General features: G+C 48.5%; 3 protein-coding genes across 4 annotated transcripts in view; all 3 read left to right on the forward strand.

Moving 5' to 3' along the window:
• Positions 1-2,161, forward strand: part of LOC117065396 (junction-mediating and -regulatory protein-like) — a 7,502-nt gene extending 5,341 nt beyond the window's left edge. Inside the window, exon 3 of the mRNA XM_033180179.1 lies at positions 1,331-2,161. Within this exon, the coding sequence (XP_033036070.1) occupies positions 1,331-1,495 (165 nt within the window). The 3' untranslated portion in view covers positions 1,496-2,161. The remainder of the gene's footprint in view (positions 1-1,330) is intronic.
• Positions 2,162-14,093: 11,932 nt separating this feature from the next.
• On the forward strand, positions 14,094-42,740 carry LOC117066079 (titin-like). Its single transcript, XM_033181555.1, has 23 exons — positions 14,094-14,278; positions 17,848-17,940; positions 20,329-20,399; positions 20,866-20,890; positions 23,034-23,101; positions 23,564-23,588; positions 26,523-26,650; positions 27,110-27,143; positions 29,465-29,532; positions 29,986-30,010; positions 31,830-31,927; positions 32,704-32,728; positions 33,636-33,733; positions 34,510-34,534; positions 35,439-35,536; positions 36,311-36,335; positions 37,238-37,335; positions 38,112-38,136; positions 39,042-39,139; positions 39,915-39,939; positions 40,847-40,944; positions 41,720-41,744; positions 42,646-42,740. Exons 1-23 carry the CDS (start codon positions 14,248-14,250, stop codon positions 42,738-42,740), a joined length of 1,401 nt encoding a protein of 466 aa, XP_033037446.1. The 5' UTR covers positions 14,094-14,247.
• Positions 42,741-43,375: 635 nt separating this feature from the next.
• LOC117065397 lies at positions 43,376-51,612 on the forward strand. Of its 2 annotated transcripts, XM_033180180.1 has the most exons (10): positions 43,376-43,542; positions 44,441-44,538; positions 45,313-45,337; positions 46,245-46,342; positions 47,119-47,143; positions 47,557-47,568; positions 49,056-49,123; positions 49,787-49,854; positions 49,939-50,023; positions 51,413-51,612. In XM_033180180.1, exons 1-10 carry the CDS (start codon positions 43,512-43,514, stop codon positions 51,527-51,529), a joined length of 627 nt encoding a protein of 208 aa, XP_033036071.1. In that variant the 5' UTR covers positions 43,376-43,511; the 3' UTR covers positions 51,530-51,612. The 2 variants fall into 2 exon arrangements, with proteins under 2 accessions (XP_033036071.1, XP_033036072.1); XM_033180181.1 differs by lacking the exon at positions 47,557-47,568.
• Positions 51,613-70,085: the final 18,473 nt, after the last annotated feature.

Below are 70,085 nucleotides of genomic sequence, written 5' to 3' on the forward strand. Positions count from 1 at the left end.
GATGCTATCTAATGCGCCCTTTGTTTGCTGGATAGATTCTCGCTAGGCAACAGAGTGAACCAGACTGAGTAAAGAACGTGATGTAAAAAATGACATTTTGCTTTAAAATACAGTTTACTGACTTCAAAGGTTATTTTTTGACTTTCTCGGATTCAAAGAGTGATCATTTTAGGCTGAGCATGGTGGCTCACGCCTGTAATCCCAGCACTTTGGGAGGGCAAGGTAGGCGAATCACTTGAGGTCAGGAGTTCAAGAACAACCTGGCCAACATGGTGAAACCCCATTTCTACTAAAAATACAAAAATTAGCCAGGCATGGGAGCCTGAAGTGGGAGAATCTCTTGAACCTGGGAGGCGGAGGTTGCAGTAAGCCAGAGATTATGCCACCGCACTCCAGCCTGGGCAACAGAGTGAGACTCCATCTCAAAAAAAAAAAAAGACAGATCATTTTAGTATTGCTTTGGAATGTTGGAGACTAACCCTTTTATCTGGAAAACTTCTCCAAATCGTTTACTTAGGAAAGGACACAGGGTAATGAAGATTTAGCTTGGTGCTGGTAAAAAGTTGCCAGAATATAGTGCATTATTTTATAAAGTAGTGCATATCTCATAGTTATTGTAAAAATCTTGTTTTATATTGTGATTGGAAAATATATGCTTTTTAAAAATAGTTTCCAAATAATTTTGATAATTTTGACTTTCTAGTCTTCCAAGTCTCTTACAGCTCTTATGTCTGTGACCAAAAGATTCAGATCCCATACTGTTTAAGCCAGTCTGGACAAAAAATTCATGGTCTTTAAATTGTCAGAGAGAGCTTAACAATACATATTTTATATAAGTAAATACTTTGCTATTCTTTTTTGCCCAGACATGTTTAAAGAGTATAATGAAGCCAGGTGCCATGACTCATACCTGTAATCCCAGTAATTCAGGAGGCTGAGGCAAGGGGATTACTTGAGGCTCGGAGTTCAAGACCAGTCTGGGCAACATAGTGAGACCCCGTCTCTCAGAAAAAGTATAATGAGACATGGAATCTTCTAAAAGAGACCTTTTGGGACAACCCCCTTCAGTCCACGTTGCCCCACCTCTCCTTCTTCAAAAAAGAGAAACCAGGTGGTCTATAGAAGGTAACAGTTTAATAGAGGAGTCTTTTTGTAAGATCCTGATTACTTGGCTTTTACAGCTTCAGTAGTCCAGCTAAGAAACAAGAGGTGGTCAGTGTGATACTTTGTTCTGTAGGTGGTATATATTAAGATCAAAACTTAACCTTGGTGTGGTGTTCAGAGTCTTTCAAGTTTCACTTGTATTAAAACATATTTTATGTATTTACAGGAAATATGTATTGCAAAACACAATGAAAAAATCCAACAGCGCACTCGGATTGAAGATGAATATAGAACCCATCACACAGTACAGCTAGTAAGTTTGGACTCGAAAATTTTGAACAAAACTTTATTTTTTACATGTTTTAGAGTGGGTAAAATCTGTAAAGAATGATAAAAAGCTTATAACTGGACGTTAACATTAGTTCAGTTTATATAATGATACGTTTTTAGGCAAAACTGATTGGAGAGTACAGAGTTCCTGTACCCTCAACCCTCACACGTAGCCTCCCCTACTGTAGCATCTCATATACTCCTGTCCCCACATTTGATAGCCTTTCTACTGTCGACATCCCCCAGAGTGGCATATTTGTTAAAATCAGTGAAACATTGGACATCACCATTCCCCAAAGTCTGTTGCTTACATTAGGGTTCTTTCTTGGTGTTCTGTGTTCTGTTGGTTTTGACAGTGTATAGTGACATGGATCTGCTATTATAGTATCGTATGGAATAATTTCACTGCTCAAAAAATCCCTTTGTTCCACTACTCATCCCTCTCTCCCCAAGCCCCTGGCAAACACTGATCTTTTTATAGTCTTCATATTTTGCCTTTACCAATGTATAGTTGGAATGATACAGCATGTAACCTATTCAGTTGGCCTCTTTAACGTAGTAATGTGCATTTAAGGTTGCTCCATGTCATGGCTTGATAGCTCATTTTAGCACCAAATAATGTTCCACTGTGTGGATGTCCCACATTTTGTTTATCCATGAGCCTATTGAAGGACATCTTGGTTGCTTCTAAGCTTTGGCAGCAATTAATAAAGCTGCTATAAACATCCATGGAGGACTTTTTGTGCACGTAAATTTCAGCCAATTTGGGTAAATAACAAGGAGCATGAATGCTGGAGAGTATGGTAAGAGTGTATTTAGTTTTGTGAGAAACTGCAAAACTGTCTTTCATAGTGGCTGTTCCATTTTGAACTCCCACCAGCAATGAATGAGAGTTCAGGTTTTTCCACATCCTCTCTAGCATTTTACTGTTGTCACATTTTTGAATTGTAGCCATTCTGACAGGTGTATAGTGGTATATTTTGGTGTGTGTGGGTGTGTGTATGTTTAAGAGATGGAGTCTTGATAGGTTGCCCAGGTTAGCCTCAAACTCCTGGGCTCAAGCAGTTCTGCTTTTAACCTCCTGGGACTACTGGCATGGACTGCTGTGCCTGGCTTTTACTGTTGTTTTAATTTGCAAATCTCTAATGCAGATATATAGACATATAGATACATATACAGAGAGAGAAAGAGTGCATCTGTTCAGATGCTTACTTGCCCCTGTATATATCTCTAGTGAGGTGTCTGTTCAGATCTTTTGCTCTTTTTTTTTTGGAGTCTCATTCTGTTGCCGAGGCTGGAGTGCAGTGGCACGATCTCAGCTTACTGCAACTTCCATCTCCCGTGTTCAAGCAATTCTCCTGTCTCAGCCTCCTGTGTAGCTAGGACTACAGATGTGCATCACCACGCCCAGCTAATTTTTGTTTTTAGTAGAGACAGGGTTTCACCATGTTGGCCAGGCTGGTCTTGAACTCCTGACCTCAAGTGATCTGCCCTCCTTGGCCTCCAGAAGTGCTGGGATTACAGGCATGAGCCACCATGCCCAGCCTTTTTGCTCATTTTTTAAATTGGATTTTTATTTTCTTATTGTTGAATTTTAGGAGTTCTTCATTGTTTTGACTTACACTCCTTTATCAGATGTGTCCCTTTGTTTTGCAAATATTTTCTTATGATCTGTGGCTTGTTTTCTCATTCTTTTGACAGTGTCTGTTGCAGAACAGAAGTGTTTTACTTTTAACAAAATCCAGTTTACCAGCACTTTCTATCGTGGTTCATACCTTCAGTGTTGCATCTAAAAAGTTATTGCCAGTCCCCAAATCAGCTAGATTTGCTCCTGTGTTATCTTCTAGAAGTTTTATAGTTTTGTGTTTTATATTTAAGTCTGTGATCCATTTTGAGGTAATTTTTGTGAAGGGTATAAGGTTTGTGTCTAGATTTTTTTTTGGCATGTGGACTTCCTGTTGTTCCAGCACCATCTGTTTAAAAGACTATCCTTTCTCCATTGAATTGTCTTTGTTCCTTTATCAAAGATCAAATGATTCTGTCTCTTCAGTCTATTTTGGGGTGTCCTATTTTGTTTCGTTCATCTAGATCTTTTGCCTCTCCATATGAGCTTTAGGATCAGCTTGTCAGTAGCCACAAAAAAATAGCTGGGATTTTGATTGTGACAGTGTTGAATTATAAGTCAAGTAGGGATGACCTAAATGTTTTTCGTTTTTTTCATTTTAAAATACTTTTCCTCTGGGTTTTTTTGCTTTTTAATTATTATTTTTATTTTAACCTCTACCTCCTTCTCCTATACCTAACATCTTAGTATTGAATATTCCTATCCACGAACAAACAATATGTTTCATCTATTTAATTCTTTGATTCTTTCATCAGAGTTTTATAATTTTCCTCATAAAGATCTCGTACACCTTTTGTAAGATTTATACCTAAGATACCTAAGTCTTTCTTCCTCTTCTTTGGAGGGGGAGGTGGTAATATAAATAGTATTATGTTTTTAATTGAAAACTCCAATTGTTCATTGCTGGTGTGTTACAGAACAATTGACTTTTGTTAATCAAGCTTTTTCTTATAATCCAGATTTGTCAGTTTTCTTTCAGATTTTCTACATCTGTCCGCAAAGACAGTTTTATTTCTTCCTTCCCAATCTGTATAGCTTTTATTTCTCTTTCTTATTGCATTAGCTAGTACTTCAGTATAATGTTGAAAAGGAGTGGTAAGGGAGACATCTTTGTCTTGTTCCTGATCTTAGCAAGAAAGCTGTAGTTTCTCACCAGTAAGTATGATGTTACTTGTAGGTTTGGGATGGATGCTCTTTATCAAGCAGAGGAAGTTCTCCCTCTATTCCTAGTTGCTGAGAATATTAGTTCACTGTATATAAAATTACATTAGAAACCTTCTTCTACTCCCATATTGCCGTGCCTCATCCCACACAATATATTATCCTGACAGTCATCTTTTCAGATGTGTCTTAAATATTTAACACCAGTGATTTGTACTTAAACATCGGAAATGCCAACATGACCATATCGCTATATTTGGATATTTTTAAAATTTTCTTTCTTTAGCATCATACTAAAGGCCAAAAGGCTTAAATTTGTCTCCATTACCCCTTAAGGCACATTCTTAGCTAATGCTGCCCCTTACTCTTCATTTTAGCCACATAAAATTAGCCAACTACCCATAAACTGTAAGATTACCTTTCTCCTAGAATCTAGAAATAGCAAATAATTAATGTACTTTTATTTTTCATTACTATTCTGTGGGTCAGAAACTGCTTTGTAAGATTAGTCAGGGGACCAGCATGACACTGAGGTAAGTTGCTCCCTGCTGTAACCATTTGTACTTGCATTATCAGTTTAGTTATGAAGGTTCCACACTTCCAATATGTTTCTTTTTATAAAACATAAGATTTTGGTGGAGGGGAATAACTAATTAACTTTTTAGAATGAATGAGTATCAGATCTTTTTCCAAATCTATTATTTTGGGGCAACAGGAATAAAAATAGTAAATCGATTATTTTCTTTTCCTTTTTTTTTTTTTTTAATTTTTATTTATTTTATTTTTTTGAGATGGAGTCTCACTGCCCAGGCTGAAGTGCAGTGGCTCCATCTCTGCTCACTGCAACCTCTGCTCGCGGGTTCGAGCCATTCTCCTGCCTCACCTCAGCCTCCCGTGTAGCTCGGATTACAGGCACGTGCCACCACACCTGGCTAATTTTTGTATTTTTAGTAGATGGGGTTTCACCATATTAGCCAGACTGGTCTCAAACTCCTGCCCTTGAGTTATCTGCCCGCCTTGCCCTCACAAAGTGCTGGGATTACAGGTGTGAGCCACCATGCCTGGCCAAGAAATTGATTCTTAGGGAATCCCAAAGATAAATGTCATCTGCCTTAGAATTTTGCCTAATACCTTGGTTGGAATATATAATTGTCAGAGAATGAATCCATTAAATATTACTAGTCATCTAGTAATATTTAAGATGGGCCTTGAGGTGGACACAGAGCGGAGCCAGGCATCCAGTCTGTGCAGCAGCCAAGATGTGGCCAGAGTGGTTCCTGAGAGGTGGCGGGGGCGGGGCGGGGGATGATATTCACGCCCACCCCCTTCCCTGTTCATTCTCCTGGGGGACTGTCACAGGAGCTTGTTTATTACCCAAAGTCCCCCTCAGCCCCTCTCTACCTACAGTGTCCCCTCCCTGGGCATAGGCCTGAGTGTGAAGCCTGGGTAGCTGCTAGTAACAGAAACGGGGCTTGTATGCACCCAAGGGAGCTCCCTGTGGCCAAGTCCAGCTCTGTAAGGACTGGCGGGGGTGGGTGGCAGTCAGTAGAGGGTCCAGTGGTTTAGGGTACCTCTCTTGGGCTGGCTGCCCACACCACCTACCCCTCAGCAGGCTGGCTCTGGACATAGCAGTTGGCCAAGTGCCAGCCATCCCATCTTGGCAACTCCTCCTCCTCCTGCCTGCCAGGGTGACTTCACTTTTTGAGATCTGCTGAGTGATGGGCAGATCACTGATTCAGCCCTGAGCTCAGCCAGGACACAGGAGAAAGAGGGGGCTGGCTCCGGGGCACCCCAGGCCCAGCTTCCTGGGCTCTCCCACTCCAAGGCCCCATGGGCTTCCCTTCCTCCATCTCACGTGGCTGGGTGCAGGCCAGAACTCAAGAGGCAGCTGCGGATGGGGAGAGAACAGGGACTTTCCCCACGGAGGCCCAGAACCCACATCCAACCTCACCCCAGGGCCCCCAGCACAGGTCCATGGCTTCCCCTTGTTAGAGGTGAATGTGATCCCGGGCATCATTTCTTTGGGGGAAAATTGGATTCTTTGGGGCTCCAGTTCCTCTGTGTTGCTGGCTCTCCCAGGCTGCCAGTACCACATCTCACCTTATCCTGTGGAGAGGGGGGAAGGGCACCACGTTCACACTTCCCTCATGAGGCTGAAAGTGGCAAATTCTCCCATAGAAGAAGTTTGCTGCTTCCTTGAATAAACATAGAAATTGACCCTCCCAGCCTTAAAGAAAGTTACATTTGTGTCAATGGAGTTGGCTTCTCGGGAAACCTCCCAGAGAACAATAGGGAGCTGAAACTTACCAGCTCGGGCCTGACAGTGAGAGGCCTGCGCCTCACCCCTCCACACTTGGTTACATTTCTTCCCTGCCTGGTCTCCAGGACCCCCACCCTCTGCACTACCTGAATGCTGACAAAGGCTCTCCTGTCCCCTCCCTGCCCATATCTTCCCTTCCTCCTGCCTCTGGCCCCACAGAGGCCGAGCTCCAGCCGCTGCCTCGAGAAATAAGCTGGGGTGGGGGAGGGAGGGAGAGGGCTCACGGTTTCTTCCTCACACTTTTATTGCCACTGAAGCCAGCACAGACCTGGCAGCTGAGGTCTGGTCCTGGGTGGGCCAGGGGTGTTGTGCTGGTCTGCTCCCTCTCCTGCTCCTCCACCATGGCCTGTGGGGTGTCTGCTGCACCCCGGGAAGCCCGGGCTGCCTTCCAGCCTGACACTGAGCCAAAGTGGGGCTCTGGGCCCGGCCCTCCTCACCTGGAGAAACAGGGCTCACAGGTACTTGGTGACGTGGGCACGGTGCTCTGCCATGGTGGGGGGCCAGCCTTGGCTGTGGGACCCAGCACCAGTGGGCAGCCCCCAGGTCGTCTGCAGGAGACTCCTCTGGCAGGTCACACACAGGACGCCCCACAGAGCTTTGAAAAGTCGTGACCCAGGAAGGGTTCGAATCTTCTTTGCTCGTCCAGCCTCCAGACCACCGGTACCTGTGAGGGCAGGTGAGACCGTACTTGGGGACAGGAACACCCCCAGTCTCGGGAGCTAACACCATCCACTCATTTCCTGCTTGTGGCACAGCCTGGCATGTCCTCCAGGCTCTGGGGCTGGTGGCCTGGGACTGGGACTGATGGACTCTGGGACTGGGACTGATGGACTACAGCCCATGTACCCGGGCATGTGCGCAGGAGAGCACAGAGCCTCGAGGAGCCTGAGTCTTGAGGAGCTTTGAGGTCTGGGAGAGGCCGCTGTCACTTTGCCTGTGTTCCGCGGGATCGGGTCACACAGCCCTTCTCACCTCAAGGGAGGCTTGCAGTACAGAGGACACGGGGCTGGGGGTGCTCGGGGGTGTGCCTGCACACGCTCCTGCACACTGGTTCTTCTGCTCTTGTCCTGGCCGCACAGAAGCGGCTGGTGGTGGGCCCAGCAGCTGGGGGGCAAGGAGGGGGAATCAGGGTGACAAATAATTGTGGCTTACTTTTATTATTGAGATGAAATTCACATAACATGAAATTATCCATTTTTCAGTGGGTGATTTGTGGCATTCAGCACCGTCACAGCCTTGCACAGGCATCGCCTCTGTGTAGTTCCAAGACATTTCCACGACCCCAAAAGGAAACCATACCTATTGAACAGTTGCTCCCTGCTCCCTGCCTCCCCCGGCCCTGGGTTCTGTCTGTGTGGCCTGGCCTCTTGTGGACATTTCATCTGGACTTTTGTCTGGCTTCTGCCACTCAGCATAAGGTCTTCTGGGTTCCTCCACCCTGTGGAATGTGTCAGGCCCCCTTCCTGTGAGGGGTGAAGTGTTCCATCACCCGTTCATCTGGGGACAGACATATGGGTGCCTTCCACCCTTTGGTGATTATGAAAAGTGCTGTCAGGGACATTCCCATTCCAAATAGCTGAGTCTGTGTTTTTGGTTCTCTTGGGTGTTATGCCCAGACCGTTTATTCCCCGAAGAAGACCACCAGAGTCCAGAGTCAAAGCCAAGCGGCAAGGATCTTTAATACAAGTTCGAACTTGGTCCCTCCGTTCTACAACATACAAGAGGGCCCCGAACAATGCGTGCGCTTGCTTTTTATAGCTTGAGGTAAACAGGACTTGTCAGGTTACAGAGGAACAAGGCATTACAATTGGCTTACATTTTAAATTATGCTTTTAGCAGCTTTCTTATTGGTTCCTGCGCTTTTACAAACAGTTGTAACCTTATCGGAGGTTCTCCAGGTGTTGTTTTTCTTTGAAATATATGGAGGAATGTGTTTGTGTCGGGCCCAGGAAGTGGAGGCATATGGGGGGATGTGATGTGCTCAAGGCTGTGATGTGTTTGTGTCCTTTCAGGGTAGGTACCTAGGCCCCAGGCGTGAAATTGCTGGGTAATTGTTTTGTTTTCTGAGGGGGAGCTGCCAGGCTGTTTTCTGCAGTGATTGAACCATGTTCCATTCCCAGCAGCAGTGTACGGGGGTCAGTGTTTATCACATCCCCACCACCCCATGTTACTCTGGTGCGTGTCTAACTCTGGCCATCTAGTGGGTGCACAGTGCCATCTCACTGTGCCTCTGACTCGCCTTTCCCTGGTGACAGTGCTGCCGGGCATCTTTTCCTGGGCTTGCTGACCAGTTGCATCTCATTGGAATGGCATCTCTTGAGCCCTCTGCCCATTGTCTACATCTGGAAAACCCAACAGCCTGTCCCATTTTTAGTGTCCTGAGTTTAAGCATTTCTCTGCCCAAACCATCAAGCAGCTTCATCCAGAGGCGTCTTCATCAGTGTCTGAGCCCCAGGTCTCTTTTGAGGAGGGCGTGGGATCATCTGATTTCTCCTGTGGGCACTGAGTCACCACCATCCTCGGGAACCCTGGGAACATTTCCAGAAGACCTCCTTCCCCCAAACCTCAACTGTGCCTGGACCCCTTCCCCACCCACGGCAGAGGGCTGCATGTCGCTGTAGGGGTGTCAGGAGACTTGGGTCCTGGTCACAGTTCCACCATGTGTGTGAGAGGCGAGTGCTGGGACTCCGTTTCCCCGCACAGAGTAGGGGAGGGATGTCCGTGTTCTCCAGTGGGGCTCAGGCCGGGTGTTGGAGGAAGAGCCTCTAGAAGAAGAGGGCTGTGCCTGTGTGTGCAGGGATGGTGGCGCCTCCGAGGCCAGGACTGGCTCCCATCTCTGCTCCTCCTCCCACTGCTCCTCCAGGTCACTCCTGGCTGGGGGCCCAGGAGGAGAGGTGTCTGCAGAGGCCCTCCACCCCACACTGCGTCCCCTGCTCCACGTGTTGGGAAGAAGGAATTTAAGTCTGGAACTGAGACTGCACTGCCATGATGGTGACTGTTGTTCTCATTGGGCACCAGGGAGGTAGCTGTCCTTGGCATTTATTGAGTGCCCAGTGTATGCACTAGACTGTTCATGCATCTGCAGAGCCCAGGGTTTTCTTGATGGTTTGGCAGAGAGATTCTTTTTTTTTTTTTGAGACGGAGTCTTGCTGTGTCGCCCGGGCTGGAGTGCAGTGGCCGGATGTCAGCTCACTGCAAGCTCCGCCTCCCGGGTTTACGCCATTCTCCTGCCTCAGCCTCCAGAGTAGCTGGGACTACAGGCGCCCGCCACCTCGCCCGGCTAGTTTTTTGTATTTTTAGTAGAGACGGGGTTTCACCGTGTTAGCCAGGACGGTCTCGATCTCCTGACCTCGTGATCCGCCCGTCTCGGCCTCCCAACGTGCTGGGATTACAGGCTTGAGCCACCGCGCCCGGCCGGCAGAGAGATTCTTAAACTCAGGGCACTGGGAACAGGATAGGCTGTCGGGTTTTTCAGATGGAAGCACTGGCTTGTAGATGAGTGCAGCTGGGCGGTGGAGCCATGAGCTGAGGCAGCTGCTCCCAGAGTGAGGCTCCTGTGGACCATCCCGTCACTCCAGCCTGCCCCAGGCCTCTCCACACCTGCTCAGTGCCGGGCATCAGGCCATGGCGGATGGGCGACCTGATGCCTCGTTCTGTCCCTTCCTTTCATGTGTAGACACAGCCAATGTCCAGCAGCATGTTCCAATCAAGGTCACCAGACTGACAGAACAGATTCTGTGGCAGTAAAGTACCAACGTGCAAGCAGCACCTACAGCCATGCCAGGCAGGGGCTGAGTCACACCCCTAAACAAGGAATAAACTGTTCCGACTGCCACAGACTTTCTTTTTCTCTAGCAGCTAAATCGGCACTAGTAACAGTTGTAGCGCACCACCAGACACTGAGTAACTGGCCCCCAAGCCCTGTTCCAGCAGCCGTAACTGCAGCTCCAACTGGACAGGAAACCGGTTTCAGTAACTCACTCCTGGGAAGAGACCACCCGCCACGGGCTGGCTCTGGCCAGTTTACAGAGGCCGTGCACTTGTGTGCCTTTGTGTCCTGAAGACCTTTTGCGGTATGGGGCCTAATTGTAATACATTTAAATATTAGGTCTCCACCCCATGGTGACATGGGTCATATGTTGCATGTATGTTTGTTTGGTATACATGCATCAGGACCATCCTCACGAATGTTCACAGCTCCTCCTGTAACCTGTGGAAGGTTTCTATTCAGCCAGCCTGTCCAGCGTAAAGCTCCTGCCCCAACTCCCCCTCCTTCCATGTGCCAGGCTCTGGCCCTGGCAGGAAGCACGCGTCCCAGCCTGCAGGATGGCCACCTTGCGCGCTATAAACTTTCATAAGAAATCAAGTCTCTGGTTGTGCCAGAAGCTCTTTAGTTTAATGAAGTCTTATACCAGGCCTTAGCGACACGATGTAACCATGTAACAAACCTGCACATGAAGCCCCTGAACCTAAAATGAAGCGAAGAAAAAAAGTCTCCTCTTGTTTTCCAAATGTATGAATGTTGTGATTTTTTTTAAGTTAACAGAGTGAATGAAATGCTTCCTTTGTAGAGCAGCACTTCAGGTCTACGTTAGCTTTCATTACCCTGTTACTCCATGACCCTCCGGTTCCCTGAATGTGTGTGTGTACTTGTCAGTCAACTCACAGTGGCTGAAGCAGCAGGAAAACGCACACTTGTCTTACCCTTGGTCTGGGTCATAGAGCGGCAGGTCTTTTATCCCATGTTTGACAGGTATCTCTGTGCTGGAGATTTTCAAACAGGAATTTGCATGTGGCTTTTTAAACATATCTGCAATTTCTCTGCTATTCTCCTCTTGAGAGGTGGGCGTCTATGCCTCTTCTCATGGGGCCGGGCACTCGTGCTCACTTGTCCCTGACAGGTGACGTGGAGGGGATGCTGAGAAACTTCCCAAGCTATGTTTCAAAAGGCCACGAGCCTCTGCCTGCTTTACTCCAGTCACTCACCTGTGGCGCCCTTGGCCACCAAGTCAAGGCTCTGAAATGACCTGCGATTGCCCGGCTGCTTGGAAGCCCAGAACACCAGAGAGTCTCCTGTAGGTTCTCCAGCCAAGCCCAGTGACCCCGGCAGACCCGGGGAGTAATGTCCCCTCTGGATGATCCCAGCCCCTTGCTGCTGATTCAGCCCCAGCCAGTGAGCCTTCTCTGCAGTCCGCAGACATCAACACATAGCAAGAAGCTATCTTTCCTGTGTCTTGCGTGAATTCCTATCCCCGTGAAGCATCGACAAAACAAAATGGTTGTTTTCTACCAGCATTTTGGGGTATTCATTAAGAAAATGAATAAATTCCCAGTAAACGCACCAGGAATAACATACTTGTAGCACATTCACAAGGTACAGAAGAAGACACACTGAAATCTGGGTTTCCGCCTTTCCCTCTTCTGCAGCCTGCCAGTTCCCGCCTCTGGAAGTAACGGCTGTTTAGTTTGTGTACATTTTTCCAGATTTATTAATTGAGCAATCACATAGCACTGACGCCGTGACAAAGCTTTTTAAGGGCTTTGCCTGCCAGTGTGAAAGACCCATTTAGTTTTCATTCCCTGTAAACACTCAGGTGGCAGCGGGAAGGAAAGCCTTTTGCTCGTTTCAACTGTTCCCTATAAATGAAAGTCTAAGCTGCTCTTTTAAAAGTTGCTTTTAAATGCTGTTCCTCTAATGAGATGATTTTGTTTTTTCATTTAATGTATTCTCTATTTTTTTAAAAAAATTACTCCTCAGTTTGCACTGGAGATGTGAATCTGTTTTCCAATGTTTTTAAAGTCTCTCCACTGTCTCTCTTTCTCTGTCTCATGCATACACATTTATGTATATATATGTATGTGTATATATCCACGTATATGTATATTATGTGCAAACAAACACACATTTTTTCTGTTCAGTTGTTAACAATTATAATTCCCCATTTAGACAGGTAATATTACCTGTTCCTTCCCAAATCCTGTCAGTCACCTTCTTAATTAGGTAGTCCCTGAAAAAATTGCAATGTCTGTATTAATGCAGTTTTTATACCTCATCAATGCCCATTTGATTAAATAGTTCTTTTTTTTTTTTTTTTTTTGAGAAGGAGTCTTATTCTGTCCCCCAAGCTGGAGTGCAGTGGCCAGATCTCAGCTCACTGCAAGCTCCGCCTCCCGGGTTCACGCCATTCTCCTGCCTCAGCCTCTCGAGTAGCTGGGACTACAGGCGCCCGCCACCTCGCCCGGCTAGTTTTTTGTATTTTTTTTTTAGTAGAGACAGGGTTTCACCGTGTTAGCCAGATGGTCTCGATCTCCTGACCTTGTGATCCGCCCGCCTCGGCCTCCCAAAGTGCCGGGATTACAGGCTTGAGCCACCACGCCCGGCCCTTAAATAGTTCTAAAAGCTTGTGATGAATCCGCAGTGATGGAAATTTGCACTGAACCATTTCACTTCGTAATGGGTATCTACTTTGTTTTAAATGTGATAATGCTCTCGTTTTTATTCTCTAATTTTCAGTTGTTCTGTCTTTTTCAGGACCTGTCAGCTGCCTTCCAAGTGCTAATTCTCATGACGAGATAATAAGAATGGGTGTGACTGGGTGTTGATTGATGAGCCGAACACATTTAATCCTGGAGTTTGAGTTTATCAGAATTCCCCGTTTAGAAAATCATCCTTTATGTATTTCCAGATGAACACATTGTTGAACATATAATGCTTCTCTTTTCTTCATCTCCGAGTGAATAGCTAGTCTTTCATGTTTACATTGGCAGAGAAATCTCTCAAGAACTCAGAGAGATTCAGAAATCAGTAAGTATGCAACTTAGTTGCATACAGAGAAAAACAGTAGATAATATAGATAGCTGATAAGAGAGTTTATACAATTCCTATCAGTTGTATTCTTAGAGATGGACTTTTAAAAATTGAATTTAGGCCGGACACAGTGGCTCACTCCTGTAATCCCAGCACTTTGGGAGGCCAAGGTGGGTGGATCACCTGAGGTCAGGAGTTCAAGACCAGCCTGCCCAACACGGTGAAACCCCATCTCTACTAAACATATAAACATTAGCAAGGCGTGGTGGTGCATGCCTGTAGTTCCAGCTACTAGGGAGGCTGAGGCAGGAGAATCACTTGAATTCGGGAGGCGGAGGTTGCAGTGAGCCAAGATCCCACCACTGGACTCCAGCACCACTGGGCGACAGAATGAGACTCTTGTCTCAAAAAAAAAAAAAAATTTATACTAAGACATTTTAAACTTTCATCTGGAACAAATTTAAAATTGCTGAACATAGAAATTGCTGATGACTCAGGAATAGTAAAATGGGTGAGGATAGTCTTTCAAATCAAGGAAGGAACCTCATTTTATTCTGAATGTGTTTTGACCCTCTTCACCCTGAAATTTTCACTATCGAATATATTTGGAAGGCGGGTCTTCTTTCCTCATTTAACGTTTGTCTCATACACAGGGACTAGTACAGTGGGTGTGGGATTCAGATTTTGAAATGAAGCATAGACTCTGAGTGGCCCCTTGTCCTGTGAAAGTGCACTGGTCTGGAGAGCGGCAGTTGGACCCCAGAGTGTGGCACGTGTTCCTGTGTTCATTTGAACATTCTCTTATGACCTGTCGCTGAGGTCATGTGATGATGCGTATCCTGTCTCCACCCCAACTGCCGCTGGTTCTGAACTGAACTGCCAGTTAGACAACTCACCAGAATGGGAGGCAGCCTTTCCTGCTGTGGTGAAGGTAGGCTCACTTCCATCTTCTCACTGCAGCTTCTTCACATGGGCCACTCGTACTTAAAATGTCTTCCTGATTTATTTATTTTTTCCCCAACTCCAGTTTGTCTACAGTTTTACAAACTGGTTTTAGAGTTTTATGACTCAGTTTGCATTTTTGATTCTATCAAGCTTTTGGCCTTAAATATTTTCCTCTGTTTAGAAAAATGTTCTGTTTCCAAGGCCAATTTTATACACACTTCCATAGAATAGACCTAGAAGAAATGCAGCAGCATTTCCTTCGTCATGTCAGGAGGTCTCGGTACCAGTTACAGTGTGGGACGTTCTGTGAAAGGCAGATGACAGGCCGAAGTCTTCTACATTGAGGCGTGAAAATCTTAATCAAATGTTGAAGCAGCTGGAATCCAGAGTTTTTTTGTTTTGTTTTGTTTTGTTTTTGTTTTTTCTGAGATGTACGCTTACTCTGTTGCCCAGACTGGAGTGCAGTGGCGCGATCTAGGCTCAGTGCAAGCTCCGCCTCCTGGGTTCACATCATCCTCCTGCCTCAGCCTCCCGAGTAGCTGGGACTACAGGTGCCGCCACCACGCCCGGTTAATTTTTTGTATTTTTAGTAGAGATGGGGTTTCACCGTGTTAGCCAGGATGGTCTCGATCTCCTGACCTCGTGATCCGCCCGCCTCAGCCTCCCAAAGTGCTGGGATTACAGGCGTGAGCCACCGCCCCCGGCCTGGAATCCACAGATTTTTAGAAAACAAACATTTTCTGACGGGAAACACAGTAGCCTAGTTAAGAGGTTTTGAGGGATTGTTTTAAATTAAAGACATTTTAAAAACATAAAACACAATCAAGTGGATATACGAAGTTACAAAATAGAAAAAATTATTAGAGGTTATAAAAGGTTTATGAAAATCTTACTTTTGAGTCAAAACTGACTGGGGTAGATAGGTTTATTGATAAGGTCTTATTAAAATTAGCTACAGTATTAAAAATACAGTAATACCAAACTAAAATTTTGGTTTAAAAATAAGTTTTTGTTAAGATAGATAACCTGTTCTCAATGAAATTATAAGAGGTAATATTTTTTATTCTGAAATTTTTTTTCTTTTTGTGAAACTTCTCAGATTTATGCCTCAGAGGTTCGAGTTTTACTGTCTCTTTACACCTAATTTACAGGTCCCACATCATCGCCTTCTGTTTCTTTTCCCCTGGAAAAGGCGCTTCTTTATACTTGGCTTGGGTGATAACTCTCTCCTTTACATTTTCATCAGCTTCTTTAACCCCTGGTCCCCCCACCCCCAGGTTCTAATTCTGCTGCTGTAATTCTAAAATGCTTATTTTAAAGGTCTGAAATACTAATGTTTGTCTCAGATGTAACGTGATTTTGTACTCTTGGCCTTTTGCTATGTCTTGTTTTAGGTGATCGGGAAACCTCCCCACGCTGTTAGTTAGAGCCAGGTATCCCCCTGCTCAAGTTACTAGCACTTCTGTTTATATTTCTCTATAATGCGATATTCACTCGTGACTGAACACACGCTGTGTCTCATTAAATTCGAGTACCCTTCTCATCAGGTGTGACTTCCAAGTTATTCAACAGGCTTCATTCAAACACTGCCCATTCTCAGGCAGGCCTTAGTTCGGCCCGCTCAGATAGTTGCTCAGATGAGTGGTCAGTGAGACAGTGGGGGTCACAGATTTAATTCATTAAATCACTTAAACACCAGCCCCGAGGGCCACATTTTCAGTGAACTGCTCACGCAGGGTTGGTCAGTGGAAGGGAAGTTGATTCTTGGCACAGCCATCAGGTGGCGGTTGGCTTAGAATGTTCTGAGTTCTGAGCCATCTTGGGGACCAAGCAGACCATTGGTCCCTTGGGGTGGTCATGGTCATGGGGGTGCTCACCACCAGGCAGCTGGCAGTGTGAAGCTGCTGGGGAACGCTGGCCAGACATTTGAGTTTGCTCATCAGAGAGACTTGGCAGGCAAGTGCCATATTTTAGGTAAAGAATGAAAATCTAGAGACAGAAGTTTTGCTTTGTTTGAATGATTTGAGCTCTTCTCTGGACTTAGTCACCTCCAGGCATCCACCTTCCTGAAGAGACCTGGGGCAGGAGGGTTGAGAAAGGGAGTGGAAAGAGCTCCTGGTCAGGGTCCAGGCCATGCTTTAGAGGCCTCAGGGGTTCAGGGACCTCTGTCCCCAGAAAACCATCTACATTCTTATCCCAGATCCATCACTCCTGAGTGCTGTGACTCTGGGCAACTCGCTTCAAATCCCTCATTTCACTTCCCTGAGCTGTCAACTCTGGGTGGCAGCCCCTGCCCTGCCCATCCCTCCAGGCTGATGTGGGCAACACAGGAAATAACAGAAACTCTCATGAGCTCTAAAGCGTCGGGCCCACGTGAAGGAGAAAGGAAATTTCATCCTCGACTACCCTGGAGCCCCTCAAGTGCCTTCTCTATATTAACGACTGTCACAGGCCTGACTTATTCCTTCAGACATGTAATGATTGAACACTTTATCGCACTCAAGAAGCACCTAGTTTCTTCAGACTTTACCTCTGTTTAATTACTTTTAGCCTTAGGACATAACATAGGCCATTATGAACATTTCCACTCAGAAGAGGGACCTGAGGCATAGAAGGGTCTATAGATCTTCTCAGTTCATGTAGCTTCCAAATAAGGACTTGAGCCCAGACCTTCGTGCACCAGTTCCCCGTGCTCTTGGTCACTCCCATCTGCCGCCTTTCTACCTTGCCTTATCTCAGTACAGGGATTTGCCTACGCAATCGGTCTGCACCATTTTAAGTGCAATCAACAGTGCAAGTTCTTCCTAATGCCCAACTCAGATTCAGGAGGCTTATCTCTGCAGATGGCGACAGTGGACAATGGATCAAACGTTGAACCCAGTGGTCCCCAGCCTTTTTGACACCAAGAACCAGTTTCACGGAAGATGATTTTTCAGAGGATGAGAGTGGGGTGGAAGGATGCTTTCAGGATGATTCTTGCACGTTTATTGTGCACTTTATTATTATTACACTGTAATAATTAATGAAGTAATTCTGCAACTCACCATAATGTAGAATCAATGGGAGCCCTGGGCTTGTTCTCCTGCAACTAGATAGTCCCATCTCGGGGTGATGGAAGACAGTGACCCATCATCAGGCATTAGATTCTCATAAAGCGCGTGCAGCCTGGATCCGTGGCCTGTGCAGCTCACAGTAGGGTTTGCGCTTCTATGAGACTCGAACGCCGTGGCCAATCTGACAGGAGGTGGCGCTCAGGCGCTGATGCCAGTGATGGGGAGCGGCTGTAAATACAGATGCAGCTTTGCTCCCAGCTGGCTGCTCACCCCCTGCTGTGCAGCCCGGTACCTAACAGGCCACACACTATCGATGGCCCAGGGGTTGGGGACCCCTGATTTAACCCATTTCCCATTTAGAAAAAAGTGCCGCTCACTGGCTCCACAGTGTTCTCGGGGAACACACGTAATGGGTTGAACTGTGAATAAACGATTCCTCATTTCTCTATGGTCTTCTGTAGCAAGATGTCAACAGCTGTCTTTATTTTCATACATTTCCCAGGTTGTTGCCCCAGTGAACCGCAATCTACACATAGATTTAGAGCGCATATGTGCCGTGATCCTGATTTGCCTCCTGAAGGGCAGCTAAATAAAGGTACCATGGAAATTCAGTTACCTTTGCAGGCATAAGGATTCCAGATTCTTCAGTGTCCCACACTTCAGACCACTCTGACATTGCTACACTCTATCTTCTTTATTTCATGTGTACAAATTGACTAGTGTAGTACTAGTCAATCACTAGTCCTGCAAATGCGGAAGATGTATTTCCACTTCAAGTTTGGTTCACTTTTAATAGTAAAGAACATCTCAGTGCAAGGTTTAGATATTTAGCTGATTGTTAGACATTAGCTAAAATGGAACTCTTCCTGATAAAATGTTGCTGCATTTTCAAACAAAATGAACATCATGTGAAACTTGTAAATTAACATGAAAATGGAAATACTACAGAAAGTTCATATACTCTCACCCCTCAGTATCTTTTTTGTGATCACATCTTACTTGAATGTGGTGCATTTGTTATAGTGGCTGAAGCAATAGTGATACCTTCTTCTTAATGAACCTCTAGAGTTTGCAGTAAGGCTCACCAGGTGTTGTTCAGCAACAACAAAAGGGACCTCTTAGTCCCTTTCTTCTTTTCTTAGCACCCCTGACTACCATAGATCGTTTATTTTACTGCCTCTATAGATTTTCTTTCCCAAAATTCTGTACAATTGGAATCATAAAGTATGTAGCCACTTAGGACTAACTGATACCACTTAGCAATACACATGCAAGAATTTTCATATCTTTTTGTAGCTTAACGGCTTACTGATTTTTACCAATGAATCATATTCCACTGGGTTCATGTAACAATGTGGGTTGGTGCACTCACCGCCTGAAGAGTATCTCAGCTGCTTCCAGTTCAGGCGATTATGAATATAGCTGCCCTCACTGTCATGCAGATTTTGCAATGGGCATAATTTTAAAATGTAACTGGATAAATGTTTAGAATTTTAATCAGTTGTTTGTATAACAAGACTCTGTTTTCCCTTGTAAGAATTAGTTAGAATTCAGTAAAATCACCTGGTCATTTTTTTTTTAAAGTTCTTATTGATTCAATTTCTATAACAGATATAAACCTACTCAGATGATCTGAGTCTCCTTTGGGTACTTATGATACAGTTTCTGCCTTTGAAGGAATTTGTTATTTTTATCTAAGCTGTCAAATCTGTGAGCATAGAGTTATGCTAAGTATTCTTTTATTATCTGCTTGATATTAATGGGATCAGCAGGAATGATTCTTTCTTTTATTTATATTATTTGTAAATTGTGTCTCCTAGCTTTTCTTGGTGGTTAGCCTGGGTGGAGGTTTATCAATTCTATTTATCTTTCCTATGAAGCAGCCCTTGGTTTTGTTTGTTTTATCATATCTATTACAGTGATTTCTGCACATAATTTTTTGTTCTATTTTTATGTCTGGTTTACATTACACTATAGTTTTTTCTCTAGCTTCCTAAGGTGGAAGGCAAGAAAACTGAATTAAGATTGTTTTTAGTTTTATTTGTTTGTTTGTTTTTAAGACAAAGTCTTGCTCTGTTGCCCAGGCTGGAGTGCAATGGCACGATCTTGGCTCACAGCAACCTCCGCTTCCCCGGTTCAAGTGATTCTCCTGTCTCAGCCTCCCTAGAAGCTGCGATTACAGGCGCCCACCACCACGCCCAGCTAATTTTTGTATTTTTAGTAGGGATGGGGTTTCACCATTTTGGTCATTCTTGTCTCAAACTCCTGACCTCAGGTGATCCACCCACCTCGGCCTCCCAAAGTGCTGGGATTACAGGTGTAAGCCTCTGCGCCTGACCTGTTTTTAGTTATCTGTGCAGCATTGTGAATAGAACTAATGCTCCAAAGTGTGCACTTAATAATTAAAATAATACATGTTGTGTATTTTTCGCCACGATCATGCTTTAAAATCCAATAATATCAGGAGGCTGAGGCAGGAGAATCACTTGAACCCAGGAGGCAGAGGTTGCAGTGAGCCGAGATCATGCCACTGCCCTCCAGCTTGGGTAACAGAGTGAGACTCAGTCTCAAGAAAAAAAAAAAAAATTCAATAATAGAGGTGATAAGTGCAGAAGGAGCATATGTAGAGTCAGGAATGTTAAACACAGTAACTTTTTAAAAAATAAAGGATATTTACCAGGCCTCTCTCTGAGAGGAGACCCTGTCCTGGAGTGATGTCCTGCATTTGTGTGCTGCCTGTGTGAACACTGCCTACTTCACAGTGATGAGGGTGGTTTAGCCAGAGACCCAAGACTCTGTCTCCCAGGGCTCTCCTGATGGTGTCCTTTGCCTCCTTCACCACCAAGGAGGGTGGCCCAGCAGCAGCTCAGCCTGTGCTCTCACCCACCTCCTCCACACACGCCAGCCCTGTGTGCCCAGCACCCAAGGCTGCCAGTGGTCCTTCAGCAGCTCTCACGGCTGACAGTGACTCTACGTTTCCTAGGCTTCTTCTACAACCAGGACTGGCAGTGGCCCTCGGTGACTTCCTGGGACCTGATCCGGGCAGTACACTCGGTAAAGTCTTCTTTCTTTGTCTGAGACGGCAATTTTATTTCTTTTGGTTTCTTTCTATTTTCTCTGAATTAAGATATGTAAATTTTACCACGTACTTTATAGATGAGCCACAGAATTCCTTGGTGGGCAGAGGTATGTGAGAGCCCATTCATTGCCAACTTGGAACTCGTTCCAGATGGCACTCATAGATGACAGCGTTAGTGATACCCTGCATGGCAGAGAGCATTTTCCTCAGGAGAAATGCATTCTTGAATATAGCGGTGACTTTGCAACCAAAAATCGTTTTGGAAATCTCATGCAGTACTCTTGTGCATTTCCACAAGTGTCTTCTAGGCTTTATTTGGGGGCCATTGCCTCGAGCACTATCTCCCAACCCGTTTTCTAACGTCACCAAGTGAAGAAAAGACCCAAGAACACAGGACACAGCATGGTCTGACACTCACAGTGTTTTCCTTTCTCTCTGCAGACGTGCTCAGCGATTCAGGAATACAGTATGTACTCTGGGATCTCCCTTTTGATAAGGAAAAATCTTAGCTTTGAGAAAGGTGACACTTTCCTCCCGACTTTGGCTGGAGAGCCACCTTGGTTTGAGCTTCCTGCTGGAAATGAGGTTTGGGCAGTTTGGTGTAAAAAAATGAAGAGTTGAGTCAGCAACTGTGGCCATCCACTGTAGTTTCCAGAAGCAGTGATGTCATTGAAATAGGAATAGGGTGCATCGGGGTGGAGAGGTATGGAGGAGAGAGTCCGTGTGGAGTGATGGTGAACGCCTTTGGGAGTGTGTGTGCATTTCTCTAGAAACATGTTCCCCTGTGCAAAGCACGACCCAAGGATCAATGTTCTAGAAACAACATTCCATCCCCACATCAGTCAACACTTCATCCTTCACCACAGTTGTACCGCAAGGTTAGTTGAACACCCCCCGTCCTCAGATTGGAGACGGTGGAGAGATGAATTTCCCAAGCTCTCAATTTCCTGAATGGAAAAGGCAAATGTGGACTCAGGAAGGGGTGAAAGGTTGACCTGATGGGCTGCTGCTCCGCAGTCGTCACGTGGCCCTGGTATAACTCGTCACCACAGCAGGGAGTTCCAGCATGTGTGTGTGCATGTGGAGGCACCACAGCCTAGAGAGATCCCAACACTGCCCAGCACTGTAAGATGTTCTCAGTGATGGCGAGAGGCAGGGTAGCAACACAGTGGACTTTGGGGTGGTCCTTCATGTGAAACACGCGTAGGGGAGTCACAGGCTTTTGGCTGCGGTGGTGGTGTCAGTTCTCAGCTGCTGTTCAAAAGCAGAGAATAATCAGGGACATGTCCCATTGTATTTACAGATATGATTGGACCCAATGGGGAGGCTCATGCCTGTAATCCCAGCACTTTGAGAGGTTGAGGCAGGAGGATCACTTGAGCCCAGGAGTTTAAGATCAGCCTGGGCAACATAATAAAACCACATCTCTACACAAAATACAAAAATTAGCCAGGCATGGGGACGTGCTCCCAGTTTCTCAGGAGGCTGAGGCCGGAGGATTGCTTTGGCTGGACAGGTGGAGTCTTTAGTGAGCGATGATTGTGCCACTGCTTCCCAACTGGGAAACAGAGTGAGATCCCGCCACAAAAACAAACAAACAAAAATCATGATGATCACAAGCTTTAGAAATGCTCCAGCTTAGTAACACACACACCCAAGAAGTAGTGTCCAATATGATGTCAAAAACAGCTTGAGTGTTAGCCTGGTGCCCCCTCTTCCCTGCTGGAATCTCAAACAGCTGGGTTAGAGAGGGTCAGCGCCCCCACATGCTGCCCGCATGACAGGCTGTCCCAGTGTCAAAGCCAGTGTAAGTGTGAGCAGCAACAGACTCCACGGACACACACACGTATGGAAAAGGACAGATAGCACGTGCTAAATAGGAGTTATCTTTAAATGGGAAGAAAACTGAGTATTTTCAAAGCTTTGTTTCATTGTCCTAAAAACAAATGGATAGTGAAAAAATACAAGGTTTTGGTCCAAATTAATTATTCTCTCTAAAGAAAGGCTGCTTCTTATCAAGTAGAAAACCTCTAGGAGGGGCCGGGCATGGTGGCTCACACCTGTAATCCCAGCAGTTTGGAAGGCCGAGGCGGGCCGATCATGAGGTCAGGAGATGGAGACCATCCTGGCAAACATGGTGAAACTCCGTCTCTACTAAAAATAAAAATAAAAAAAATTAACTGGGTGTGGTGGCGGGCGCCTGTAGTCCCAGCTTCTTGGGAGGCTGAGGCAGGAGAATGGCGTGAACCCGGGAGGCGGTGGAGCTTGCAGTGAGTGGAGATCGCACCACTGCACTCCAGCCTGGGCGACAGAGCGAGACTCTGTCTCAAAAAAAAAAGGAAACCTCTAGGAGGGATGATAGCCATAGCAGCAGCACAGGTGGATTCTGGGGAGGAAATGACCTTGGAAGGATGCAGGAAGGGAGGGCAAGTGAGCTGGGGTCAGATGAGGAGGCAGGAGCCCTGAGAGGCGGCGGGGACACCCAGCCTGCCCTGGGTGCTGTGTCCTGTTCAAGATGGGCTATTTCACGTTGATGAGGCGGTCGGGGCTAGAAAGCTGCTCTTCCCTGCTCCTCCCTGCACCTGCTGACGGTCACTGTGTCCTCCTAGTGGCAAGAGATCCTCTCTTGAAGAGACTCCGCAGGAAAAGCAGAGACGAAGATGCCGCACAAGTTCAGGTCAGGCCGCCTGGTTCTGTCTGGGAAAAAGTTACTTTCTTAGCTTTATCTTCTTGAGTTAAAATAAGATATGAGAATCTGACCCTATATCTCGTAGATGACTTACACAGTGTCCTTGGTGGGGGGAATTCTGAGTGAGTCTGTTCCCCATTGAGGGTGGATTTAAGACGGCGGGAGAAAATGACAGCGTCAGTCACGCCCTGAGCGGCAGTGAGCTTTCTTCTCAGCAGCTTGATTCTCTCCTTGGGGAAAATCACTGAATCACCCAGCAGCACGGAGTTAGAGGACACATCCTCCAGGAGAAACTTTAGCATGAGTCAGTTTGTTCTGTTCTTCTGTGTTCCTTTGATTTGAACACTGTTTTCCACCTGGTTTCCTAATGTCACCAAGTGAAGAAAAGACCTGCGCACTTGGGACTCGGATGGTCTGAAGCTCATGCTGTTTTTCTTTCTCTCAATGCAGGCAGAGGAACAGGCCAAGGAGAAAGGTATGTGTTCTGGAATCACTCTTAGTTCTAAGGAAAGATCTTCAGTGTTGCAAAAGGTGGCACTTCCTAGTCTGTTTTTGCTGGAGAGCCACTTTGGTGTGAGCTTCCTGACAGAAATGAGGTTTGGACAGTTTGGCATAAAAAACACTGAGTCCAGTAAAGAACTGTGACCATCCACTCGAGTCGGGGAGGCAGGATTGTCATGTAGATGGAACAGTGTGGTGTGCATCAGGGTGGGGAGGTACGGAGGAGAGAGTCGTGTGGAGTGAGTGGGAATGTCTTTGGGAGTGTGTGGGCATTTACTCAAAAATCTGGTTTCCCTGTGCAGAGCACAACCAAAGGAGCAATTTTCCTAAAAATAAAATTGTATCACCACTGCACACTTCACATAAAGTAATGCATTCATCCTCCCCCACAGCTGTACCTGAAGGTAGATTTTATGTCCTCATCCTCAGATAGAGATGGTGCAGAGATGAATTTCCCAGGCTCTCAATCTCCTAAATGGAAGAGGCAAATGTGAACTCAGGAGTGGGAGGAGGACTGGTGCAGTGGGTGACTATTGTGCATTCACCAGCCAGCCCTGGCATAACTCACCATTAGTCCAGGGAGTTCCGGCATCTGTGTGTGCATGTGGAAGGATGAGAGCCTAGCGAGGTCCCAACACTGTCTGTCATTGTAGGCAGGTCTCAAAGGTTGCCTAACCCAGGGTAGCAGTAGGTACATTTTACACTGGACTTTGGTGTGGTCATTAATGTGAAACACACAGAGCGAGCTCAGAGGCTTCTGGCAGTAGTGGTGGGGTCATTTCTCAGCTCATGGTCAAAAGCAGGAAATACTAACATGCTCTATTGTGTTTAATAACATGATTATCACAAGCCTTAAAAATGCTCCAGTTGGCCAGGAACAGTGGTTCACGCCTGTAATCCTAGTAGTTTGAGAGGTCGAGGCAAGTGGATCACTTGAGATCAGGAGTGGAGATGAGGCTAGGCAGAGTGGTGGAACCTCGTACCTACTAAAAATACAAAAAGCTACCTCAGTGTGGTGGCCCACCCGTGGTCCCAGCTACCCGAGAGGCTGACTGGGGAGGATCACTAGATCCCAGGAGACACAGGTTCCAGTGAGCAGAGATCGTGCCGCTACACTCCAGCTTTGGTAACAGAGACCTGCTATCGAAAGAAAGAAGGAAAGAAATGCTTTAGTTACGTAGCAAACACAATCAGTACACAGGGCCAAGTATCATCCCAAGGAACAACTTGGGTGTTGGCCTCCCACGGTCTCCCCTGCTGGAACCTCTGGCACAGCTGGGTTGGAGATGGTCAGTGCTGCCACCTGCTGCCCCCATGATGTGCTGTCCCAATGTCAGAGCCAGTGTGAGTGTGAGCAGCAGGGGACCCCGACACACAGACATTGCATTGAGAAGGTTCAGTGCAAGGACGGACAGCACTTGCTAAGTGGGGTTATCTTTAAATAGAGGATAATTGAGTATTTTCAAAGCTCTGTTTTATTGTCTTTAATACAGAAGATTGGTGAATGTATAGAATATTGGGGCTAGAATGAAATCTCTCAGAACAAAGGCTGCTTTTTACCAAGTGTAAATATTCTAGAATGACTGATACACACAGAAGCACCACAGGTGGGTTCTAGGGAGGAAATGACGTTGGAAGGACTCAAGAAGGGAGGGCAAGTGAGCTCAGGTCAGGTCAGGAGGCAGGAGCCCTGAGAGGCTGCTGCGTTTTCATTTCTCTCCTCCATCTTTCTGTGTTGATGGCAATAACACAATCAGAAATTAGTGAGAGGCAAAGAAGAGGAGCGAATTCCCAAAATACCTGACTTAGACACGGGGGAGATGATGAGCAGGGGTGGACGTCGGAGTCAGGCCAGACACAGAGCCATCCTCAGGCTGCTCTCCCTGTGGCTGGGACAGAGAACCGCATTTACTTTTCACCAGCTTCTGGAAGTCACGTGACAGCTGGTCCTTGTGTAGATGCTGTTGGTCAAGGTTGATTTATCCCAGAATCGCATTTAACTGGAGGGAGCCTCACAGCTCCTGGCCAGGGCAGCTGCTTCACACTAGTTGAGGCAGAAGTGGGAGAGGAGCCAGTTCCAGTGCGGGATGAGCTAAGCAAAGGGAGGGGCTGCCCCAGAGGCCAGGTGTTCCTTGCAAATCTCCCTTGTGACCCATAAGACATCACTTTGCTTGTTTTTCTGAGATAGGCTTGGAATCATCAGTCCCAAAGTCTGTGTTCTTCACCCATGGGTGGAAGGATCCTGGCCATGGCTGGTCACTGTGAAGGCAGGGGCTGTGTCCTTTTTGTTCCTTCTCATCCCAGAGCTCAGCCCTGGGCAGCCCATCTTGGGGCCCCAGTGATGTTCTGATGCACACAGCCCTGTCCTGAGATAGACCACGAGTGTGAAAAGGCTTCCTGCTCACCCTCTGCAGTCTGCTGAGTCCCACACAAATCCAGGTTCCTGTGTGGATCCTGATTCAGGGTCGGGAGAAGTGCGTGGGCTCCCCTCTGTGTTTGCTGTTGCGGTCCTGTCTGCTCCTGAAGTGTGCTATTAAGGATTAAAATAATAAATACTACGTATAGCTCACCATAATGTTTTAAAGTCCAATGAAATGGATATTAATTGCAGTAGGAGCATAGGTTTATTTAGGAAAGTTAAGTGACATAGTAACATTTTTACAAAAAAGAGGATATTTACCAGGCCTCTCTCTGTGAGGAGACCCTGTCCTGGAGTGATGTCCTGCATTTGTGTGCTGCCTGTGTGAACACTGCCTACTTCACAGTGATGAGGGTGGCTTAGCCAGAGACCCGAGGCTCTGTCTCCCAGGGCTCTCCTGATGGTCTCCTCTGCCTCCTTCACCACCAAGGAGGGTGGCCCAGCAGCAGCTCAGCCCGTGCTCTCACCCACCTCCTCCACACACGCCAGCCCTGTGTGCCCAGCACCCAAGGCTGCCAGAGATCCTTCAGCGGCTCCCACGGCTGACAGTGACTCTGTATTTCCTAGCGATGGTGACCAATCAAATCATCCCAGAAGTAGCTGTAGCTCATCACAAGGTAAAGTCTTCTTTCTTTGTCTGAGACGGGAATTTTATTTCTCTTGGTTTCTTTCCATTTCATTTGAATTATGATATGCAAATCTCACCATGGAAATTATAGATGAATTGCAGAATTTCTTGGTGGGCAAATGTAAGTAAGAGTCTATTACCAACTAAGAGCTGATTCAAGGTGGTGCCCATAGGTGACAGCTTTAGTGACAAACTGCATGGCAGAGAGCATTTTCCTCCTGAGAAACTCGTTCTTGAAAATGACGGTGACTTTGCAACCAAAATCATTTTGAAAATCTTACACAAAACTCTTGTGCCTTTCCACAATGTCTTCTAGGCTTTATTTTGGGGTCATAGCCTCAGGCACTATTTCCTGTCTGGGTTTCTAATGTCATCATGTAAGCAAAGACCTGTGCACACAGGACACAGCGTGGCCGATGCTCACAGTGTTTCCTTTCTCTATATGCAGCGAACAGGAGGACTAGGACCTCCCAGGAAAGGACGTAAGTATTCTGGACGCACCCCTTTCCTAAGAAAAAATCTTCATTGTTGAGAAAGGTGGAACTTACTAGCCTGTTTTTGCTGGAGAGCCACTTTGGATTGAGCTGCCTGCCAGAAATGAGGTTTGGACAGTTTGGTTAGAGAACATTAAGAGTCTACTAAAGAACTGTGACCATCCCAGTCTAGTCCCTGAAGCAGTGGTGTCATTTAGATGGAAGAGGGTGGTGTGCATCAGGGTTGGGAGGTGTGGAGGACAGAGTCTGTGTAAAGGGATCACAAATGTCTTTGGGAGTGTGTGTGCATTTCCCCAGAAAGCATGTTCCTATGTGCAAAGCACAACACAAGGATTACTGTTCTAAACACAACATTTATCACCATTGAACACGTCACATCAATCAACCCTTTCATCCTCCGTGGCGGCTGTACCTGAAGGTAAGTTTCCTGTCCTCACTCCTCAGATAGAGACGGTGTAGAGATGAGTTTCTCAAGCTCTTGGTCTCCAAAATGGAAGAGACAAATGTGAACTCAAGAATGGGTGAAACATGGATGCGACGGGCTACTATTGTGTATTTATGACAGCCCTGGCATAACTCATCACCATGCCAGGGAGTTCCAGCACCTATGTGCGCATGTGGAGGTGGTGTGTTAGCCTGCAGAGATTTTAAGCACTATCATTACAGGACGGTCTTAGTGGTCACCTAACACCGGGTAGGAATAGCTACATTTTACAGTGGAATCTGGTGTGGTCACTAATGTGAGGCACACTTGCAGAGCTCAGAGGGTTTTGGCGGCATGATGGGTTCATTCCTCAGCCCCCCGTCAAGAGCAGAGAATAATCAGGGACACATTCTGTCGTATTTAAGAACATAGTAATCACAAGCCTTAGAAAGGCTCCAGTTCACTAGCACACACGCCTAAGGCACAGCACCAAACAGGAGCTCAAGGAACAACTTGGGCGTTAGCCTGGTGCCCGTCTCCCCTGCTGGAATTCCTGCACAGCTGGGATGGAGAGGGTCAGCGCCCCCACCTGCTGCTTCCAGGACGGCCTCTCCCAGTGTCAGAGCCAGAGGGAGCCTGAGCAGTAGCAGACTCCCTGGACACATGTTGTGTTGAAAAGAGAGACTGGAAGGAGAGAGAACACATGTGACATGTCATGTTTAAATGGTAGGATAATTGTATTTTCAAATCTTTAATTTTCCTTAAAACAGATGTTTGGCAGATAAATCTTATAGAATATTTTGGCTGAACTACATATTTTGAAAGAAGGGCTGATTTTATGATGTAAGAAATCTTTTTTTTTTTTTTGAGACGGAGTCTTGCTCTGCCACCCAGACTGGAGTGCAGTGGCCGGATCTCAGCTCACTGCAAGCTCCGCCTCCCGGGTTTACGCCATTCTCCTGCCTCAGCCTCCCGAGTAGCTGGGACTACAGGCGCCCGCCTCGTCGCCCGGCTAGTTTTTTGTATTTTTAAGTAGAGACGGGGTTTCACCGTATTAGCCAGGATGGTCTCGATCTCCTGACCTCGTGATTCGCCCGTCTCGGCCTCCCAAAGTGCTGGGATTACAGGCTTGAGCCACCGCGCCCGGCCGATGTAAGAAATCTTATAGGAGGGGTGATCCACACAGCAGTGCGGATGGGTCCTGGGAGTAAGTGCCTTCAGAAGGGATCAGGAAGGCAGCACAGGCCGGGAGCTGTGGCTCACGCCTGTAATCCCAGTACTTTTGGAGGCCATGGTGGGTGTATTGCTTGAGCCCAGGAGTTTGAGACCAGCCTGGGCAACCTGGCAAAATCCCATTTCTACAAAAAATACAAGAAATCAGCTGGGTATGATGGGGGCATCTATAGTTTTAGCGACTTGGAGGCTGAGGCAAAGGATCCACCTGGGCTTGGAAGGTCGAGGCTGCAGTGAGTTGTGATTGAACCACTGCACTCCAGCCTGGGTGACAGTGCGAGACCATCTCAAAAAAAAAAAAAGAAAGAAAAAAAAAAAGAAAAAAGTACAACTTAGCTCAGGTTTGAATAGAAGGCCCCCTGAGATGCTTTTGTTGAAACACAGCCACATTGTGTGGCGTACCCTGCTTGAGATCAGCTTTCACACTGATGAGGGTGGCTTAGCTAGAGAACCAAGGCTCTGTCTCCCAGGGCTTTCCTGATGGTCTCCTTTGCCTTCCTTCTCCACTAAGGAGGACGGCCAGCAGCAGCTCAGCCTGTGCTGTTTACCCACCTTTTCCACACATGCCAGCCCCCTGTCCACAGCACCCAAGGCTGCCTGAGGGATCCTTCAGCAGCTCCCATGCGCTGACAGTGACTCTCATGTTTCCTAGGTTTCAAGTTTCTTGCAGCAGAGCTTCCTGGAGAGAACTCCACAGAGGAAGTCGTGGCCGTTTACACAGTAAGATCTTGCTTTGACTAAGATGGGAATTGTATTTCTCTTGGCTTCTTCCTATTTCATTTGAATTAAGATATGCAAACCTTATCATGCACATTATAGATAAGTTACAGAATTTCTTGGTGGGAAAATGTGAGAGTTCATGACCAACTAGGTCATGATGGCACGCATAGATGACACCTTCAGTTACAAACTGTGTGCAGGTAACATTTTCCTCAGGAGAAGTGCTTACTGTTTGAAAATAATGGTGACTTTGCAACAAAAATCCTATCGAAAGTCTTAGACAAAACTCTTGTGCCTGCCTTTCCACAAGTGTCTTCTAGGCTTTATTTTGGGGCCATTGCATCGAACAGTATTTCTCATCTGGTTTTCTAATGTCAGCAACTGAAGCAAAGACCTGTGCACACAGGACACAGCCTGGTCTGACGCTCACAGGGTTTTCCTTTCTCTCTGCAGAGGGACTCAGCGTTTCAGTCAAGCGGTATGTACTCTGCAGGTCACCCATTTGCTAAGAAAATATCTTAGTGTTGAGAAAGGTGATGCTTTCCTCCCTGCTTTGAACTTCCTGCTGGAAATGAGGTTTGGGCAGTTTGGTGTGAAAAAATGAAGGTCAGCAACTGTGGCCATCCACTGTAGTTCCCAGAAGCAGTGATGTCATTGAAATAGGAATAGGGTGCATCGGGGTGGAGAGGTATGGAGGAGAGAGTCTGTGTGGAGTGATGGTGAACGCCTTTGGGAGTGTGTGTGCATTTCTCTAGAAAGCATGTTCCCCTGTGCAAAGCACGACCCAAGGATCAGTGTTCTAGAAACAACATTCCATCCCCACATCAGTCAACACTTCATCCTTCACCACAGTTGTACCGCAAGGTTAGTTGAACACCCCCCGTCCTCAGATTGGAGACGGTGGAGAGATGAATTTCCCAAGCTCTCAATTTCCTGAATGGAAAAGGCAAATGTGGACTCAGGAAGGGGTGAAAGGTTGACCTGATGGGCTGCTGCTCCGCAGTCGTCACGTGGCCCTGGTATAACTCGTCACCACAGCAGGGAGTTCCAGCATGTGTGTGTGCATGTGGAGGCACCACAGCCTAGAGAGATCCCAACACTGCCCAGCACTGTAAGATGTTCTCAGTGATGGCGAGAGGCAGGGTAGCAACACAGTGGACTTTGGGGTGGTCCTTCATGTGAAACACACGTAGGGGAGTCACAGGCTTTTGGCTGCGGTGGTGGTGTCAGTTCTCAGCTGCTGTTCAAAAGCAGAATAATCAGGGACATGTCCCATTGTATTTACAGATATGATTGGACCCAATGGGGAGGCTCATGCCTGTAATCCCAGCACTTTGAGAGGCTGAGGCAGGAGGATCACTTGAGCCCAGGAGTTTAAGATCAGCCTGGGCAACATAGTAAAACCACATCTCTACACAAAATACAAAAATTAGCCGGACGTGGGGACGTGCTCCTATAGTCCCAGTTTTTCAGGAGGCTGAGGCAGGAGGATTGCTTTAGGCTGGCAGGTGGAGTCCTCAGTGAGCCCTGATTGTGCCACTGCTTCCCATCGGGGAAACAGAGTGAGATCCCGCCACAGAAAAACAAACCAAACCAAAACAAAAATCATGATTATCACAAGGCTCAGAAATGCTCCAGCTTAGTGACACACATACCCAAGATCCAGTGTCCAATATGATGTCAAAAACAACTTGGCTGTTAGCCTGGTGCCCCCTCTTCCCTGCTGGAATCTCAAACAGCTGGGTTAGAGAGGGTCAGCGCCCCCACATTCTTCCCTCATGACAGGCTGTCCCAGTGTCAAAGCCAGTGTAAGTGTGAGCAGCAACAGACTCCACGGACACACACACACACACACACACACACGGATGGAAAACAGAGAGTGGAAGGACAGATAGCAGGTGCTAAGTAGGAGTTATCTTTAAATGGGAAGAAAACTGAGTGTTTTCAAAGCTTTGTTTCATTGCCTTTAAAAAATGGTGAGGAAATAATGAGAATATTTTGGTTACAATTAAGTCTTTTCTTTAAAGAAAGGTTGCTAGGTGGGATGATATTTACAGCAGCAGCACAGGTGGATTCTAGGGAGGAAATGACGTTGGAAGGACGCAGGAAGGGAGGGCAAGTGAGCTCGGATCAGATGAGGAGGCAGGAGCCCTGAGAGGCTGCAGGGACACACAGCCTGCCCTGGGTGGTGTGCCCTGTTCGAGGTGGGCTATTTTACGTTGATGAGGTGGCCTGGGGATCAAAACCTTCCCTGCTCCTCCCCTGCACCTCCCGACGGTCATTCTGTGTCCTCCTAGGTTCCGTGGAGACTTCCGTGGAAAAATTCATCTATGAATCAGATGAGGAGGCCCCACAACAGTGGCAGGCCAGGCCACCTGCTGTTGTCACAGTAAAAGTTAGTTTCTTAGCTTTATCTTCTTGAATTAAAATAGGATATGAGAATCTGGCCGTATACATCATAGGTGACTTACACAGGGTCCTTGGTGGGGGGAATTCTGAGTGAGTCTGTTCCCCACTGAAGCTTGATTTAAGGCAGCAGGAGAAAATGACAGCATCAGCCACGCCCTGAGTGGCAGTGGGCTTTCTCCTCAGCAGCTTGATTGTCTCCTTGGGGCAAAATCACTTAATTGCCAAGGAACATGACCTTGAGAGGACATACTCCAGGAGAAACTTTAGGCCGGGCGCGGTGGCTCCCGCCTGTAATCCCAGCACTTTGGGAGGCTGAGACGGGTGGATCATGAGGTCAGGAGATGGAGACCATCCTGGCTAACACGGTGAAACCTTGTCTCTACTAAAAATACAAAACATTAGCCACACATGGTGGCGGGCGCCTGTAGTCCCAGCTACTTGGGAGGCTGAGGCAGGAGAGTGGCGTGAACCCGGGAGGCGGAGCTTGCATTGAGCTGAGATCCCGCCACTGCACTCCAGCCTGGGAGACAGAGCGAGACTCCGCCTCAAAAAAATAAAAATAAGTACAAATAAGAACAAACAAGCAAGCAAACAAACAAAACTTTAGCGTGAGTTGGTTTGTCCTGTTCTTCTTTTGTGTTTCTTGGATTTGAACACTGTTTTCCATCTGCTTTTCTACTGCCACCAAGTGAAGAAAAGACCTGTGCACACGGGACTCAGGATGGTCTGAAACTCACAGTGTTTTTCTTTCTCTAAATGCAGGCCGGCGGACTGCCTGAAGAAAAAGGTGTGTATTCTGGAAGGCCTCCTTTGCTAAGAAAAGAGGGTCAATGTTGCAAAAGGTGGCACTTGCTCGCCTGCTTTTGCTGGAGAGCCACTTTGGTTTGAGCTTCCTGACAGAAATGAGGTTTGGACAGTTTGGCATAAAAAACCCCGAGTCCAGTAGAGACCTGTGACTGTCACTGGAGTCCGGGGAGGCAGGATTGTCATTTAGATGGAACAGTGTGGTGTGCTTCAGGGTGGGGAGGTACGGAGGAGAGAGTCATGTGGAGGGATTGGGAATATCTTTGGGAGTGTGTGGGCATTTCCCCAGAAAGCATGTTCCCCTGTGCAGAGCACAACCCAAGGAGCTATGTTTCTAAGAAATTGCATCAGCACCGCACACTTCACATAAAGTAACGCATTCATCCTCCCCCACAGCTGTACCTGAAGGTAGATTTTATGTCCTCATCCTCAGATAGAGATGGTGCAGAGATGAATTTCCCAGGCTCTCAATCTCCTAAATGGAAGAGGCAAATGTGAACTCAGGAGTGGGAGGAGGACTGGTGCAGTGGGTGACTATTATGCATTCACCAGCCAGCCCTGGCATAACTCACCATTAGTCCAGGGAGTTCCCGCATCTGTGTGTGCATGTGGAAGGATGAGAGCCTAGCGAGGTCCCAAACTGTCTGTCATTGTAGGCAGGTCTCAAAGGTTGCCTAACCTAGGGTAGCGGTACGCAGGAAGGGAGGGCAAGTGAGCTTGGATCAGATGAGGAGGCAGGAGCCCTGAGAGGCTGCAGGGACACACAGCCTGCCCTGGGTGGTGTGCCCTGTTCGAGATGGGCTATTTTACGTTGATGAGGTGGCCTGGGGATCAAAAACCTTCCCTGCTGCTCCCCTGCACCTCCCGACGGTCATTCTGTGTCCTCCTAGGTCCCGTGGAGACTCCCGTGGAAAAATTCATCTATGAATCAGATGAGGAGGCCCCACAACAGTGGCAGGCCAGGCCACCTGCTGTTGTCACAGTAAAAGTTAGTTTCTTAGCTTTATCTTCTTGAATTAAAATAGGATATGAGAATCTGGCCGTATATATCATAGGTGACTTACACAGGGTCCTTGGTGGGGGGAATTCTGAGTGAGTCTGTTCCCCACTGAAGCTTGATTTAAGGCAGCAGGAGAAAATGACAGCATCAGCCACGCCCTGAGTGGCAGTGGGCTTTCTCCTCAGCAGCTTGATTGTCTCCTTGGGGCAAAATCACTTAATTGCCAAGGAACATGACCTTGAGAGGACATACTCCAGGAGAAACTTTAGGCCGGGCGCGGTGGCTCCCGCCTGTAATCCCAGCACTTTGGGAGGCTGAGACGGGTGAATCATGAGGTCAGGAGATGGAGACCATCCTGGCTAACACGGTGAAACCTTGTCTCTACTAAAAATACAAAACATTAGCCACACATGGTGGCGGGCGCCTGTAGTCCCAGCTACTTGGGAGGCTGAGGCAGGAGAGTGGCGTGAACCCGGGAGGTGGAGCTTGCATTGAGCTGAGATCCGGCCACTGCACTCCGGCCTGGGAGACAGAGCGAGACTCCGCCTCAAAAAAATAAAAATAAATACAAATAAGAACAAACAAGCAAGTAAACAAACAAAACTTTAGCGTGAGTTGGTTTGTCCTGTTCTTCTTTTGTGTTTCTTGGATTTGAACACTGTTTTCCATCTGCTTTTCTACTGCCACCAAGTGAAGAAAAGACCTGTGCACACGGGACTCAGGATGGTCTGAAACTCACAGTGTTTTTCTTTCTCTAAATGCAGGCCGGCGGACTGCCTGAAGAAAAAGGTGTGTATTCTGGAAGGCCTCCTTTGCTAAGAAAAGAGGGTCAATGATGCAAAAGGTGGCACTTGCTCGCCTGCTTTGCTGGAGAGCCACTTTGGTTTGAGCTTCCTGACAGAAATGAGGTTTGGACAGTTTGGCATAAAAAACCCCGAGTCCAGTAGAGACCTGTGACTGTCACTGGAGTCCGGGGAGGCAGGATTGTCATTTAGATGGAACAGTGTGGTGTGCCTCAGGGTGGGGAGGTACGGAGGAGAGAGTCATGTGGAGGGATTGGGAATATCTTTGGGAGTGTGTGGGCATTTCCCCAGAAAGCATGTTCCCCTGTGCAGAGCACAACCCAAGGAGCTGTGTTTCTAAGAAATTGCATCAGCACCGCACACTTCACATGTAACGCATTCATCCTCCCCCACAGCTGTACCTGAAGGTAAATTTTATATGCTCATCCTCAGATGGAGATGGTGCAGAGATGAATTTCCCAGGCTCTCAATCTCCTAAATGGAAGAGGCCAATATGAACTCAGCAATGGGAGGAGGATTGATGCAGTGGGTGACTATTGTGCATTCACCAGCCAGCCCTGGCATAACTCACCATTAGTCCAGGGAGTTCCGGCATCTGTGTGTGCATGTGGAAGGATGAGAGCCTAGCGAGGTCCCAACACTGTCTGTCATTGTAGGCAGGTCTCAAAGGTTGCCTAACCCAGGGTAGCGGTACGCAGGAAGGGAGGGCAAGTGAGCTCGGATCAGATGAGGAGGCAGGAGCCCTGAGAGGCTGCAGGGACACACAGCCTGCCCTGGGTGGTGTGCCCTGTTCGAGATGGGCTATTTTACGTTGATGAGGTGGCCTGGGGATCAAAAACCTTCCCTGCTGCTCCCCTGCACCTCCCGACGGTCATTCTGTGTCCTCCTAGGTCCCGTGGAGACTCCCGTGGAAAAATTCATCTATGAATCAGATGAGGAGGCCCCACAACAGTGGCAGGCCAGGCCACCTGCTGTTGTCACAGTAAAAGTTAGTTTCTTAGCTTTATCTTCTTGAATTAAAATAGGATATGAGAATCTGGCCGTATATATCATAGGTGACTTACACAGGGTCCTTGGTGGGGGGAATCTGAGTGAGTCTGTTCCCCACTGAAGCTTGATTTAAGGCAGCAGGAGAAAATGACAGTATCAGCCACGCCCTGAGTGGCAGTGGGCTTTCTCCTCAGCAGCTTGATTGTCTCCTTGGGGCAAAATCACTTAATTGCCAAGGAACATGACCTTGAGAGGACATTCTCCAGGAGAACTTTAGGCCGGGCGCGGTGGCTCCCGCCTGTAATCCCAGCACTTTGGGAGGCTGAGACGGGTGGATCATGAGGTCAGGAGATGGAGACCATCCTGGCTAACACAGTGAAACCTTGTCTCTACTAAAAATACAAAACACTAGCCACACATGGTGGTGGGCGCCTGTAGTCCCAGCTACTTGGGAGGCTGAGGCAGGAGAGTGGCGTGAACCTGGGAGGTGGAGGTTGCATTGAGCTGAGATCCGGCCACTGCACTCCGGCCTGGGAGACAGAGCGAGACTCCGCCTCAGAGAAATAAAAATAAATACAAATAAGAACACACAAGCAAGCAAACAAACAAAACTTTAGCGTGAGTTGGTTTGTCCTGTTCTTCTTTTGTGTTTCTTGGATTTGAACACTGTTTTCCATCTGCTTTTCTACTGCCACCAAGTGAAGAAAAGACCTGTGCACACGGGACTCAGGATGGTCTGAAACTCACAGTGTTTTTCTTTCTCTAAATGCAGGCCGGCGGACTGCCTGAAGAAAAAGGTGTGTATTCTGGAAGGCCTCCTTTGCTAAGAAAAGAGGGTCAATGATGCAAAAGGTGGCACTTGCTCGCCTGCTTTGCTGGAGAGCCACTTTGGTTTGAGCTTCCTGACAGAAATGAGGTTTGGACAGTTTGGCATAAAAAACCCCGAGTCCAGTAGAGACCTGTGACTGTCACTGGAGTCCGGGGAGGCAGGATTGTCATTTAGATGGAACAGTGTGGTGTGCCTCAGGGTGGGGAGGTACGGAGGAGAGAGTCATGTGGAGGGATTGGGAATATCTTTGGGAGTGTGTGGGCATTTCCCCAGAAAGCATGTTCCCCTGTGCAGAGCACAACCCAAGGAGCTGTGTTTCTAAGAAATTGCATCAGCACCGCACACTTCACATAAAGTAACGCATTCATCCTCCCCCACAGCTGTACCTGAAGGTAAATTTTATATGCTCATCTCAGATGGAGATGGTGCAGAGATGAATTTCCCAGGCTCTCAATCTCCTAAATGGAAGAGGCCAATATGAACTCAGCAATGGGAGGAGGATTGATGCAGTGGGTGACTATTGTGCATTCACCAGCCAGCCCTGGCATAACTCACCATTAGTCCAGGGAGTTCCGGCATCTGTGTGCATGTGGAAGGATGAGAGCCTAGCGAGGTCCCAACACTGTCTGTCATTGTAGGCAGGTCTCAAAGGTTGCCTAACCCAGGGTAGCGGTACGCAGGAAGGGAGGGCAAGTGAGCTCGGATCAGATGAGGAGGCAGGAGCCCTGAGAGGCTGCAGGGACAACAGCTGCCCTGGGTGGTGTGCCCTGTTCGAGATGGGCTATTTTACGTTGATGAGGTGGCCTGGGGATCAAAAACCTTCCCTGCTGCTCCCCTGCACCTCCCGACGGTCATTCTGTGTCCTCCTAGGTCCCGTGGAGACTCCCGTGGAAAAATTCATCTATGAATCAGATGAGGAGGCCCCACAACAGTGGCAGGCCAGGCCACCTGCTGTTGTCACAGTAAAAGTTAGTTTCTTAGCTTTATCTTCTTGAATTAAAATAGGATATGAGAATCTGGCCGTATATATCATAGGTGACTTACACAGGGTCCTTGGTGGGGGGAATTCTGAGTGAGTCTGTTCCCCACTGAAGCTTGATTTAAGGCAGCAGGAGAAAATGACAGTATCAGCCACGCCCTGAGTGGCAGTGGGCTTTCTCCTCAGCAGCTTGATTGTCTCCTTGGGGCAAAATCACTTAATTGCCAAGGAACATGACCTTGAGAGGACATACTCCAGGAGAAACTTTAGGCCGGGCGCGGTGGCTCCCGCCTGTAATCCCAGCACTTTGGGAGGCTGAGACGGGTGAATCATGAGGTCAGGAGATGGAGACCATCCTGGCTAACACAGTGAAACCTTGTCTCTACTAAAAATACAAAACATTAGCCACACATGGTGGTGGGCGCCTGTAGTCCCAGCTACTTGGGAGGCTGAGGCAGGAGAGTGGCGTGAACCTGGGAGGTGGAGCTTGCATTGAGCTGAGATCCGGCCACTGCACTCCGGCCTGGGAGACAGAGCGAGACTCCGCCTCAAAGAAATAAAAATAAATACAAATAAGAACACACAAGCAAGCAAACAAACAAAACTTTAGCGTGAGTTGGTTTGTCCTGTTCTTCTTTTGTGTTTCTTGGATTTGAACACTGTTTTCCATCTGCTTTTCTACTGCCACCAAGTGAAGAAAAGACCTGTGCACACGGGACTCAGGATGGTCTGAAACTCACAGTGTTTTTCTTTCTCTAAATGCAGGCCGGCGGACTGCCTGAAGAAAAAGGTGTGTATTCTGGAAGGCCTCCTTTGCTAAGAAAAGAGGGTCAATGATGCAAAAGGTGGCACTTGCTCGCCTGCTTTGCTGGAGAGCCACTTTGGTTTGAGCTTCCTGACAGAAATGAGGTTTGGACAGTTTGGCATAAAAAACCCCGAGTCCAGTAGAGACCTGTGACTGTCACTGGAGTCCGGGGAGGCAGGATTGTCATTTAGATGGAACAGTGTGGTGTGCCTCAGGGTGGGGAGGTACGGAGGAGAGAGTCATGTGGAGGGATTGGGAATATCTTTGGGAGTGTGTGGGCATTTCCCCAGAAAGCATGTTCCCCTGTGCAGAGCACAACCCAAGGAGCTGTGTTTCTAAGAAATTGCATCAGCACCGCACACTTCACATAAAGTAACGCATTCATCCTCCCCCACAGCTGTACCTGAAGGTAATTTTATATGCTCATCCTCAGATGGAGATGGTGCAGAGATGAATTTCCCAGGCTCTCAATCTCTAAATGGAAGAGGCCAATATGAACTCAGCAATGGGAGGAGGATTGATGCAGTGGGTGACTATTGTGCATTCACCAGCCAGCCCTGGCATAACTCACCATTAGTCCAGGGAGTTCCGGCATCTGTGTGTGCATGTGGAAGGATGAGAGCCTAGCGAGGTCCCAACACTGTCTGTCATTGTAGGCGGGTCTCAAAGGTTGCCTAACCCAGGGTAGCGGTACGCAGGAAGGGAGGGCAAGTGAGCTCGGATCAGATGAGGAGGCAGGAGCCCTGAGAGGCTGCAGGGACACACAGCCTGCCCTGGGTGGTGTGCCCTGTTCGAGATGGGCTATTTTACGTTGATGAGGTGGCCTGGGGATCAAAAACCTTCCCTGCTCCTCCCCTGCACCTCCCGACGGTCATTCTGTGTCCTCCTAGGTCCCGTGGAGACTCCCGTGGAAAAATTCATCTATGAATCAGATGAGGAGGCCCCACAACAGTGGCAGGCCAGGCCACCTGCTGTTGTCACAGTAAAAGTTAGTTTCTTAGCTTTATCTTCTTGAATTAAAATAGGATATGAGAATCTGGCCGTATATATCATAGGTGACTTACACAGGGTCCTTGGTGGGGGGAATTCTGAGTGAGTCTGTTCCCCACTGAAGCTTGATTTAAGGCAGCAGGAGAAAATGACAGTATCAGCCACGCCCTGAGTGGCAGTGGGCTTTCTCCTCAGCAGCTTGATTGTCTCCTTGGGGCAAAATCACTTAATTGCCAAGGAACATGACCTTGAGAGGACATACTCCAGGAGAAACTTTAGGCCGGGCGCGGTGGCTCCCGCCTGTAATCCCAGCACTTTGGGAGGCTGAAACGGGTGGATCATGAGGTCAGGAGATGGAGACCATCCTGGCTAACACAGTGAAACCTTGTCTCTACTAAAAATACAAAACATTAGCCACACATGGTGGTGGGCGCCTGTAGTCCCAGCTACTTGGGAGGCTGAGGCAGGAGAGTGGCGTGAACCTGGGAGGTGGAGCTTGCATTGAGCTGAGATCCGGCCACTGCACTCCGGCCTGGGAGACAGAGCGAGACTCCGCCTCAAAGAATAAAAATAAATACAAATAAGAACACACAAGCAAGCAAACAAACAAAACTTTAGCGTGAGTTGGTTTGTCCTGTTCTTCTTTTGTGTTTCTTGGATTTGAACACTGTTTTCCATCTGCTTTTCTACTGCCACCAAGTGAAGAAAAGACCTGTGCACACGGGACTCAGGATGGTCTGAAACTCACAGTGTTTTTCTTTCTCTAAATGCAGGCCGGCGGACTGCCTGAAGAAAAAGGTGTGTATTCTGGAAGGCCTCCTTTGCTAAGAAAAGAGGGTCAATGATGCAAAAGGTGGCACTTGCTCGCCTGCTTTGCTGGAGAGCCACTTTGGTTTGAGCTTCCTGACAGAAATGAGGTTTGGACAGTTTGGCATAAAAAACCCCGAGTCCAGTAGAGACCTGTGACTGTCACTGGAGTCCGGGGAGGCAGGATTGTCATTTAGATGGAACAGTGTGGTGTGCCTCAGGGTGGGGAGGTACGGAGGAGAGAGTCATGTGGAGGGATTGGGAATATCTTTGGGAGTGTGTGGGCATTTCCCCAGAAAGCATGTTCCCCTGTGCAGAGCACAACCCAAGGAGCTGTGTTTCTAAGAAATTGCATCAGCACCGCACACTTCACATAAAGTAACGCATTCATCCTCCCCCACAGCTGTACCTGAAGGTAAATTTTATATGCTCATCCTCAGATGGAGATGGTGCAGAGATGAATTTCCCAGGCTCTCAATCTCCTAAATGGAAGAGGCCAATATGAACTCAGCAATGGGAGGAGGATTGATGCAGTGGGTGACTATTGTGCATTCACCAGCCAGCCCTGGCATAACTCACCATTAGTCCAGGGAGTTCCGGCATCTGTGTGTGCATGTGGAAGGATGAGAGCCTAGCGAGGTCCCAACACTGTCTGTCATTGTAGGCGGGTCTCAAAGGTTGCCTAACCCAGGGTAGCGGTACGCAGGAAGGGAGGGCAAGTGAGCTCGGATCAGATGAGGAGGCAGGAGCCCTGAGAGGCTGCAGGGACACACAGCCTGCCCTGGGTGGTGTGCCCTGTTCGAGATGGGCTATTTTACGTTGATGAGGTGGCCTGGGGATCAAAAACCTTCCCTGCTCCTCCCCTGCACCTCCCGACGGTCATTCTGTGTCCTCCTAGGTCCCGTGGAGACTCCCGTGGAAAAATTCATCTATGAATCAGATGAGGAGGCCCCACAACAGTGGCAGGCCAGGCCACCTGCTGTTGTCACAGTAAAAGTTAGTATCTTAGCTTTATCTTCTTGAATTAAAATAGGATATGAGAATCTGGCCGTATATATCATAGGTGACTTACACAGGGTCCTTGGTGGGGGGAATTCTGAGTCAGTCTGTTCCCCACTGAAGCTTGATTTAAGGCAGCAGGAGAAAATGACAGCATCAGCCACGCCCTGAGTGGCAGTGGGCTTTCTCCTCAGCAGCTTGATTGTCTCCTTGGGGCAAAATCACTTAATTGCCAAGGAACTTGACCTTGAGAGGACATACTCCAGGAGAAACTTTAGGCCGGGCGCGGTGGCTCCCGCCTGTAATCCCAGCACTTTGGGAGGCTGAGACGGGTGAATCATGAGGTCAGGAGATGGAGACATCCTGGCTAACACAGTGAAACCTTGTCTCTACTAAAAATACAAAACATTAGCCACACATGGTGGCGGGCGCCTGTAGTCCCAGCTACTTGGGAGGCTGAGGCAGGAGAGTGGCGTGAACCCGGGAGGTGGAGCTTGCATTGAGCTGAGATCCCGCCACTGCACTCCAGCCTGGGAGACAGAGCGAGACTCCGCCTCAAAGAAATAAAAATAAATACAAATAAGAACAAACAAGCAAGCAAACAAACAAAACTTTAGCGTGAGTTGGTTTGTCCTGTTCTTCTTTTGTGTTTCTTGGATTTGAACACTGTTTTCCATCTGCTTTTCTACTGCCACCAAGTGAAGAAAAGACCTGTGCACACGGGACTCAGGATGGTCTGAAACTCACAGTGTTTTTCTTTCTCTAAATGCAGGCCGGCGGACTGCCTGAAGAAAAAGGTGTGTATTCTGGAAGGCCTCCTTTGCTAAGAAAAGAGGGTCAATGTTGCAAAAGGTGGCACTTGCTCGCCTGCTTTTGCTGGAGAGCCACTTTGGTTTGAGCTTCCTGACAGAAATGAGGTTTGGACAGTTTGGCATAAAAAACCCCGAGTCCAGTAGAGACCTGTGACTGTCACTGGAGTCCGGGGAGGCAGGATTGTCATTTAGATGGAATAGTGTGGTGTGCCTCAGGGTGGGGCCGTACGGAGGAGAGAGTCATGTGGAGGGATTGGGAATATCTTTGGGAGTGTGTGGGCATTTCCCCAGAAAGCATGTTCCCCTGTGCAGAGCACAACCCAAGGAGCTGTGTTTCTAAGAAATTGCATCAGCACCGCACACTTCACATAAAGTAACGCATTCATCCTCCCCCACAGCTGTACCTGAAGGTAATTTTATATGCTCATCCTCAGATGGAGATGATGCAGAGATGAATTTCCCAGGCTCTCAATCTCCTAAATGGAAGAGGCCAATATGAACTCAGCAATGGGAGGAGGATTGATGCAGTGGGTGACTATTGTGCATTCACCAGCCAGCCCTGGTATAACTCACCATTAGTCCAGGAGTTCCGGCATCTGTGTGTGCATGTGGAAGGATGAGAGCCTAGCGAGGTCCCAACACTCTCTGTCATTGTAGGCGGGTCTCAAAGGTTGCCTAACCCAGGGTAGCGGTACGCAGGAAGGGAGGGCAAGTGAGCTCGGATCAGATGAGGAGGCAGCCCTGAGAGCTGCAGGGACTCACAGCCTGCCCTGGGTGGTGTGCCCTGTTCGAGATGGGCTATTTTACGTTGATGAGGTGGCCTGGGGATCAAAACCTTCCCTGCTCCTCCCCTGCACCTCCCGACGGTCATTCTGTGTCCTCCTAGGTCCCGTGGAGACTCCCGTGGAAAAATTCATCTATGAATCAGATGAGGAGGCCCCACAACAGTGGCAGGCCAGCCACCTGCTGTTGTCACAGTAAAAGTTAGTTTCTTAGCTTTATCTTCTTGAATTAAAATAGGATATGAGAATCTGGCCGTATATATCATAGGTGACTTACACAGGGTCCTTGGTGGGGGGAATTCTGAGTGAGTCTGTTCCCCATTGAAGCTTGATTTAAGGCAGCAGGAGAAAATGACAGCATCAGCCATGCCCTGAGTGGCAGTGGGCTTTCTCCTCAGCAGCTTGATTGTCTCCTTGGGGCAAAATCACTTAATTGCCAAGGAACATGACCTTGAGAGGACATACTCCAGGAGAAACTTTAGGCCGGGCGCGGTGGCTCCCGCCTGTAATCCCAGCACTTTGGGAGGCTGAGACGGGTGGATCATGAGGTCAGGAGATGGAGACCATCCTGGCTAACACGGTGAAACCTTGTCTCTACTAAAAATACAAAACATTAGCCACACATGGTGGTGGGCGCCTATAGTCCCAGCTACTTGGGAGGCTGAGGCAGGAGAGTGGCGTGAACCCGGGAGGTGGAGCTTGCATTGAGCTGAGATCCGGCCACTGCACTCCGGCCTGGGAGACAGAGCGAGACTCCGCCTCAAAAAAATAAAAATAAATACAAATAAGAACAAACAGCAAGCAAACAAACAAAACTTTAGCGTGAGTTGGTTTGTCCTGTTCTTCTTTTGTGTTTCTTGGATTTGAACACTGTTTTCCATCTGCTTTTCTACTGCCACCAAGTGAAGAAAAGACCTGTGCACACGGGACTCAGGATGGTCTGAAACTCACAGTGTTTTTCTTTCTCTAAATGCAGGCCGGCGGACTGCCTGAAGAAAAAGGTGTGTAATCTGGAAGCCCTCCTTTGCTAAGAAAAGAGGGTCAATGTTGCAAAAGGTGGCACTTGCTCGCCTGCTTTTGCTGGAGAGCCACTTTGGTTTGAGCTTCCTGACAGAAATGAGGTTTGGACAGCTTGGCATAAAAAACCCCGAGTCCAGTAGAGACCTGTGACTGTCACTGGAGTCCGGGGAGGCAGGATTGTCATTTAGATGGAATAGTGTGGTGTGCCTCAGGGTGGGGCCGGACGGAGAGAGTCATGTGGAGGGATTGGGAATATCTTTGGGAGTGTGTGGGCATTTCCCCAGAAAGCATGTTCCCCTGTGCAGAGCACAACCCAAGGAGCTGTGTTTCTAAGAAATTGCATCAGCACCGCACACTTCACATAAAGTAACGCATTCATCCTCCCCCACAGCTGTACCTGAAGGTAATTTTATATGCTCATCCTCAGATGGAGATGATGCAGAGATGAATTTCCCAGGCTCTCAATCTCCTAAATGGAAGAGGCCAATATGAACTCAGCAATGGGAGGAGGATTGATGCAGTGGGTGACTATTGTGCATTCACCAGCCAGCCCTGGTATAACTCACCATTAGTCCAGGGAGTTCCGGCATCTGTGTGTGCATGTGGAAGGATGAGAGCCTAGCGAGGTCCCAACACTCTCTGTCATTGTAGGCGGGTCTCAAAGGTTGCCTAACCCAGGGTCGGTACGCAGGAAGGGAGGGCAAGTGAGCTCGGATCAGATGAGGAGGCAGGAGCCCTGAGAGGCTGCAGGGACACAGCCTGCCCTGGGGGTGTGCCCTGTTCGAGATGGGCTATTTTACGTTGATGAGGTGGCCTGGGGATCAAAACCTTCCCTGCTCCTCCCCTGCACCTCCCGACGGTCATTCTGTGTCCTCCTAGGTCCCGTGGAGACTCCCGTGGAAAAATTCATCTATGAATCAGATGAGGAGGCCCCACAACAGTGGCAGGCCAGGCCACCTGCTGTTGTCACAGTAAAAGTTAGTTTCTTAGCTTTATCTTCTTGAATTAAAATAGGATATGAGAATCTGGCCGTATATATCATAGGTGACTTACACAGGGTCCTTGGTGGGGGGAATTCTGAGTGAGTCTGTTCCCCATTGAAGCTTGATTTAAGGCAGCAGGATAAAATGACAGCATCAGCCACGCCCTGAGTGGCAGTGGGCTTTCTCCTCAGCAGCTTGATTGTCTCCTTGGGGCAAAATCACTTAATTGCCAAGGAACATGACCTTGAGAGGACATACTCCAGGAGAAACTTTAGGCCGGCGCGGTGGCTCCCGCCTGTAATCCCAGCACTTTGGGAGGCTGAGACGGGTGGATCATGAGGTCAGGAGATGGAGACCATCCTGGCTAACACGGTGAAACCTTGTCTCTACTAAAATACAAAACATTAGCCACACATGGTGGTGGGCGCCTATAGTCCCAGCTACTTGGGAGGCTGAGGCAGGAGAGTGGCGTGAACCCGGGAGGTGGAGCTTGCATTGAGCTGAGATCCGGCCACTGCACTCCGGCCTGGGAGACAGAGCGAGACTCCGCCTCAAAAAAATAAAAATAAATACAAATAAGAACAAACAAGCAAGCAAACAAACAAAACTTTAGCGTGAGTTGGTTTGTCCTGTTCTTCTTTTGTGTTTCTTGGATTTGAACACTGTTTTCCATCTGCTTTTCTACTGCCACCAAGTGAAGAAAAGACCTGTGCACACGGGACTCAGGATGGTCTGAAACTCACAGTGTTTTTCTTTCTCTAAATGCAGGCCGGCGGACTGCCTGAAGAAAAAGGTGTGTATTCTGGAAGGCTCCTTTGCTAAGAAAAGAGGGTCAATGTTGCAAAAGGTGGCACTTGCTCGCCTGCTTTTGCTGGAGAGCCACTTTGGTTTGAGCTTCCTGACAGAAATGAGGTTTGGACAGTTTGGCATAAAAAAACCCCGAGTCCAGTAGAGACCTGTGACTGTCACTGGAGTCCGGGGAGGCAGGATTGTCATTTAGATGGAACAGTGTGGTGTGCCTCAGGGTGGGGAGGTACGGAGGAGAGAGTCATGTGGAGGGATTGGGATATCTTTGGGAGTGTGTGGGCATTTCCCCAGAAAGCATGTTCCCCTGTGCAGAGCACAACCCAAGGAGCTGTGTTTCTAAGAAATTGCATCAGCACCGCACACTTCACATAAAGTAACGCATTCATCCTCCCCCACAGCTGTACCTGAAGGTAAATTTTATATGCTCATCCTCAGATGGAGATGGTGCAGAGATGAATTTCCCAGGCTCTCAATCTCCTAAATGGAAGAGGCCAATATGAACTCAGCAATGGGAGGAGGATTGATGCAGTGGGTGACTATTGTGCATTCACCAGCCAGCCCTGGTATAACTCACCATTAGTCCAGGGAGTTCCGGCATCTGTGTGTGCATGTGGAAGGATGAGAGCCTAGCGAGGTCCCAACACTGTCTGTCATTGTAGGCGGGTCTCAAAGGTTGCCTAATCCAGGGTAGCGGTACGCAGGAAGGGAGGGCAAGTGAGCTCGGATCAGATGAGGAGGCAGGAGCCCTGAGAGGCTGCAGGGACACACAGCCTGCCCTGGGTGGTGTGCCCTGTTCGAGATGGGCTATTTTACGTTGATGAGGTGGCCTGGGGATCAAAACCCTTCCCTGCTCCTCCCCTGCACCTCCCGACGGTCATTCTGTGTCCTCCTAGGTCCCGTGGAGACTCCCGTGGAAAAATTCATCTATGAATCAGATGAGGAGGCCCCACAACAGTGGCAGGCCAGGCCACCTGCTGTTGTCACAGTAAAAGTTAGTTTCTTAGCTTTATCTTCTTGAATTAAAATAGGATATGAGAATCTGGCCGTATATATCATAGGTGACTTACACAGGGTCCTTGGTGGGGGGAATTCTGAGTGAGTCTGTTCCCCATTGAAGCTTGATTTAAGGCAGCAGGATAAAATGACAGCATCAGCCAAGCCCTGAGTGGCAGTGGGCTTTCTCCTCAGCAGCTTGATTGTCTCCTTGGGGCAAAATCACTTAATTGCCAAGGAACATGACCTTGAGAGGACATACTCCAGGAGAAACTTTAGGCCGGGCGCGGTGGCTCCCGCCTGTAATCCCAGCACTTTGGGAGGCTGAGACGGGTGGATCATGAGGTCAGGAGATGGAGGCCATCCTGGCTAACACGGTGAAACCTTGTCTCTACTAAAAATACAAAACATTAGCCACACATGGTGGTGGGCGCCTGTAGTCCCAGCTACTTGGGAGGCTGAGGCAGGAGAGTGGCGTGAACCCGGGAGGTGGAGCTTGCATTGAGCTGAGATCCCGCCACTGCACTCCAGCCTGGGAGACAGAGTGAGACTCCACCTCAAAAAAATAAAAATAAATACAAATAAGAACAAACAAGCAAGCAAACACACAAAACTTTAGCGTGAGTTGGTTTGTCCTGTTCTTCTTTTGTGTTTCTTGGATTTGAACACTGTTTTCCATCTGCTTTTCTACTGCCACCAAGTGAAGAAAAGACCTGTGCACACGGGACTCAGGATGGTCTGAAACTCACAGTGTTTTTCTTTCTCTAAATGCAGGCCGGCGGACTGCCTGAAGAAAAAGGTGTGTATTCTGGAAGGCCTCCTTTGCTAAGAAAAGAGGGTCAATGTTGCAAAAGGTGGCACTTGCTCGCCTGCTTTTGCTGGAGAGCCACTGTGGTTTAAGCTTCCTGACAGAAATGAGGTTTGGACAGCTTGGCATAAAAAACCCCGAGTCCAGTAGAGACCTGTGACTGTCACTGGAGTCCGGGGAGGCAGGATTGTCATTTAGATGGAACAGTGTGGTGTGCCTCAGGGTGGGGAGGTACGGAGGAGAGAGTCATGTGGAGGGATTGGGAATATCTTTGGGAGTGTGTGGGCATTTCCCCAGAAAGCATGTTCCCCTGTGCAGAGCACAACCCAAGGAGCTGTGTTTCTAAGAAATTGCATCAGCACCGCACACTTCACATAAAGTAACGCATTCATCCTCCCCCACAGCTGTACCTGAAGGTAAGTTTTATATCCTCATCCTCAGATGGAGATGGTGCAGAGATGAATTTCCCAGGCTCTCAATCTCCTAAATGGAAGAGGCCAATATGAACTCAGCAATGGGAGGAGGATTGATGCAGTGGGTGACTATTGTACATTCACCAGCCAGCCCTGGTATAACTCACCATTAGTCCAGGGTGTTCCGGCATCTGTGTGTGCATGTGGAAGGATGAGAGCCTAGCGAGGTCCCAACACTGTCTGTCATTGTAGGCGGTCTCAAAGGTTGCCTAACCCATGGTAGCAGTAGGTACATTTTACACTGGACTTTGGTGTGGTCATCAAGGTGAAACACACAGAGCGAGCTCACAGGCTTCTGGCAGTAGTGGTGGGGTCATTTCTCAGCTCATGTTCAAAAGCAGGAAATACTAACATGCTCTATTGTGTTTAATAACATGATTATCACAAGCCGTAAAAATGCTCCAGTTGGCTAGGAACAGTGGCTCACGCCTGTAATCCTAGCAGTTTAAGAGGCCAAGACGAGCAGATGACTTGAGTCCAGGAGTTGGAGATCAGCCTGGGCAACATGATGAAACCGTGTATCTGCTAAAAATGCAAAAAATTACCTGGGCATGGTTGGATACCTATAATCCCAGCTACCTGGGAGGCTCAGTTGGGAGGATCACTTGATCCCAGGAGGCAGAGGTTCCAGTGAGCAGTGATCATGCCACTACATTCCAGCTTGGGTTACAGAGAGCCTCAAAAAAAAAAAAAAAAGAAAGAAGAAAGAGAAAGAAAAAGAAAGGAAGGAAGGAAGGGAAGAAAGAAAAAATGCTTCAGCTGAGTAGTAAACACAGTCGAGACATAGCACCAAATATGTTCTCCAGATACAACTTGGGTGTTAGCCTAGCAGCCGTCTCCCCTGCTGGAACCTCAAGCATAGCTGGGTTGGAGATGGTCGGTGCTGCCGCCTGCTGCCCCCATGACGTGCTGTCCCAGTGTCAGAGCCAGTGTGAGTGTGAGCAGCAGGGGACTCCAACACACAGACATTGCATTGAGAAGGTTGAGTGCAAGGACGGACAGCACTTGCTAAGTGGGGGTTATCTTTAAATAGAGGATAATTGAGTATTTTCAAAGCTTTGTTTTATTGTCTTTAACACAAAAGATTGGTGAATGTATAGAATATTGGGGCTGAAATGATATCTCTCAGAACAAAGTTTGCTTTTTACCAAGTATAAACTATTCTAGAATGACTGATACACACAGAAGCACCACAGGTGGATTTTAGGGAGGAAATGACATTGGAAGGACTCAGGAAGGGAGGGAAAGTGAGCTCAGGTCAGATTAAGAGGCAGGAGCCCTGAGAGGCTGCAGGGACGCACAGCCTGCCCTGGGTGCTGTGTCCTGTTCGATATGGATTATTTCACATTGATGAGGTGGCCTAGAACTAGAAAGTCATTTTACCCTGCTCCTGCCTTGCACCTGCTGACCATCACTCTTTGTCCTCCTAGGTTCCATGAAGGAGCCCCTGGAAGACAGCAACAAAGGCTCAGCTGAGGACGCTCCCCCATATTTGAAGGTCAGGCCACCTGCTGTTGTCAGAGAAAAAGTTACTTCTTAGCTTTATCTTCTTGAATTAAAATAAGATACAAGAATCTGACCGTATGTATCATAGGTGACTTATACAGTGTCCTTGGTAGGGAGAATTTAGAGTGAGAGTCTGTTCCCCACTGAGGTTTGATTTAAGACGGCAGGAGAAAATGACAGCATCAGCCATGCCCTGAGCAGCAGTGAACTTTTTCCTTAGCAGCTTGATTCTCTCCTTGGGGCAAAATCACTTAATTCCCAAGCAACATGGAGTTAGAGGAAACATCCTTCAGGAAAAACGTATGTTTTTAGCATGATTCGGTTTTTCCTTTTCTTATTTTGGGTTCCTTTGACTGGTCTCATCGTGACAGTCAATGTCCTGGTCTTCAGTGTCTATAAAGTCCCTTTGCAGCCCTCTTGCCCACTGCCTTGGCATTGCCTCGATTCCTGGTCCCCAGGGTACAGTGCTGAATCCTGTTGAGCAACCCCACAGGGTTTAGGCAGGGAGCCCAGCTGAGGTCAGAGGAGTTGGCCCCACCCTGCAGGAAGGGTTCCCAGTGACATCTGGGTCTGCTCTGGCCGCCCTCACCTGCCGCCCCAGGGTTTTTGCTGCACTGGGGTCTCTGGACATGCGCAGTTGTTTTCTTCCTCCCAGATACCAACAAGACCTCTCCCAGCACCTGGAGAAAAAGCAGAGACAAACCCTCAACAGGGAGAAGAAATGTGAGTGTGCAGGGGCGGCATGACCAGGGGAAGGCAGACAATGCCTGTGTGCCCGTGGCTGCCCTCACTCTCTTGTTCCATCAGAAAACCTAGTGAAGAGGATGAGGATGCTGAAGAGCCTGAACTGACCTGTTGTGGCCTTTGTATTTCATGGTGGAAATCCCTAAAGGCAAGTGAAGGATGCCCTGAGAACATCCTCCAGGCAACAGACACCCTCTCCATAGCAGCCCCTGAGCCCACTGGGCTGAGCCCTCCATAGGCTGCTTTAATGAGGGAGAGGCTGAGGTGCCGGTCAGGCTACCACATGTAGGATTCCGAGGGCCATGCACCGCGTTCTTGTCTGCAGTGCCACTTAAGCTTATTTGAGGGGACCCAGTCCTGCCTCCATGTCCCCAGAAGACAACGGGGAGGGAGCATCACCGGTTCAGCATGAGCAGCCACTGGGGTTGATCACAAACCCCCTGTTTCATGCCTCCTGGGAAAGGTGTGAGAGGGAGGGAGGCAGCCCCAGGTTTCTTGCCACACAAGCAGCCCACCCAGCCCAGCACTGCATACCTGTGGGCACTCAGTAGGGCCTGGCATCAAGAAGGGGAAGGGCCAGGATCCAAGACCCGCTAGGATGTGCCCAGTCCAGGGACCCCTCAGTCTCCGTAGAGCCCTCGGTGCCTCGGGTGGCCTCATGGCCCCATTTCTCAAGATGAGGTTTGGAGAATTGTGTGTGTAGAGAGCACCGGCTTGGGCATCAGTGGTTCTGTGTCTGTGTCAGATGCCAACAAACAAACTCTTGAAAACAAGTCAGGGCCATGCTCACTTAGGAGGAGTTGAGGGGCAGGATTCAGGGAGCCACTGTTTTAAATGTACTTTCCAATTTGAAATTAGAATATACATATGAATGTGTGTTTTTGTGTATTTTATACACACACACACACAGTTTTTTACTCTTTAAAAACAGTGGTTTCTGTAACCTTTTATGCTGGAATGTATTAAGTGAAATATATGTTTTACCAAAGCATTAATGATTTTTAAATGGAAATGCATAGACCGGGTTGGTGGGGATGTTGGAAGGATCAAGTCTTATTGGGCAATAACAATGACGAGCTTCAGGAAACGGCACACATTCAACGTGCAGCTCTTCTGTCTGGATGGCATGGAGGGTCTGGGTGGAGGGGCAGGTCACCACCCCACCCTGTGTCATCAGACCTCCTGCTCCTCCCAGGGCCCGGGGGCATGAGACTCTGCCTTGATCCTTGAACCTCCCCCCCCTCCCTTTTGTGTTTCAGTATCTGGAGGTCCAGCCCCCTGAAGGCGCCCGTGTGCATGCCTGGGCTCAGTGCCTCCTGCAGGACATTTATAGACACTCTGGCACACACAACACCCTCAGCAGAGAGCAGGACACAGGCCTCAGTGCCCTGTGGATAGATTCTGGGGAGGCCAGGGGCCCAAGGCCACCTTCCAGGGCCCGAGGAGCCCTCTGAGACCTGCACACCCACCCCAGGGAGCCCCCCTCCCTCCGCCTCTGTGCCCCGCAGTGACCCTCCAACCTCTGTGTGTGTTGCAGATTTGTCAGCCTCCGGAAGGGCCGGACCCTGGTGGATTTCCCTGGCCCGTCAGCCCGCTGGACCGTTCAAGTATTGGAGAATACTCTTCCTCTTTCGTTTTTTTTGGCATTCTTTAACTTTTTAAAATTATTACTTTCGCCAGGCGTGGTGGCTCAAGCCTGTAATCCCAGCACTTTGGGAGGCCAAGACGGGCGGATCACGAGGTCAGGAGATCGAGACCATCCTGGCTAACACGGTGAAACCCCGTGTCTACTAAAAATACAAAAACTAGCCGGGCAAGGTGGCGGGCGCCTGTAGTCCCAGCTACTCGGGAGGCTGAGGCAGGAGAATGGCGTAAACCCGGGAGGCGGAGCTTGCAGTGAGCTGAGATCCGGCCACTGCACTCCAGTCCGGGCGACAGAGCGAGACTCCGCCTCAAAAAAAAAAAAAAAATTATTACTTTCACGTTTACTTTTAAGACACAAGCTGTCATTGTGTCATCATAGCTTACATTTTATTGCTGAAGTAAAACCATTGTTTTATCAGGTTTTTTTGGATCTTTGTCCACTCATTTTGGAGTTTTTGTAATTTTGATAGGTGTTCTTTTATGCTTTGTATCGTTTTCTTAATGACTTTTACCTTAGTTTTTAACAAATCCATAGTACAGTAAGTTATATTAAGACAGTATTTCAGCCAGGTGCGGTGGCTCACACCTGTAATCCTAGCAGTTTGGGAGGCCGAGGCGGGCAAATCACGAGGTCAGGAGATTGAGACCATCCTGGCTAACATGTTGAAACCCCGTCTCTACTAAAAATACAAAAAATTAGCTGGGCGTGGTGGTGGGTGCCTGTAGTCCCAGCTACTTGGGAGGCTGAGGCAGGAGAATGGCATGAACCCCAGGGGGCAGAGCTTGCAGTGAGCCAAGATAGCCCCACTGCACTCCAACCTGGGCCACAGAGTGAGACTCCACCTCCAAAAAAAAAAAAAAAAAAAAAAGACTCCCAGGTGTAGGGAGGGGGCCATTCAGGCTCACCCCTTCCCTCTTCATTCTCCTGAGGGACAGTCACAGGAGCTTGTTTGCGGTCCAAAGTCCCCCACAGCTCCTCCCTATCAGATCCCTTCCCTGGGCATAGGTTTGAGTGTGCAGCCTGGGTAGCTGCTAGCACCAGAGATGGGGCCTCTCTGTACCCAAGGGAGTCCCCTGTGGTCAGCTCCAGTTCCGTAAATCCTGGTGGGGGTGTGTGGCAAGCAGCAGAGGGTCATTGGCTTAGGGTACCTCTCTTGGGCTGGCTGCCCACGCCACCTACCCCTCAGCAGGCTGGCTCTGGACATAGCAGTTGGCCAAGTGCCAGCCATCCCATCTTGGCAACTCCTCCTCCTGCCTGCCAGGGTGACTTCACTTTTTGAGATCTGCTGAGTGATGGGCAGATCACTGATTCAGCCCTGAGCTCAGCCAGGACACAGGAGAAAGAGGAGGGGCTGGCTCCGGGGCACCCCCAGGCCCAGCTTCCTGGGCTCTCCCACTCCAAGGCCCCATGGGCTTCCCTTCCTCCATCTCACGTGGCTGGGTGCAGGCCAGAACTCAAGAGGCAGCTACCGATGGGGAGAGAACAGGGACTTTCCCCACGGAGGCCCAGAACCCACATCCAGCCTCACCCCAGGGCCCCCAGCAAGGTCCATGGCTTCCCCTTGTTAGAGGTGAATGTAATCCCAGGCATCATTTCTTTGGGGGAAAATTGGATTCTTTGGGGTTCCAGTTCCTCTGTGTTGCTGGCTCTCCCAGGCTGCCAGTACCACATCTCACATTATCCTGTGGAGAGAGGGGAAGGGCACCCCGTTCACACTTCCCTCATGAGGCTGAAAGTAGCCAAATTCTCCCATAGAAGAAGTTTGCTGCTTCCTTGAATAAACATAGAAATTGACCCTCCCAGCCTTAAAGAAAGTTACATTTGTCTCAGTGGAGTTGGCTTCTGGGGAAACCTCCCAGAGAACAGTAGGGAGCTGAAACTTACCAGTTCCGGGCCTGACAGTGAGAGCCTGCCTCTCACCCCTCCCTCACCCCTCCGGAGTGCCTCAGCCACCTGATGCCTGTTGACCAACACTTCTACCTCCCTCCTCCCTAACTCTTGTTTTTCCACAACTGGTTACCTTTCTTCGCGGCCAGGCCTCCAGGACCCCCATCCTCTGCACTGCTCTGGATGCTGACAAAGGCTCTCGTTCCCCCTCAGGGCCCAGTTCCTCCCCTCCTCCCTCCTCTGGCCATGCAGAGGCCAAGCTACACTGTGCCTCTCTGCCTCTGAGAAATGGCTGGGGGTGCGCTCTGCCGGGGACCCTGGAGCTGAGGTAGGGATGGGGGGTTAGGGAGAGGGTGGCGTTCTCAAGAGTCCTCTCTGTGGCAACCCCAGCAGAACCAGATCTTGCATCCCCACCTGGCTTTCCTGCCCGCTGTGCAGTGGAAAGGGCGCAACGCAGGGACTAGGTGTGGAAAGGGCGCACCTGGTGAAAGGAGTGGCTGTGCTTGCGGAGGTGCGCGGCCCCAGCTACTGGTGGCCTTTCCAGCACCCGCCCATCTCCCACCTGTCTGGCTGCTACCGCGCTACACTCCTGCCCCTGCCCAGTGGTGCCCCATTGCTACCGCGCCCTGTTGTGACCTCTGCCAGGCTGCGCCGCGCTCCCATCCGCGTCCTGCTCCTGCCCCCGTTCTGCACCTGGCCGCACCCCGCTCCTACCTTGTTCCTACCCGTGCCCCACTCCTAGCTAAGCCAGGCCCGTGCCCGCTCCCACCCGCCGCCTCGCGCTGCCCCTTCCAGCTCCTCCAGAGCAGCCGGCACCCGCCTGGCCCGACAGTGATCAGAGCAGGGCGTGCAGCCACTGAGTGCTCTGGAGTCCCTGCCTGGAGGTGCCACGCCCGCGTTGGCCACACCCGGGCAGGCAGGCGTGGGGCGGCCGGGCTTAGAGCCGCACCCCGCCGGCCAAAGCCACCCTCCCTTCAGCTGCGGCCCCAGCGCACACTGGAAATGGCAAAGGCGACATCGGGTGCTGCCGCGGCTGCTGGCAAAAGCAAGTCTTGTTGGCTGCGGGTGCCCGCACCGGCCAGCGCAAAGGTGGCCCAGAGTGCCGACCGGCGGCCAAGGCTTTGAGAAGCGCCTTTCTGCTTGCGCTGGGCAGCAGGCTGCGTGTCACCAGCCACCCGGCCTCTGCTGGGAGCGCACTGGCAGCGGACGCGGGCAGGTCTCTGGCAGGAGCAGCGCCTGCAGGCAGCGGGGTCGGTGCCGAGAACCTAACGCAGCGGGAGTTCCCAGCGTGGTTGTCCCGAGTGCCAAAGCCGGTGTCCTGAAGCAAACAGGACAGCCCTTTCCGGGCAGGTGTGGGAGAAGGGCCAGGGAGCCCAGGAAGCCACGACTGGCACGGGGTCTGCTGTTTTTGCAGGAGATGGCCTAGTTCTGGTTTCCTGTTTTACAATTTTATTTTATTATACTTGAAGTTCTAGGGTACATGTGCAGAATGTGCAGTTTCGTTAATAGGTATACGTGTGCCATGGTGGTTTGCTGCACCCATCAACCGGTCATCAACATTAGGCATTTCTCCTAATGCTATCCCTCCCCCCACCCACAGCCCCCGACAGGCCCCAGTGTGCGATGTTCCCCTGCCTGTGTCCACATATTCTCATTGTTCAAGTTCCACTTTTAAGTGAAACATGTGGTGTTTGGTTTTCTGTTCCTATGTTAGTTTGCTGAGAATGATGGTTTCCAGCTTCATCCATGTCCCTGCAAAGGATGTGAACTCATCCTTTTTTGTGGCTGCATAGTATTCCATGGTGTATATACGCCACATTTTCTTTATCCAGTCTATCATTGATGGGGATTTGGGTTGGTGCCAAGTATTTGCCATTGTGAACAGTGCTGCAATAAACATACGTGTGCCTATGTCTTTATAGTAGAATGATTTATAATCCTTTGGGTATATACCCAGTAATGGGATTGCTGGGTCAAATGGTATTTCTCGTTCTAGATCCTTGAGGATGTGGAGAAATAGGAATGCTTTTACACTGTTGGTAGGAGGTGTAAATTAGTTCAACCATTGTGGAAGACAGTGTGGCAATTCCTGGTTTCCTTTTTGAGCTCTACCTTCCTCATTCCTCCTCCAGCTCTGCCGCTTTGGCTGGCAGAGGAGTGCAAAGGCTCTTTGGCAAGGTTGCTTTGCTCTCCTGCATTTTTGCCACCCTGGTCTTTAATAACCTAAAAGCCTGTGGTTTCTGGGGTGGCTCCCTCGGAGGGGTGCAGTGGGCTGAGACCCAGCCTGCAGCCTGGGAGTTCTGTGCCACTGTCTGGCAGAGCACCTGAAGATGTGGCTTTGGGGCCATGGAAGGCTCATGGCCAACACTTATGGGTGCAAGTTTTGGGGTGGGTGTCAGGAGCCAGGGGTGCTGCTGCACTGAAGACTGGGTGCAGGGTGTGGCCCTGGGTGTCAGGGGCAGAGTTGCTGCAGTGCAGAGGACAGAGGTGGTGCAGGGCGGGGATCCTGGGCATCAAAAGGCAGGGGTGACAGAGCAGGAGCACCATCATCTCAGACAAACACCGCCACCTTAAGTTCCAACTCCCTTTCCAGCCCCATGCATTTCAAGGAAATCACTTCACTTCTAACTACAAGCAGCAGCCAGAAAGAGCAGACAGGGAAACACAGCTAAGACAGCTCGGGCACAGAGGGAGGTGGGGGGAAAGTCTCTCAGGTAACTGCCAAACTTCGCCCTCAGACAGTGGGCCCCAGTAAACCAGTGGGCCTTAATAAGCACAGTCCTTTCCCTTCAGGTGCACTAAGACAGGGAAGCTAAAAGCAGATTTGAGGGGTTATGCCTGCAGCCGCAAAAAGATGTCTGGGAACAGACACACAACTCTCCCTCCCAGACAAGCACAACAAAGAGACACAGGAGCAGTGCAAGACTCCGATAAACTCTCCCACCCTGAATCCTTAAAAACTTAAGTTTGTGAGGGAGTGCGGGTTCTGACCTAACTCGCTCAGAAGTCCCTCCCAGGTTTGAAATAAACCTGTTGACTGTTGAGCCACCCTTCGTGTTTCTCTCCTCTTTAATTATTACAGCTCCTCCTTCTGAGATGGAGATGTTTACAGCTGGGGAAGCTGAGGCTGAGAGTTGACTAAGGGAAGGCAAGAAAGGGAGGCAGAGCTCCCTGCAGGCCCTTCTCACTTGAGGAGCCAGGGCCAGGGTCTGCCTTGCACCCTACTCTGCCTCCACCTCCCCTTGTTGGACCTCAAGTGGTGGCCCCATTTCCCCTGTGCTGGGTGAGGAGCTCCTTTTTGCTGCCTGATGTTTTGGATCCTGAGCCCACACCCAGACAGGGCTTTCTCCTCTCCCTGTAGTTGCCAAGGCCAGCAGGCCCCAGGCTTCACCTCTGTCCTCTACTGGGCCACCCTCTGGTCAGGTCCCTGGGTGTGCACGTGGAGGAAGGTGTGCATCTATGTGCATGTGTCCACACATGGGAACACAGGTGTATGCGTGTGTGCACGTATGCAAGTGTACAGGGGTGTGCCCACGTGAGGCTCGCCAAACCTTTTTCCCACTAGAAAACCATATCCTCCCTGGTGTCAGGTGTCCACTCAAGCCCCCCAAGGGTGGGGATGGGGAGAAGGGAAAAGTGCCTGAGATGCCAGGCAGGAGTGCAGGCTCAGATGGGCCTTGAGGTGGTCACAGAGCGGAGCCAGGCATCCAGTCTGTGCAGCAGCCAAGATGTGGCCAGAGTGGTTCCTGGGAGGTGGGGGGGGTGCGGGGCGGGGGATGATATTCACGCCCACCCCCTTCCCTGTTCATTCTCCTGGGGGACTGTCACAGGAGCTTGTTTGTTACTAAAAGTCCCCCTCAGCCCCTCTCTACCTACAGTGTCCCCTCCCTGGGCATAGGCCTGAGTGTGAAGCCTGGGTAGCTGCTAGTAACAGAAACGGGGCTTGTATGCACCCAAGGGAGCTCCCTGTGGCCAAGTCCAGCTCTGTAAGGACTGGGGGGGGTGGGTGGCAGTCAGTAGAGGGTCCAGTGGTTTAGGGTACCTCTCTTGGGCTGGCTGCCCACGCCACCTACCCCTCAGCAGGCTGGCTCTGGACATAGCAGTTGGTCAAGTGCCAGCCATCCCATCTTGGCAACTCCTCCTCCTGCCTGCCAGGGTGACTTCACTTTTTGAGATCTGCTGAGTGATGGGCAGATCACTGATTCAGCCCTGAGCTCAGCCAGGACACAGGAGAAAGAGGAGGGGCTGGCTCCGGGGCACCCCAGGCCCAGCTTCCTAGGCTCTCCCACTCCAAGGCCTCATGGGCTTCCCTTCCTCCATCTCACGTGGCTGGGTGCAGGCCAGAACTCAAGAGGCAGCTGCGGATGGGGAGAGAACAGGGACTTTCCCCACGGAGGCCCAGAACCCACATCCAGCCTCACCCCAGGGCCCCCAGCACAGGTCCATGGCTTCCCCTTGTTAGAGGTGAATGTGATCCCGGGCATCATTTCTTTGGGGGAAAATTGGATTCTTTGGGGTTCCAGTTCCTCTGTGTTGCTGGCTCTCCCAGGCTGCCAGTACCACATCTCACCTTATCCTGTGGAGAGGGGGGAAGGGCACCACGTTCACACTTCCCTCATGAGGCTGAAAGTGGCAAATTCTCCCATAGAAGAAGTTTGCTGCTTCCTTGAATAAACATAGAAATTGACCCTCCCAGCCTTAAAGAAAGTTACATTTGTGTCAATGGAGTTGGCTTCTCGGGAAACCTCCCAGAGAACAGTAGGGAGCTGAAACTTACCAGCTCGGGGCCTGACAGTGAGAGGCCTGCGCCTCACCCCTCCACACTTGGTTACATTTCTTCCCTGCCTGGTCTCCAGGACCCCCACCCTCTGCACTACCCTGAATGCTGACAAAGGCTCTCCTGTCCCCTTCCCTGCCCATATCTTCCCTTCCTCCTGCCTCTGGCCCCACAGAGGCCGAGCTCCAGCCGCTGCCTCAGAGAAATAAGCTGGGGTGGGGGAGGGAGGGAGAGGGCTGACGGTTTCTTCCTCACACTTTTATTGCCACTGAAGCCAGCACAGACCTGGCAGCTGAGGTCTGGTCCTGGGTGGGCCAGGGGTGTTGTGCTGGTCTGCTCCCTCTCCTGCTCCTCCACCATGGCCTGTGGGGTGTCTGCTGCACCCCGGGAAGCCCGGCTGCCTTCCAGCCTGACACTGAGCCAAAGTGGGGCTCTGGCCCGGCCCTCCTCACCTGGAGAAACAGGGCTCACAGGTACTTGGTGACGTGGGCACGGTGCTCTGCCATGGTGGGGGCCAGCCTTGGCTGTGGGACCCAGCACCAGTGGGCAGCCCCAGGTCGTCTGCAGGAGACTCCTCTGGCAGGTCACACACAGGACGCCCCACAGAGCTTTGAAAAGTCGTGACCCAGGAAGGGTTCGAATCTTCTTTGCTCGTCCAGCCTCCAGACCACCGGTACCTGTGAGGGCAGGTGAGACCGTACTTGGGGACAGGAACACCCCCAGTCTCGGGAGCTAACACCATCCACTCATTTCCTGCTTGTGGCACAGCCTGGCATGTCCTCTAGGCTCTGGGGCTGGTGGCCTGGGACTGGGACTGATGGACTCTGGGACTGGGACTGATGGACTACAGCCCATGTACCCGGGCATGTGCGCAGGAGAGCACAGAGCCTCGAGGCGCCTGAGTCTTGAGGAGCTTTGAGGTCTGGGAGGGGCCGCTGTCACTTTGCCTGTGTTCCGCGGGATCGGGTCACACAGCCCTTCTCACCTCAAGGGAGGCTTGCAGTACAGAGGACACGGGGCTGGGGGTGCTCGGGGGTGTGCCTGCACACGCTCCTGCACACTGGTTCTTCTGCTCTTGTCCTGGCCGCACAGAAGCGGCTGGTGGTGGGCCCAGCAGCTGGGGGGCAAGGAGGGGGAATCAGGGTGACAAATAATTGTGGCTTACTTTTATTATTGAGATGAAATTCACATAACATGAAATTATCCATTTTTCAGTGGGTGATTTGTGGCATTCAGCACCGTCACAGCCTTGCACAGGCATCGCCTCTGTGTAGTTCCAAGACATTTCCACGACCCCAAAAGGAAACCCCATACCTATTGAACAGTTGCTCCCTGCTCCCTGCCTCCCCCGGCCCCTGGGTTCTGTCTGTGTGGCCTGGCCTCTTGTGGACATTTCATCTGGACTTTTGTCTGGCTTCTGCCACTCAGCATAAGGTCTTCTGGGTTCCTCCACCCTGTGGAATGTGTCAGGCCCCCTTCCTGTGAGGGGTGAAGTGTTCCATCACCGTTCATCTGGGGACAGACATATGGGTGCCTTCCACCCTTTGGTGATTATGAAAAGTGCTGTCAGGGACATTCCCATTCCAAATAGCTGAGTCTGTGTTTTTGGTTCTCTTGGGTGTTAGCCCAGACCGTTTATTCCCCGAAGAAGACCACCAGAGTCCAGAGTCAAAGCCAAGCGGCAAGGATCTTTAATACAAGTTCGAACTTGGTCCCTCCGTTCTACAACATACAAGAGGGCCCCGAACAATGCGTGCGCTTGCTTTTTATAGCTTGAGGTAAACAGGACTTGTCAGGTTACAGAGGAACAAGGCATTACAATTGGCTTACATTTTAAATTATGCTTTTAGCAGCTTTCTTATTGGTTCCTGCGCTTTTACAAACAGTTGTAACCTATCGGAGGTTCTCCAGGTGTTGTTTTTCTTTGAAATATATGGAGGAATGTGTTTGTGTCGGGCCCAGGAAGTGAGGCATATGGGGGGATGTGATGTGCTCAAGGCTGTGATGTGTTTGTGTCCTTTCAGGGTAGGTACCTAGGCCCCAGGCGTGAAATTGCTGGGTAATTGTTTTGTTTTCTGAGGGGGAGCTGCCAGGCTGTTTTCTGCAGTGATTGAACCATGTTCCATTCCCAGCAGCAGTGTACGGGGGTCAGTGTTTATCACATCCCCACCACCCCATGTTACTCTGGTGCGTGTCTAACTCTGGCCATCTAGTGGGTGCACAGTGCCATCTCACTGTGCCTCTGACTCGCCTTTCCCTGGTGACAGTGCTGCCGGGCATCTTTTCCTGGGCTTGCTGACCAGTTGCATCTCATTGGAATGGCATCTCTTTGAGCCCTCTGCCCATTGTCTACATCTGGAAAACCCAACAGCCTGTCCCATTTTTAGTGTCCTGAGTTTAAGCATTTCTCTGCCCAAACCATCAAGCAGCTTCATCCAGAGGCGTCTTCATCAGTGTCTGAGCCCCAGGTCTCTTTTGAGGAGGGCGTGGGATCATCTGATTTCTCCTGTGGGCACTGAGTCACCACCATCCTCGGGAACCCTGGGAACATTTCCAGAAGACCTCCTTCCCCCAAACCTCAACTGTGCCTGGACCCCTTCCCCACCCACGGCAGAGGGCTGCATGTCGCTGTAGGGGTGTCAGGAGACTTGGGTCCTGGTCACAGTTCCACCATGAGTGTGAGAGGCGAGTGCTGGGACTCCGTTTCCCCGCACAGAGTTGGGGAGGGATGTCCGTGTTCTCCAGTGGGTGGCTCAGGCCGGGTGTTGGAGGAAGAGCCTCTAGGAAGAGAGGGCTGTGCCTGTGTGTGCAGGGATGGTGGCGCCTCCGAGGCCAGGACTGGCTCCCGTCTCTGCTCCTCCTCCCACTGCTCCTCCAGGTCACTCCTGGCTGGGGGCCCAGGAGGAGAGGTGTCTGCAGAGGCCCTCCACCCCACACTGCGTCCCCTGCTCCACGTGTTGGGAAGAAGGAATTTAAGTCTGGAACTGAGACTGCACTGCCATGATGGTGACTGTTGTTCTCATTGGGCACCAGGGAGGTAGCTGTCCTTGGCATTTATTGAGTGCCCAGTGTATGCACTAGACTGTTCATGCATCTGCAGAGCCCAGGGTTTTCTTGATGGTTTGGCAGAGAGATTCTTTTTTTTTTTTTTGAGACGGAGTCTTGCTGTGTCGCCCGGGCTGGAGTGCAGTGGCCGGATGTCAGCTCACTGCAAGCTCCGCCTCCCGGGTTTACGCCATTCTCCTGCCTCAGCCTCCGGAGTAGCTGGGACTACAGGCGCCCGCCACCTCGCCCGCTAGTTTTTTGTTTTTTAGTAGAGACGGGGTTTCACCGTGTTAGCCAGGACGGTCTCGATCTCCTGACCTCGTGATCCGCCCGTCTCGGCCTCCCAAAGTGCTGGGATTACAGGCTTGAGCCACCGCGCCCGGCCGGCAGAGAGATTCTTAAACTCAGGGCACTGGGAACAGGATAGGCTGTCGGGTTTTTCAGATGGAAGCACTGGCTTGTAGATGAGTGCAGCTGGGCGGTGGAGCCATGAGCTGAGGCAGCTGCTCCCAGAGTGAGGCTCCTGTGGACCATCCCGTCACTCCAGCCTGCCCCAGGCCTCTCCACACCTGCTCAGTGCCGGGCATCAGGCCATGGCGGATGGGCGACCTGATGCCTCGTTCTGTCCCTTCCTTTCATGTGTAGACACAGCCAATGTCCAGCAGCATGTTCCAATCAAGGTCACCAGACTGACAGAACAGATTCTGTGGCAGTAAAGTACCAACGTGCAAGCAGCACCTACAGCCATGCCAGGCAGGGGCTGAGTCACACGCCCCTAAACAAGGAATAAACTGTTCCGACTGCCACAGACTTTCTTTTTCTCTAGCAGCTAAATCGGCACTAGTAACAGTTGTAGCGCACCACCAGACACTGAGTAACTGGCCCCCAAGCCCTGTTCCAGCAGCCGTAACTGCAGCTCCAACTGGACAGGAAACCGGTTTCAGTAACTCACTCCTGGGAAGAGACCACCCGCCACGGGCTGGCTCTGGCCGGTTTACAGAGGCCGTGCACTTGTGTGCCTTTGTGTCCTGAAGACCTTTTGCGGTATGGGGCCTAATTGTAATACATTTAAATATTAGGTCTCCACCCCATAGTGACATGGGTCATATGTTGCATGTATGTTTGTTTGGTATACATGCATCAGGACCATCCTCACGAATGTTCACAGCTCCTCCTGTAACCTGTGGAAGGTTTCTATTCAGCCAGCCTGTCCAGCGTAAAGCTCCTGCCCCAACTCCCCCTCCTTCCATGTGCCAGGCTCTGGCCCTGGCAGGAAGCACGCGTCCCAGCCTGCAGGATGGCCACCTTGCGCGCTATAACTTTCATAAGAAATCAAGTCTCTGGTTGTGCCAGAAGCTCTTTAGTTTAATGAAGTCTTATACCAGGCCTTAGCGACACGATGTAACCATGTAACAAACCTGCACATGAAGCCCCTGAACCTAAAATGAAGCGAAGAAAAAAAGTCTCCTCTTGTTTTCCAAATGTATGAATGTTGTGATTTTTTTTTAAGTTAACAGAGTGAATGAAATGCTTCCTTTGTAGAGCAGCACTTCAGGTCTACGTTAGCTTTCATTACCCTGTTACTCCATGACCCTCCGGTTTCCCTGAATGTGTGTGTGTACTTGTCAGTCAACTCACAGTGGCTGAAGCAGCAGGAAAACGCACACTTGTCTTACCCTTGGTCTGGGTCATAGAGCGGCAGGTCTTTTATCCCATGTTTGACAGGTATCTCTGTGCTGGAGATTTTCAAACAGGAATTTGCATGTGGCTTTTTAAACATATCTGCAATTTCTCTGCTATTCTCCTCTTGAGAGGTGGGCGTCCATGCCTCTTCTCATGGGGCCAGGCACTCGTGCTCACTTGTCCCTGACAGGTGACGTGGAGGGGATGCTGAGAAACTTCCCAAGCTATGTTTCAAAAGGCCACGAGCCTCTGCCTGCTTTACTCCAGTCACTCACCTGTGGCGCCCTTGGCCACCAAGTCAAGGCTCTGAAATGACCTGCGATTGCCCGGCTGCTTGGAAGCCCAGAACACCAGAGAGTCTCCTGTAGGTTCTCCAGCCAAGCCCAGTGACCCCGGCAGACCCGGGGAGTAATGTCCCCTCTGGATGATCCCAGCCCCTTGCTTGATTCAGCCCCAGCCAGTGAGCCTTCTCTGCAGTCCGCAGACATCAACACATAGCAAGAAGCTATCTTTCCTGTGTCTTGCGTGAATTCCTATCCCCGTGAAGCATCGACAAAACAAAATGGTTGTTTTCTACCAGCATTTTGGGGTATTCATTTAAGAAAATGAATAAATTCCCAGTAAACGCACCAGGAATAACATACTTGTAGCACATTCACAAGGTACAGAAGAAGACACACTGAAATCTGGGTTTCCGCCTTTCCCTCTTCTGCAGCCTGCCAGTTCCCGCCTCTGGAAGTAACGGCTGTTTAGTTTGTGTACATTTTTCCAGATTTATTAATTGAGCAATCACATAGCACTGACGCCGTGACAAAGCTTTTTAAGGGCTTTGCCTGCCAGTGTGAAAGACCCATTTAGTTTTCATTCCCTGTAAACACTCAGGTGGCAGTGGGAAGGAAAGCCCTTTGCTCTTTTCAACTGTTCCCTATAAATGAAAGTCTAAGCTGCTCTTTTAAAAGTTGCTTTTAAATGCTGTTCCTCTAATGAGATGATTTTGTTTTTTCATTTAATGTATTCTCTATTTTTTTAAAAAAATTACTCCTCAGTTTGCACTGGAGATGTGAATCTGTTTTCCAATGTTTTTAAAGTCTCTCCACTGCCTCTCTTTCTCTGTCTCATGCATACACATTTATGTGTATATATGTATGTGTATATATCCACGTATATGTATATTATGTGCAAACAAACCATATTTTTTCTGTTCAGTTGTTAACATTATAATTCCCCATTTAGACAGGTAATATTACCTGTTCCTTCCCAATCCTGTCAGTCACCTTCTCAATTAGGTAGTCCCTGAAAAAATTGCAATGTCTGTATTAATGCAGTTTTTATACCTCATCAATGCCCATTTGATTAAATCGTTCTTTTTTTTTTTTTTCTTTTTTTGAGACGGAGTCTTATTCTGTCGCCCAAGCTGGAGTGCAGTGGCCAGATCTCAGCTCACCGCAAGCTCCACCTCCCAGGTTCACACCATTCTCCTGCCTCAGCCTCTCGAGTAGGTGGGACTACAGGTGCCCGCCACCATGCCCAGCTAATTTTTTTTTGTATTTTTAGTAGAGACGGGGTTTCACCATGTTAGCCAGGATGGTCTCAATCTCCTGACTTCGTGATCCGCCCGCCTCAGCCTCCCAAAGTGCTGGGATTATAGGCGTGAGCCACCGTGCCCGGCTGACTAAAATTTTAAGAAAAACTGATGCTTTGTATTCTATAGTACTACAGGTAGTAAGGATTACTTAACCTGTATTGATGGGCATTTCATTTTATCCCATTTTTTGGTTTCGTTTTAAACAAGGGAGCAACAGAAATGGTTATGCTCTTCTTTAATTCAAGTTTTCATGAATGAGAAAATTATTCAAGTCCTTCTGTATTTCTTTCCTTCACCTAGGTCTTGCACATGACTTTTAATATTTATTCCCACATATTTGATAGTTTTCATTGCCATTGGAAAGGGAACCTTTTTCTCTAATCCATTTTCAAATGGCTTTTTTTGGTATGTGTGTTACAGAGTCTCACTCTGTCTCCCAGGCTGGAGTGCAGTAGTGTGATCTTGGTTCACTGCAACCTCCATCTCCTGGGCTCAAGCGATTCTGCTACCTCAGTCTCCCATGTAGCTGAGACTACAAGCATGAGCCACCACACCTGGCTAATTTTTGTATTTTTCATTCAGATGGGGTTTCCCCGTGTTGCCCAGACTGATCTCAAACTCCAGAGCTCAAGTGATCCACCTGCCTTGGCCTCCCAAAGTGCTGGGATTACAGGTGTGAGTCACCATGCCCGGCTGTTTTTTGTTTTTTTGTTTTTTTCTTTTTTTAGTTGGATCTTGTGTCTGGTCAACTTGACTTTGCTATTCTTTTTTTTTTTTTTTTAAATAAGTGATTCTCTTATTAATACTAATTTTGTTTCTTCCTTTTAAGTGTCCATACTTTTAATTTTCTTGTGTCTCTGTACTAGTTATGACCAACAGTATTGACTCATTTGTGGTGATGAAAGCTAACATCCATGGCTAGTTTGTGACTTTAGAATTTTACCTTTTAGGAATGATATTGGTTGTAAATATCCTTCCTTTATGTTCCTTTAAGAAGTTGAGACCTTAGGCTAATATTTTCTTAAATTAGGAATAAATGTTGATTTCTCAATTTTTTTATGATGAAACGATCATGTTATTTTTCATAAATGTTTAAAGTGTGTTTATAATGTGTATTCTGTGAGTACAAGTTTTATAAATAACTATTACATCAAATTTTTTGATTAATCAAAAACTCAACACTTTACTTTTTTTACTTGATCTATTGATTTTTGAGAAGACTATTATTCTATATTATTATGATTTCTCCACTGTATTTCCTTATGTTTTTGCTTTATATATTTAAAAACACTATCAGATGCCTGATTTATCTATTTTGCTTGTATTGTCACATAAAATATCTCCTTTTTACTTAAATTTTATTTTGCTCATTATTTTGTTACACCTATGTTCTTTTTGTTAGCATTTGACAAGTGTATCTTTCAATATTCCTTTTTTAAGGTGTGTCTTTTGTAGTACCATACCGCTGATTTTTTTTGTAAACCTAAATCAGATGATCTCCGTCTTTTAATGGGAAATTTAACTCTATCTCATTTATTGTGATTACTGATAGTTTGGACTTATTTTTGCTTCCTTTCTGTCTTTTATTATTGATCAGATCAAATTTCCTTTGTTCCTTCTTCAATAATAGCTTAAAAATGTATGTCTTATTTATATCCTAGTGTTTACATTAACATTTTATTTTACATATTGTATTTTTCTATCAGTGGTTAGATTTAACCAGTGCAAGACACAAATCTTTTTTTTTTTTTTTTTTTGAGACGGAGTCTCGCTCTGTCTCCCAGGCTGGAGTGCAGTGGCGCAATCTCGGCTCACTGCAAGCTCCGCTTCCCGGGTTCACGCCATTCTCCTGCCTCAGCCTCCCGTGTAGCTGGGGCTACAGGCGCCCGCCACCATGCCCGGCTAATTTTTTGTGTGTATGTTTTTAGTAGAGATGGGATTTCACCGTGTTAGCCAGGATGGTCTCGATCTTCTGACCTTGTGATCCACCTGTCTTGGCCTCCCAAAGTGCTGGGATTACAGGCGTGAGTCACCGCGTCTGGCCAGGACACAAATCTTAACAAATTACTTCCTTTTATAAAAAAATTATTTTGGCTCCTCCTGGACCTTTCTAATTCTAAATACATTTTAGAATCAGTTAGTTAATTTATACACACATACACATACAATTGCTAGGGTACTGATTGGGATTTTATTTAATCTATAGATTGGTTTGGGGAGAGTTGACATTATAATAGTATTTAATCTTCTAATCCATAAACATAACCGCCCAACTGTTTAGGTCTTTAAAAATTTCTCTCAATAACATTTGTAGTTTACTGTAGAGAGCCTTTACATTTTATTGTGTTTGTTCTTAGTTATTTGCTATATGATGGAACATCTAGAATTGCTCATTCTTCGGAATTTATGTTTTCCAATATTGTCTCTGCTCTGTTATGTCTATCTATTCTCCTTTTTGGAACTCTAATTAGAAATATGTTGGAGGCTGGGTGTGGTGGCTCACATCTGTAATCCCAGCACTTTGGGAGGCCAAGGTGGGCGGATAACCTGAGGTCAGGCATTCGAGACCAGCCTGACCAACATGGCGAAACCCTATCTCTTTTGTATTTTTTTAAAAATACAAAAATTAGCCAGACATGGTAGTGTGTGCCTGTAATTCTAGCTACTCAGGAGGCTGAGGCAGGAGAACTGCTGGAACCTGGGAGGCAGAGGTTGCAGTGAGCTGAGATCACGCCACTGCACTTCAGGCTGGGCGACAGACCTAGACTCCATCTCAAAAACAAAAAAAGAAAAAGAAATATGTTGGAACTTACCCAATACCTCTTAAACTCTCTTTTATATTTTCCATCTCCTTGCTTTTCTGGACTATATTCTGGATAATTTCTTATGACCTATCTAATAGTCTGCTAATTAGCTATGCAATATTTTCTGCTAAGCCTATTGTGGGTTTTATTTTATTACTAGAAGTTTTTTGTTTTTAATTATAATAATCATTTATAGTTTATTATTCACTAAAGACATTGTTAGACTTATCTTTTACTTTTTATTTTTTATTTATTTATTTTTTTTTTGAGAAGGAGTCTTGCTCTGTTGCCCAGGCTGGAGTGCAGTGGCGCGATCTCGGCTCACTGCAAGCTCCACCTCACGGGTTCACGCCATTCTCCTGGCTCAGCCTCCGGAGTAGCTAGGACTACAGGTGCCCGCCACCACGCCCGGCTAATTTTTTGTATTTTTTTAGTAGAGACGGGGTTTCACCGTGTTAGTCAGGATGGTCTCGATCTCCTGACCTCGTGATCCGCCCGTTTCGGCCTCCCAAAGTGCTGGGATTACAGGCTTGAGCCACTGTGCCCGGCCATCTTTTACTTTTTAAAACATGCTAAGCACAGTTGATTTCTAATCTGTTTTTCTATTGTCTATGGTTTCTCACTTACCATGACTTATTATATTTTTGATTGTGGGCTTCTTTTTTATTTTGAAGTTGTGATTTATTTCTTGTTCATGTATCTACAGGTCAGCCACAGCAGGCTTCACCGGGCATTGATCCAAGCAAATCACTTGCCCAAAGCTCAAATCAGAAAGACAGAATTGTTCACCCTCCTTCATTTCCTGGATGGCATCCCAAAGTTCCATGGCAAAGGGCATGGATTTACAATCCCACTACAGGGATAAAGTTAATATTTGTGAATAATTATTTAGGCTATCACAATATGACTGCATAATGTAGTCTACCACAATATGCCTGCCTATTTGGGGGTTTCTGGGGTTTGTTTTCTGCTTCTCATGCTCCAAAAGTCATGAAAACTGAAGACGTAGGATCAGCACATATTCTCAGGGCAAAAGCAAGTCCAATGCCCTAGTTACACCTTTAAATTTCTCCTTTTGCTTAGACTTACTTCTGCCAAATCAGCCACCCCAAAGGAAAAAAGTTTGTGGTTATTTTTCTTAAAATTTTAGTCAAAGTCGTGAGATTGGTATTGATGAGCCTGAGACAATTCCGATGACTCCCACCCCACCCTTTTTTTTTCAACACCGTGGCTAAGAGTAGTATGCTGAAATGCTAGGTCTGAGTGATGGGTTCACTACTGGATTCAGGAGTAGGATCAGTGACATGCAGACAATATGACTAAGAGGAAGCAAGATGTGTTTCCTGTAGAAAAATCAGAGGAAAATGAATGCTGAGCAGGTAAGAGCAACAGATATCTACTGTTTGTGCTTATCTCTAAAATCATGGATTCCAACAGATGGGGATTATAGCAGAGGACACTCTGGGTGGAGTGAAGACATGAATCTATGAAAGGGTGGGATTGTTTAGGGGAAATCATGTCTTTTGATAAGAGTGTAGAATATATACTGGGCAATGGAGTGGAACAAAGCTGGCGTATTTGGTCCAGTCAATAGCCAAGTGCTTGGCTAAGGCATTGGGACCTTATCTGGCAACCGATGAAGAGCCTCTAATTCAAATATTTTTTATAAGTTTCGACTCCTCCAAGATTATCAGGCAGGAAGGAAAGACAAACGATAAAGATAGGATATGCGAGGGAAGGATCCAAGGCAACAGGCTGATTAATGTGGGTCAGGATAAAAACAACTCAGTCAAACGAGTGGACAGGAAGCAGAAACTGGGGACTGTCAGAGAGTGGAGGAGGAGAAAACTCTGGTTCCAGAGGTGACACCAGAAACAGATGTCCGCTGGATGCTCCTGCCCTGTTGAAGGACACAGTTGCTGGCAGCCATCAACACAGAAACAGTGGCCATCACCCTCAGTGAGTCTGCCATTTTCCCACCCATTCCCCCTTATTTAATTCTAGACTCGTTTTTTTCTCTAGTCCTCCTTGTTTCCCACGCAAGTTTAGACAGAACCATTCATTAGATGGCTTGCATCCTGCTTTTTCCAGCCCAACCACTTCCCTTTCATCTACTCGACAGATTTATCTCAGCATGTCATTTTTTCCTCTTTAGCCTTTGAGTTGTTCATCGATAAAACAGAACTGCCCTCCTGCCACATCCCTTTCCAGTTCTACTGTTCTCTGAATCCTCCAGTGCTCCATCCATCTCTCCCATCCCTTCTGATCTTCTTCCATGACCTAAACAAGCCCCCTTCTGGTCACTTCCTTTTATCTGGTGAAAGCCTACATACTGTTATACATTTAGGTTTCTATGTATATCTGCTATATCCAGCATGCAGCCTTGTACAGTTAAAATATATTGAGATGTTTATCTAACTTGTTTTAACCTTGGACTGTAAGCCCCTCATCAACATGGGCTAAATTATCACCGTGACATGAAAAGTATGTTTATTGGAATTTTCTATATAGACAATGTATTATTAGTTGGGGAGAAGAGAGCCTAGATTAGAAATCAAAGCTCTTGAGTGGGCTATTTACTAGTTAAGTGACTTTTAACCTCTTTAGGCTGGATTAATATTTGATTTCTCTGCCTCCCCGTGATGTGGAGAAGTGAATGTGAAAATAGACCAATCTACCTTTTCAAATGAGAAGTCCTGTATCAATGTGAGGCAAGGCAACAAGCTTATTAGATTGATAATGAGCACTATGTTCTCGTGCCAAGTGTAATCGGGGAGTGAAGTG

This window comes from Trachypithecus francoisi, unplaced genomic scaffold (genome assembly GCF_009764315.1).
Source record: "Trachypithecus francoisi isolate TF-2019V2 unplaced genomic scaffold, Tfra_2.0 Lachesis_group2, whole genome shotgun sequence".
Classification (NCBI taxonomy): Eukaryota; Metazoa; Chordata; class Mammalia; order Primates; family Cercopithecidae; genus Trachypithecus; species Trachypithecus francoisi.

Excerpts from the sequence above, each read along its gene's own strand:
- LOC117066079 (XM_033181555.1), top strand. The coding sequence starts at position 14,248 with ATGGGAGGCAGCCTTTCCTGCTGTGGTGAAG. Across the intron at positions 23,589-26,522 it reads GGAACAGGCCAAGGAGAAAG|CCCTGTGTGCCCAGCACCCA; the intron begins GTATGTGTTCTG and ends CACACACGCCAG. Across the intron at positions 32,729-33,635 it reads CGGACTGCCTGAAGAAAAAG|GTCCCGTGGAGACTCCCGTG; the intron begins GTGTGTATTCTG and ends GTGTCCTCCTAG.
- LOC117065397 (XM_033180180.1), top strand. The coding sequence starts at position 43,512 with ATGCAGGCCGGCGGACTGCCTGAAGAAAAAG. Across the intron at positions 46,343-47,118 it reads CTGCTGTTGTCACAGTAAAA|GCCGGCGGACTGCCTGAAGA; the intron begins GTTAGTTTCTTA and ends CTCTAAATGCAG. Across the intron at positions 50,024-51,412 it reads CATGGTGGAAATCCCTAAAG|ATTTGTCAGCCTCCGGAAGG; the intron begins GCAAGTGAAGGA and ends TGTGTGTTGCAG.